The following is a 67,341-nucleotide window of genomic DNA, read 5'->3' as shown; positions in this document are numbered from 1 at the left end:
GGTCGTGCCTCGGCGGCGACGAGGAGGAGGAGGAGGGAAAGTTCAGTTTCTCCGTTCTCCCCGCCGGCCCCGGCTTTCCGCTCGTGGCGCGGAGGGGTGCGGGAACTGCGCGCCGGGGCGGCGGGCGAAGTTGGGAGCGGGCCGCGGGGGAGGGAGGCGGCCGGCGCTCTTTTGTCTGCCCCTCCGCCGCTCCGCAGCCGGCGGCGTGGGGTGCGCGCTGCCTCCGTGAGGCGTGCGTGCGTGCGGCGGGCTGAAATTAGCGCTTTCCTTCGCGGCGCGGGTTTTCCTTCGCGCTGCAGCTATCTGTGCCTCCTAAAGATGTAAACAGACGTCATCTGCTAAGTGCTTCATCCACCTAGATAAGCACATGGGGAGAAGTTGCGCGGTGATAAATGCTGATGGTTGCTGCAGCCTGGTGGAGTTCCCATTTGCATTTTTTTGGGGGAGGTGGGTGCACGGAGGGGAAGAGAAAAAATGTGGCATGGGACAGTCTTTTAGTCTTCGCTCTGGGGAAATAAAAGAAGGGAAAAAGTGCGTGGGTGAAGAGCCCTTGTGATGTCCTGGAGAGCTGTTGAATCAAACAGCTGGGATTCAGACTGCAGCCTGGTCTCATGTCTTTTGGTTGTCCATCACAGTTTTGGACTAAGAAAACATGCCTGTTGCGCTCTCTTCCAGCGCTTTACAAACAAGCGGTTAGCTTTGAGAAAAAGTTTTGCTTTGCTGGTTTGCCAAACAAATATTTCTGAAAATGCTGCTGGCAAGCGCTGCGACGTGTGTATATTGCATGCGGAGCTAATGTTGCCACAGTTCATGGTTATAAACAAGTAAGATTCTATCTATAGCAAGAAGTTTATAATGACAGCTTATTAGGAGCCTGCACATAACAGCAGGTTTGTCTGTTCTTAAGTGTTCCCCTCTTAGCCTGGAGAGCTGTACTTTCAAACCGATTCATGACATTATTTCTGTGGGGGCTGGACTCTGTAGTGAGAGACTGATTAGGCTTTGCTCTGTTCTCCAGACTGGAAAAAAAACCTCTTGTTGTTGAAGCAAAAGGCTTCCCTTAGCAGAACTAGGTTGCTGTTTAGACTTTCCTATGCTTTATCTCARTGTTGGAGCATTTAGTTGCATGGTGCGTGAGTACATTCTTTATGAGTTTCTTCTTTAAAACTTCTGTCTTTACAAGCTGCAGTGAATTAGAGGGGAGTGAGTTATAAGTAAAGGGGAGGTTTTTGAAGTCCCTTCTGCCCCTCCTCCCCCTTTACTCAGCACTATCACAGTGAAAGATAGCATTAATTATAAATGCCTCTAAAAAGAGGAAGGGGAGGATCTCATTTGAGGTGGCTTAAACTTAATTTAGATATGTATTTAAAGACATCTCCTAACAGTATATTGGAATGTTTAATAGAAGGACTTTGTAGTGGATTATTGTTTTGTAATTGTGTGGTTYAGACCTGGACTGCACTGGAGGTCACCAAAATCAACAAACGTGTTTGAAGGTCCAGTTTTCTTTATCGAAGAAGCTAGGCTTGTGGGCAATGTAATCTTGAAGAAGAACTTGTCAACTTCCCTGAGGTTCTGTTTGATCATTAAAAAGAGAACACAATTGAAAAAACGAGGTATTTTGGTCTCTTAAGTGATCTCTTCTTTTCCTCCACCCAGAAGCTGGGTTTATGAGCAGAATAAAATAAGCTTGAATTACACAGTGAATCTCCAAATGAAAGGCCCTCCAGGGTCCACCTCCATCTTCCTGTTCCACTTGATCTTTCAGAAGTGTTGAGCACTGGTTGATATAATTGAGTTTATTGGAGCTCACAAATCTCTGTTACTGAGTGTGACTTAAAAAACAAAACTCGTTTCCATCTCTCTAATCCCTTTGCCACAAAACTACTGGGAGAACAGGCTTTGTAGTAGGTCCGGGATAACAACGAATCTGAGCTTTGATTGAGACTGAAGAGAATTCCTAAGTTTTGTTTATATAAAGAACAGTGCACAAAGTTCTAATTATTATAAAAGTATTCTAGAGTTTTCAAATGTGTTCAACACTGCCTTAATGATTTGTGCATGTAAATGCCCTGTAATTGAAAGCGTCCATTTATGGGCCTGACTTGCTAAGTGAGCTGTAAATTCTGCTTTTCAGATTGGATTTAATGACTTTTATCATAAAGCCACAAACTGGTTGTGAACTGTGCCGAGAGGCAAACAATACCTAAGCTTACTTTGCCAAAATATTTGTAATTGTTGATTTGTTAAACTGAATTGCTGCAGGTCATGCGATGGGATTAGTTTTTTGTAATAGAATAGAGAGTACAGTCAGCCCTGTGTTCAATACTCTCTGGGCTAGAAAAAATTGGCTACTGTTGAAAAATCTTCCTAAAACRTTGCTCTCAACTTCCAGTAGAGAAACTATATTACAAAGAGTAAGGCTTCAATCCGGATGACATTTTGTCATGGTTGTGTGTGTTTGACAGTCATAGTGTGAAGACCAAGAAGAGACTGCGAGGGAGTAATTCCTGGGTCTCGTAACAGTTTAGTCTGGAGCTGGAGCTTGATTAAATTACGCTGGAGCAGTATGAGCTCACATAGTGCCTTCATAAGGCACTTTTCAGTACAGGGCGAAGAGAACTCTGCTTATCAAGAGGAGTGTTTGAAGAACATTTTTTAGGCCTGTTTTGAAAGTGAACTTGAATAAACTAATTAAATACGCTTGTTTATMATTTAACAAAGTGGAGAAACTGCTAAGCTACATGAATGAAAAACAAAACAGGTACTTGATAATCGGGYATGTGACTATTCCTGTCAAATTTATCCCAGGAGTACTTGCTTTCTAAAATAATCAAACTGACACTTGCCTGTTACACATGGAAAATCATAGTCAAAACAAAAGAAGTGAGAGGACTTGCAAAACTGCTGTGGTTTGGAATGTGTATTTAGTGYTTTTGTGGAAAGACTGCAGTCTTTCAGTTTTCAGGAGCAATTCTTGCATGTACTTAATATGAACAAACTCACAGAAGTTTGTTACTTTGTGAAGACAGGTGGATTGGCTGACTACATTCTTGGTAATATTCCTCTTTTGTAATTCTAGGAGAGTTGCTAAAATGCTTCAGTCCTATTAGTAGCTTAATCAAAGGTCATTAAAATTAAAATCTCCTCTTTCTCATGTCTCTAGTTACATGCAGTTTTGGTACACTATGAATGCTTGTGCTACTTTCAGTGTGCTAATGATCTAATACCAATAAARCTTTTCATTATTACATTTATCTGTAACTAGCAGTAGTCCTTAGTTTAGTAATTGAAAAAAAATCCAGCTTCTGAAGCTTTTATAACATCATGTTGGTGCTTATTTTAATTCTGGGTATGAGAAGCATAAGTTTTCTCACTTGATTCATAATCAAACTTCATGAAATGAGTGAGAGGAAAAAGTCTACTTTCAAAGTAGGTGGGTAATTCTCTTTTCAATGAGCTATATAAAGATAATACAGTTATGCAGAATTTTGAGATGCATTACAATACTAGAGCATAATAAATTTAAAGAATTAATGTGTCAGTTGAGTTTCTAAATTGGCATGTTACAAAATCCTCGTTCTAAAGCTGTCCCAGAGGAAGAATTTTCTTCACTCCTGTCCCCCAAAGTCACAAGCAGCCTGCCTTGAACTTCATCGACACGTGTCAGAGCTGAACAAGGACCTTGGCTTTCCTTCGTGGAGCTTTGGCCYGAGAGCTGGCCAGATGGAGCTGCGGGCCAGATGGAGCCCCTTGGGAGGGAGCTCTTCAGAGCCGCTCCCCACTGCTGGCCTAACTGGCCGAAAAGCTGAACCGGGGAGGAGGGGGTGGRTCTGAGGGCATTGCTCAGCAGGGCTGGATTCCCCTTCCCTCTCCTCTCCACCTCCACCACCAAAAGAGAAAAATCCCAAACACCCCAAACCCACTGAGGAAGTGCTTGAAGCCGACCTACTCCACTGAGAGTAGGGGGGGAGAAGGATGTGAATCATCTTTCGTGTGTGGTGGTTCCTCAAATGCACATAAGCAGCAGCAGTTTTGAGCTTCTCCAGTTTGATGAAAACAGGTGTCTTTAATATGCGTTTGTAGAAGAAGAAAGAATGAGCCCTTCTGGAAAGTCAAAAGGCAGGTTTTGGAGGGGAGGTGGGTGCCGGGGTAGAAGTAAAATGTCCTCTCTTGTCTGTTCCGCTAAATGTATTAGCTAGTCTATATTTTATCTGAAAGTGAAAAGAGTGGCTTTGATTTTTGGTTTGAACTTCATAGAGAATTTAGGTTTCCTGTGAGTTGAGATCAATAACATTGGGGAAAACTTTCTCAGGTTCCTTTGAAAATAAGTTGTCTTACTGCTGTTTAGACCAACAGTCTAAAGAATCTAGAAGCAGATCATAAGTTAATTTTGTTTTACTTCTGCTCAATGCAAGATGAGAGGCTTATTCTGTCTTTTCTCAAAGTTTCTCTAACTCTTAATGATTTTACATTAATATAGATGACATTTATGGTACTACATAAGCCGTGCCCTTTAAAACTTCAACTTTTAGTATTGTTGTATCTTGCTATTGCCTTAGATAGGCTATGCTTCAGTAAATGTTACCTTATTCTGAAGCGGCATGTGAAGGGAAAGGGTGTATATTCCCTCCTCTCTCCTAAGAGATCTGAAACAATGTGCACTTGGATGAGATTCTTTATCAGTTCCACCGAATTCCAGGATTAATGAAAAACCATTGCTTTTTAATAATACCACAAAAATGAGACAAAGATTGGGAGGAAATGAACTTTCAAGACTGTCTCAAATGCCACGAATGATTCTTCCTCGATCTTCTTTCCTCAAGAGCTTAACTTCTGTCCTCTTTATCCGAGAAGAGCACTTGCAAATAAAATTCCTCTAAGCCAGAATACTTCTAGTAAAACCAGGAGAGATCAGATTTCTTTATTTCAAGTTTAAGATGAATAAGCAGACTGATATGAAATATGTTGCATAAGGTTTTAGAATAAATTAGCCAGAAATCACTTGATATTTTTGGTAGCAGCAGTGTGTTTATAGTATGTTCCAGACACTCAGGAAAGGAAATTTTCCTTGAAGGTTTTAATTTGTTAGCATGCTGCCTTTAAGGTTTTCTTCATCTTTTATGCTCAGTTGTTGCTGGGATCATGGGCTTAACATTTAATAGTTGTTCCAGAGAACTACAGTAGAATGGAATAATAGCAGACATGACTCAAACTGTGACTTTAAAAGTTGCCAACTATGACACTGTGTTTGACCAACTATAGAAACATGTGTGCATCAGGAAACGTGAATACACTACAGGGGTAGGGATGAACCAGAAAGCACCAAAGTTAGGCAGTTTGTAAATTTTCCAGTTTTAATCTGTTTGGAGTAACTCTGTTTTTTAACTGCACTTGCTCCCGATGTGCCAGCAATCTAAAGCAACACTTGTACTTCTCTGGGCAAAACTGAGTATTCAAAGCTACAGTTTTAAGGCACAAAACAAGTGAATGTAGAAAGGGGCGAAACAGTAGCTGTCTGCTCTGTATTGCACTTCTGCCTTGATACTAATAGTTCAACTGTAGTTGAGCTTGGAAAGGGATCTTGAGACTCAAAGAGGAATTACTGGGAGGTATTCGATATGTTGAAATGTTGTGGAAATAGTACACAAGAAGGCAAAAGATCCCATTTTTGAGTATAGTATCAGGTCTTAGTAGAACAGAATGAGCAAAGGAGAGACGGTGCAAAGAACGAATGATGAGGAAACACAGTTGTCAAGGTCCTTAAAAGCAAAGGCCTTAAATGGGTACTCAGTATTTGGAGATGGTTGGCTGTGGACTACAAGCAATTCACGAAGATTGTATCACAAGGAAGAGATATTACAGATTTAGTATGTATTCATTTAGTCTGCAGTCATCTTTGTAATGTAGAAATGTTTCTTGCAGTGTTGGCAAAGTTCAGAATTGGGGTGGGGAAGGAAACATTTTATACCTTTTTAAGGATCGAGAAAGCATACAAGGAAGAAGCAATAGTAGAGGAATGGTTTTTAGCAAGCGATGGAGGCTAGTACCAACAGTGGTGAATGAGAGGATGATGCTTTAAGAACAAAAGATTACAACTGCTTATGTTACTGTATTTGCTTGCAGGCAAAAATTATAGGTGATGAATTGAAATGGGATTTGCTGGTCAAAAATGAGCTGCGGCAGAGTGATTCATAAATCCGTGTGTATAAACATAGTACCTCAGACTAGATGGGCATGGTTACAAGCTAATACAACTGGTAGAGATGCGTACAAGAAGCCACAGGGAGTGGAAGTCTAAGGGGCAGAATTCTATTTGAGCTTCTGCTAGATGTTCAGCAGCGTGGATGTGCTGTCCATTCTCTAGCTACAAGTTGCTAGTGAGGTGTAGATTTCCATTTTATACTTTTTAATAATAACATTGGTAGCTTTTGGATAATATGACCAAAAAGATAAGTGGCAAACATTGACCATAGTCTGATTTAATTCTTCTGTAGTCTTTAGATCAGTTCGTCTGCCATGTCTTCAGGTACTTGTAACTTAATTGAAGAAGTAAAGCTTTCAGGCTTGGCCTCTCTCCAGAGAAGCTTCCCAAGCTGTATGAGCTATGTTCTGATGCTGTGTTTGCGACAAAAGGCTGATAACCCTCCGTTTGCAGGGGTGATGTGATTCAGATCTACAAAACCATGAAGCTTGTGGACAAGATGAATATAAGCAGCTCTTCAGCAAAGCTTGCAGGAGTAGAACAAGGGGCACTTCCTGCAACTAGAAAGAGATCAAGTCAAAACAGCTAAAAGTCCTCCTTTATGCAGTGGGCAGTAAACGTCTGGTGCTGGTTGCCACAAGAGGTTGTGGAGGCAGGTAATATCATCAGGTCTAGAAATGATTAGATAAATTCATGGACAACAGTCCATAAATGGCTACTAAATGGAATAGGTGAGGCTGTAGCCTCTAATGTTGTTGCTATAGTGGTTGTGGATGCTGAAGGTTAGGTGGGGAATGGGCTGCATAAAGCAGCCAGGCCCTTGTGCTTTCCTTGAGTAGCATATCCTTTTGCTGCTGTTGGGGACAGAGCACTAGGCCAGATACACCACTCTTCTGACCCAGTAGGGTATTTCTTATTACTTACTTTATTGCTGCTTTGTCCTTGCATAATTTAGATTTATCTAAATTGCTTAGGATTCAAGCTAAACATGCTTTGTACTTTGTAGTACCTCCTTTAGGTTTGGAGAAGAATGTAACTTTTGCAGAAATAAAGCCAGCTGAATCTATCGCAATCGACTGAAGTCTTAAGCTGAATGAAGTCCTGTCCTACTTGTGTCACGTTCTCTCTGCTCGCCCTATTAAAGATATGGGGCCATTACTGGAATAACTTAGTGAAACTTAATGGCACATAGCGTACCAATGACTAGAAGGAAGAAGCTGGTTTAATCTTCCAAGAATCTTAGACTGCAGTTGTGGTGTATGTTTATTTTTTTTAATCAGCTGTTAAGATGGAATAATCATTGTAATAAAGGACTCTAAGTATATATATATATATTGTTTAAAAAAAAAAAGTTGTTTTCCTGTGAAAATAGCTAATGTAATAACTAATGGGGTAGCAGATATACCTGTTTTTTGACAGCTTCTACAGAAACTAGACTAGTAAACATGTATGTAAAGGAACTGGTTAAAACAGTAAGTAAACTATCTGGAAAATTGTGATTAGTTAGGTCTGAACCGACAGTCCTTTGAAAATGGGAAAAAGAAGACTTTCGCTTTTGAATATATCAAAATAGCATAAGAATTCAAATGTAAAGAACAACTGATATGTATGGGACATCTAAATTCTTCCCTGCTGCAAGAGTTGAATCACTCAGTGTGCATTTGAAGTAGAAAGGCAAATATTATTCTTTTTTTTAAGCTCCAGAGAATACTGAAAATAATGTCTCTATATACATATATAGAGATATATATAGATATATAGATCAGTGTTATGTCTTAAGGGAGGGAATACTGCAAAACTGGACATTTCATCTCAAGGGGTATTCAGGAGCAGAAAAATTAGATAAAAGCATTGAGAATGTTTTTAGAGGGCCTGGAAAAATAGGCAATTTATCTTGGTAGTAAATGAGACCTTAGCGAAATGTGTTTTATGAGGCTGACAATCAAATAACTATTCTGGGGCACTGAAAGGTGTCAAATCTGAAGCTAATGAACAGGAAGTATAAGGATTATGTGGAACTGAGTTCCATAAATTTGAGGAGAATTGAGGTGGGAATAAGCATCAGTATTGGTCCTCATAGTTGCCTACTTCTGTGAGCATTGAATTTGGTGCTCAGACTTTAAGCTATCAATTATTAGTGTTTAAATGTGGTCTCTGGCAAAATAGGCTATCCCCCTTCGGTTTGTTTTTGGAATTTCTAGCACGTGCCTCTGAAGCATCTAGTGCTGGCCCTGCTCAAAAGTTGGAAGTCTTTTAATAAAATTCAGAGCTACTGCTATTCCAGGTCACACCTGGAACATCAGGTCCAGTTTCCTGTTTCAGAAGCTTAGCATGAGTGTTTCTTAAAACAGCTGAGGCTACATAAGCCTCCCATTTTGTCTCTGGAGCCACTCAGTGTACTGGGTTAAGGGTCTAACTTGTTCCACTGCCTGGCCCGCAAGCAGTTCAGAACAGGTAGGAAATGGGAATAAGACTGCTTAATTTGGCTTTTCCACCAGAATTAATTATCTACTGATAATAAAGCGTATGCTCCGGTTGCAGTTCAAGAGATGCAGTGAACTGCGAGCACCACTGTTGAAGGCTGGGGCTGGAGGACAGTCTCAGTCTTCCATCTGTGCTTAAGTTGCCAGGTGTCAACACTTGCACTTACAGGACCATGTGTGAGCTGATGCCACTTGTTAATCTGGAAGAAAACTAACTCGGCAAAAAAACTTGATAATTTTCTGCTGGGTTAGCTGTCTGAGTCTTTGTGGAAAAGCCTAACACACATCAGGGCTGGTGTGGAGGAGGAGGAGGAGGAGAGAAAGGAAGAAGCAAGACCTGGACATCTCGTGGCAAAAAGCTGTTGCATTGGCTTAGCTCCCTGTGAGACTGTAGCTCGAGTGTCCTATTTGGGATTGAATTTTAAAGTGTTAGATATTGTGTTTATTTTTCTTATTCGCACTGCAACTAGGATTCCAGTATAATGGTTTTGCTGGCTGCAAAACCTGACCTGCGGTCAGGTTGGACACAGTTGGACATAATTGTGCAATAATTTAATGTTATTGGGAGAATAGAAGTTCTTTTCATATTGTAGTCTTGTATGAAAATGAATACTCTTGATTTAAGATTGATGGATTATTTTGAGTCCCTTCCCTAAAATTAGCAGTGTTAATCTTGAGTGCCTGTTAATCAGAACCTCTGTCTCCTGGAGCCCAGACGGCTGTAATTCTTGCTTCAGTAATGTTTTCAAGTGGTCTCAGAAGCTATTTTGTGGAGGTTATAACTTAATTGAAAATGAAATAGCCTTTCTATGGAATGTTCTGTTTTGTTGAAGTCAAAAAGTTACAATTTTAAGTTATTAATATAATGTATCTTTCATTGACTTGTTGGTTCTCGCTGAAAGTGCGAAGATACAACAAAGCGTAACTTAATCCTGAATACTATAGCCTTAAATATCCCAAATCAAGGGTGCTATTTTGCAGATGGGTGAAATTTTAATAAAATGAAATGGGTATATTTTGAATAGAAGCGAGGAGTGTGCCTGTGCAGGATGGTGAGGCATGTAAGGTACCTTGAAAGCTCTGTTCAAGTAGCTTGAAGGTAGCATTAGTTCCTAGCTAAAACAAGATCTTTCAGCTGACCAAACTAATTCACGCAGCTACGGGTTCTGAAGTTGGGAAACAAGGTACCTTTCTGAAGTTCAGATACCCAGTTGCTGCTTGGGAATAAGAGCAAGTTTGTTGGTGGTGGTTTTTTTTTTGGGGGGGGGGGGGGGGGGTTCTTGGCTTTAATGCCATACTTTTGTCCACAGGACCACAATGTCCTCAAGTAAGCTATAATAGCTGTCTGTTCAAAATAATACAGCTGATTTGGAGCTAATATCTTAATACCTACAGCTAGCCTAATAGAAGCTGCAAAACCAAGAAGTTTTTTACTGGCTATTATTTCTCTGTTAAATGATTTGAAGTGTAACCTAACCTAATCGACCAGTAAACTGGTGTGCTAATTTGCACAAACTGTTGAAAGAGGGATGGTGTGCAGAAAACTTGCACTTAAATCTCATTGGTGACATAACTAACCATGATCCAGACTAGTTTTGAACTGTTATCTGGCTTATTTGGGGAACCTGTGTCCTACGGTGTTTGGTAATGAAGTTCCTAGCAAGGTATTTGTCCTATGTAATACCTCAGTGCTAATGTGTCTGTTCTGGTTTGTGTTTTTAGGGAGCAGACGGGAATCTCTAATTTATTGCGTGCCGAGTGTTCTGTCTGGTGAAAATCATGTCATCCATATTGCCATTCACTCCACCAGTTGTGAAGAGACTTCTGGGGTGGAAAAAATCTGCTGGTGGCTCTGGAGGGGCTGGTGGTGGTGAGCAGAATGGTCAGGAGGAAAAATGGTGTGAAAAAGCAGTGAAAAGCTTGGTCAAGAAGCTAAAGAAAACAGGACAGCTGGATGAGCTTGAGAAGGCAATTACCACTCAAAATTGCAATACAAAATGTGTGACAATACCAAGGTAAGTGCTGTTGTGTTTGAAATTGTTATAACCAATTAAGAAATGACTAGATGGATGTTTAGGCTATCTTGTGAATAAACAAACAAAAATCAGTTGCATGCCTTTGAGTTTTTTGGAAAAAACTTTAAAACCTATTTTGGTTTTAAATAGTGCTTGCTTCAGCTCTTACAACTGAATCACATGCTTTGTAAAATCAAAATTTCTAATAATAATTTTACATTCGTTTTGCRGTACCAAGGTGCCTAGCATAGCTTTTAGTTTGTAGCACTGCCTTATGCTTTTATTTGATAACCCTGTCTATAGTTGGAGGGGCTTACTTGAACCTACACTTTCACTTAAAAAAATTGATTTGTTTTTCCTTGGTCAACACTTCAGTCACCTAATTATTATTTTCAGTTGTATATGGTAGCTTAATTAAAGTTGTACAAGCTGCATCCATTCTCCCTTTGCAAGGGAAATCTTATCTTTGGAGGCAGGTTGCCTGCAGATCAATTAACTTACTGTAATTATTATTTGTTATTGGTTAATGAAAGTGCATTTCATTTAATAACTTGGAGTGTTTCTAGAAATTCTCTTCTGCTCCTCTATATGTATATACATTTAGGTGAACGACTTGCATTCTACCCCTTTGACTTTCTCAACTTAATTCATAGCAACTGCTGTGCGAGAGGCAAGGGTTATGTTTGTAAGTATTAATGTGATGTACTCTAGATTCATGTTGTACAAAATTCCCACTAAGGTGCATGTGTAAGCTCGTTAAGTGTGCAAAATAAATATCAAATCACTTCACAGGTATTTTTTTTTCTTGTTATGAAAAAGTTACAAGATCTTGTGACCCAGGAATATTCTGGGCCCCTAGCTCCTTTGCACTTAAAATAGTTTCTAAGGGAGAGAAGCGACATGCATTTTATGAGCTTGGTTTCTATATTAGCACGTTGGTCCCCGCTATACTTTTCAACTTTGTACTAATCATAGCACAAACTAGATTTAACTGGTGTCGGTAATGGTTTCCACATATCAAATGTGTTATAGCCTTTATCTAATAATGGTTTTAGCATTCTCTTTTAGATTTGACATAGCTTCCTGAGAAAATCTTGCCTATGCTCTGAATCAATGGCTATTTAAATTCTGCTCTTTTTCTCTTCTCGATTCACCTTTTGTTTCTAACACTGCACTCTGCTTGTATTTTTCTTTTTTCCCCTAGAGCGGTCTCAAAATTCTCTGGGTTTCCCTTCTGCTTTCTTCCTTTCGACATTTGGAAAACAATCAGAAATGAAGTATTTGTTAGCGCTTTGTGGTCTTAGTGTGGATTGGTAGACTAAGATTCAAACTTACTGGGATATGTATTTCTTTGAGATGGTTCTGTTTATTTGGCCAAGGCTTTCCTGTGACAAAGACTGAATGCTCAACCAGAAGAAGTTTTCATGTGATAGAAACTAAATGTGCCATACAACTATTCACTTGATACAAATGTGTATCTAACCTTTTGGCCAAATGTTAGACTTCCCAGAGCTGTCCTGCAGCTGGGGCAGTAAATATTGCTGCTTCAGAAGAACAGTTGTCTAAGTATCTTGAAGGCAATGTTAGAAGATACAAACAGCATGCCAATTTGCAACTGTTTTCCTGGGGCACTTGTCTTTTGTATTCAAGTCATTCTTCCTGCCTGCGTGATCTCTTGTGCTGCAGTAATAATAGTAAATAACTCTTTAAAACAGAATGCAAAGATCTATTACACTCTGTATAATACAATCTCCATGTTGTGATCAGCAGTTTTTGCTGGGCTGTGGCATGCTGTTCTGATCTATCCTGGAGTCGGCCCTAAAAAGGACTGGACCTAGATTTTACTTCTTTCTTGACTGCCTTGGGAAGAAGCTGGTAGCTGGAGAGCTCTTCAAGTGGTGTTGGCTATTGCACAAGGTTTAATTTTAAACAAAGAAGAGGTTTTGGTGTTAAGAAGCTAGATGATTTCAGGGCTGCCAGCAGTGGTCCACAGAATTCTTTAGCTTCATAGTTGGCTTTTAGACTGTTTGTATTATTTCACTTTGACAGCAGTAGTCTGGGTGCCCAAGAATGAACAAATGTTAGCTCAGTACTATAATGATCTCTGGAGATTCTTCTTCTTGAATTTAGGAAGTTAATAAAATCTCTGCTTGAGACCCACTTCAATGGATGACCCAAAGATCTGTTGGTCATCAAGTAAAATATCAAAATACTGAATTTAAAACTTTTCTTTCTAACCAGCAAGAAGTTTGGGGTGCAAAGCTACTAAGATGCAATTCTGACATAACACTTGGGCTAATTTGCCAGATGCTCTTCTGTTTTTTTGTTTGTTTTTTTCACTAACTAAGTCTTAATCACTGGTACTGTTAAATTAAGAGTAGGTATTGACCAGTGCTGCCTGCCTCTTTTCCGAACTGTGGCATTATTCCCTCAACAGAAGTTTCACTTGTGGTTTTACAAATTTCTGATCCTGTTAAACATTATATCAAACTCTGGAAATTTCTAACTCCCGTATACCCTTTCATCATAAAAATCCAAAGCAACTAAAAACATGTAGGCTTTTTTCCAAATTGAAAGAAGCTTTGACAAAAGTCGAATAAAATTCCCTCTTCGGAAATTTGCATGTACTTACTGTATGTCACTTATAATCCTGCTGTGATTAGAATTGTTCCGTTTCTGCCCTGTCTGTTAAGGTGACCACATACTAAGTAAGGCTGATGCTATGTGTACTGTTCAAGCTGCTCGTGTAGTAATTAACCCAACTTCTTGTGCAGTCTAATAGGGGTTCTGAGAAAGCAGAAGCAAACAGATGGAGTGGGTGTTGGCACGGCACAGCAGGGGTGCTTAGCGCTCCGTAAGTGGGTCAGTAATCTAGAGCAGAGGCTAAATAAGTACAGCGGTCCTTCTGACACTAGCCCTCTAAGTAATTTGTGGTTATCTTGCTGAATCCTCCCAGCAAGCCAGTAGAATTCTAATCTCATAATCCCTATGTATCCTCAAACTAAATGTTGGCACTTGAGTTCACTTTTCTAAAATGTGTAATGAGTTCAGCTGAATATAAGAACGTGTCTTTATGCTCTCCCTTGTGGTTTTGATACAAATATAGCCCAAAAGCAGTCAGTGAAGAAATAGAGGACATGAGTGTCAATTTATATAAGACTTCTTCCAAAGGACCTGTTTGTAAATGAATATTTTTCACATAGCAATAACTGAGATACAAGCCTTTAACAAACTAAACTATGCCACGTAGTGAATAATCAAATGGCATATCCATAGTCTCTATTCATTATATAAAAAGTCCTTTCAATGGTGACAGTGCAGGGTATTTTAATCCAAAGCAGGGAAACGCAAATCACTAGTTTTAGCATCCCCATAGTGTGGTGTGGTCAGCAGTGTCTCTTCTGTCTTAAAAAGAATATAGATATACTTCATGCTGTCTTCTTGCTTTCTTAGTAAGACTTACAGAAATGAAGTTGCTTTTGAATAATACCAAATATGTAGAATTAACATCAGAGGAGGTTAACTGGAATGAGTTAGGGGATCGTGTTGAATGGAGTGTTGTAGTTATTCTTTAAAAAGAAGTCACGGGAAGAAGGGTAATTTTGCATGGAGTTCAGACTGCCTCGTGATGTCTTATGTTGCTCCGGAGCACACGTTTCTGAAAACTAATGCAGAATTGATCACATCATTCTTGAACTGTAACCAAATGAATCCATATCGCAGGTTGAATTCTGCTTCTGTGTCAACATTTGGGTAAAGTGGCAACTGTAATAGTGTCTTAGGTGAAAGGTGAGTGATAATGGAGATGACCTGCCTGCACTGAGTATTCCCTAGGTAGGACTCTAATCCTTGTTCGTTATACATCGTAATCCATTCGCTCTCCCCCAGAAGATGCCATCTCCTGCTGTGCTTTCACTTACCTATTGTTGAACCCCCAGAACACCCTTGTATCACATCTTGCTGCTGGCAGTTTCCCTGCTCTACGCTGACACAACCTGCACAAAGCAATACTGAAGAGAGGCGTGCTACATCTCTCAGTGTATACGCGCACCTTCTTTCAGTATATGTGGGATGATAAAGAACACGTAGGCGCCTCCCATCCATCTCAGAACCTCTAGCTTTTATTCATTTTAGCTTTGCACAGTAAACACAGCTTTTGGGTATGCCCTGGCGTGGCTATTGCCAACTGAGGGGAAGGAGAGGAGACGGCTAAATGATGCATCTGTAACAGTATACCTCTATTTCCTCTTTCCAGAGGTTTGTGTACTCATTTYGGTACTCTAGAAGGGTTTGATACAGCACCAGATAACTTCCTGATTGCTAACTTAAAAGAACAAACTCTCTTCTTGAACAGACAATTTTTTTTGTTGGTGCTAGTGATAGTGGCAATAGATATGTAAGCTTGCTTTTGATACTGTATGTAAAACAATATTTACAACTTGAACCCTAGGTTTCATGGGAGACCTTGATTTTTTTTCTCTGTAGAAGAGGTGAACTTTCACTGCTTCATAACAGAGAAAAGTAAGGCACAAAAGAAAAGTGATATATCTGGTAGGGTACTGTATTGGCTGAGGTAAGGGGTTAAAGATCTTGTTCCTTGAATCCACATTTAGGGATTTTTAGCTAGGGTGCCAGTGCCATGCAAGTGCATTAAGAAGGCTTCAGTGAAATGCAACAGTTGTTTAAAGCACAGAGTGAAGGCTAATGCTGTTGCCTAAGCCTTGGTTCCCAGCCTGCTATGCCATTACAACTTTAGAAGGTGCTATCTGAAAAATGGCTGTTCTTGCTCAACAGCTCGGTATCTGTGTAGAAAATGTAGTCTTACCTGTGCCCGCTGTCCTCCTTGCTTAATGTGAGCATAGCATCTCTGCTGTGTTTCCTGGTTTTCAGAAGCATGTTTTTGCTTTGTTTTTGAGCAGCCCCCTCTGAAATGGGAGAGAGAACAGGAGGGGCTTAAATCCTGCCTTTGTTTTTGGAGAGTCCAGCTGACCTGTGGAATTCACAGTCAGCAGTTCAACTTTTGAAGCACCTGACTTCTGACTTCAAATGTGAGATGCATTCTGCATTATTACTCTCCAGAGGCAAAGAAAAGCCTTACAATAGACTCCACAGTTTTGAGAATATAGAAGATTTGGAGGGAGTGTTGGATTAAACGCAAAGTAGGCAACTGCAAGTGAATTGGTTGATTAGGCTTAAAAATCAGGACCTGCCTACTGATCAAATTTCAGTAACGGTGCTGCTTCTTTGAGTTTATTAGGATGAAGAGATAGTATTTTAAAGCCATACCTGTTGCATAATTTTCACTTCAGCTAATAGTGAAGGTTGATAACTTTTTAAACTGCTGTCACAGAACTGATCACATCCTGATTCCTGATTCTTCAGAAGAATCTGCTGTAAAGTTCATCAGGCACCTAAAAGTGAGAAAGACTGTTTAGAATGGTCCAGTTTACCTAAAGAAATTATGAATTTCTCTAGTACACCAGTGTCGTTCTTTAACTTGCCTGCCCTACAGCCCTGTCTTCGTTCCCTGCAGTGGGTTAGCAGTGTGGATAAGGTAAGCAGCCTATGCAGTGGCTTATTGCACGTATTGAAATCGTTTTCTGAAAGCTGGTGCTTGTGTTAGTTATCATCCTCCCTAGATGGAAGTCAGTAATGCTGATCAAAGTATTTAGGAGTGAGCAACAGCAGAAGCAAACTGGGCAAAGAAAAGACATTTTTGAAGGTGGGACAGACGATTTGGAACTGCTGTTTGAGAGCAAACAAATCTTTTAAGATGAGAAAGTCTGGGTGCCTTTTTCTTCATGTAACAGAATAAAAAGTCATGCCTAATTTAGGTCTAAAGTGCACAGTTTTTTTCAACAGAACCTGTTCTATCAGTTAGTATGGTTATTTGCATTCCCTGGGAATGTTTGACAGGAAAGTGATTGCATAGCTGCATGCAGTAACCTCATTTTAAGGTGCTTTTGATCACCGCTACAGCTAACCTGGCTTCTACAATAGATTGTTTCCAAGCTTTTAAGATCCTTCCCCAAAATAAGTTACTTCAGTGGATAGCAGTACAGCAGTTTCTGTGTTCTGTTCTTCCACAGGTTAAGGCCATAAAAGATGGGTGATTCCAACAATTAAACTGTGGAAGAAAAAAAAAAGTTCCTCTGGAAACTGTTACAGGAGAGTTCAAACATCTGCATCTCTGCTAACAAGTTAGCTAAGAGGACAACTGCAGGCAGTTGAATTGGCACAGTAGATCCAAAAATAATAATGCTATCCAGACAGAGGTGAAGTCTGTTTTCCCAGCAACAGAACTTGACACCATCTGTTAGTTTGTAGCAGAGATGGGATAATTTGCTAGCTGAGTTGAGGATGGACATTAATTCTTAATCGTAGCTCCCAAGATGAGAACTGCTGGTTTAAAGAATGTCGTCAAATAATAAATCATATCTCATTCCATACACATTCACTGAGACATAAATTAAAATGATTCTATAAATGTTTGAAGATCTATAGTTGAACATCTTAAGCAACCTAAAATATACATATAGATGTTTAAGTACATTGTCATACACTGAAACACCATCTTTATTGCTCAGGTTGCAAGAAGCATTCTTGTAAATTGTTTGCTGATAAACTGACTCCTTTTTCTCATGATAGGATTATTGAGAGTGGACTCTGCTTCATCCTGCTTTTCTTGTGTTGGAATTTAAATAAAAAGGATGCCTGAGGACAGCAAAGAATGGCAAGTGATGGCTGAGAGTTTGAGAGTTTTAGGCAAGATCAGCTTCAAAATCCCTCCCTGTGATAGCTGATGCTGTGAAGACTTTGGATGTCTTCACTGGAAGGTGTAGCAGGAGGAGGATCAAATTGCACTTGCCCTTTTCAGTCCTGTAGTTATGGTGGGWCTTGAGTGTTGTCTCTAGATTCTCTGTAGAAGACTGGAGGAAGTTCTTGGTGTCTTCTAAACACTTTGGGCCAGGCTCTGGCCTCTGCAAAGCAGTAAGGGCAGAATGACTGTGTGCTTTGCAGCAGCTTCCTGTGGAGTGTATCTCTACATCTCATGATTTCTTGTGGCAGATCTTGTAGGCGCTCTGAATCGGCCCCGTGTGCATGTACCCCTTCAGCTGAGGAGTCCAGCAGCATGCTCTGGAGCTTCTCGACTTCCTCTTAGTAAAAGGAGTTGTACAGCCCCCCATGCCAGGCCTAGCAAGCAGCCAGGCAGCTGCTTGCCAGATGAATAGAGTCTACCTGCCATAGCCTGACCAGAAGGCACTACTGAAAGATGRTTATGCCAGATGACCATTCTGTGTTATTCCTGAAAGTAGCCATGGCAAAGCAGTTGGCTTTGCCGGGGGTATTTTTCTGGTGTTTTTGCAGTGTTTTCTGATCTGTGTTGAGAATTCTGTTTCAGTCATTTTATGGTGACTGCTTTCAACAAGGCCATCTACTGTAGCGCTGTACAGCACAGTTTGGATTGCTGTTCAGAGAAAATGCAGCATTTCTCTATGTGCTAACTTCCTTGGGGCTTTTCTCAGAGCCAGGGTGGCAGAAGTAAGCACCTGGTATTCCAAGACAGTCTCCCATTCGAGAATAAACGGACCCAGCCCTCCTTAGTTTCCAAAATTGGTCATGTTCTGGATGGTGTGGCTGTAGACAAGGGGATGCTGGCCCTAACTACATGCCTGAGGTTGCAGGACACCTTTAGATGCTGGCATGGACGATATGTAATAGGAACTGTGAATTCATGTCAGGTTTGACTTCTGGTCCCTGTGAAAGCTCAATTTCTAAACTTGAATTAAGCAATCATTGATAGTGTTGGTAACACTAGTCACACCTGTTATTTGAAAGTTACTCTTATGCGTACCCTTCGACTACAAAGCTATTTTAAAAATCAATTTAATTGGTGTATTATTGCAAAGCTAAACATAGAAATGAGATCATTAAAGATCTGCTGGTGGTCATTCAGGAGTTGCTCAATTTCTTTTAAGCTAATGAAAGAAAAAGAATTTAAGTGAGTTCAGACCAATTTAAAAAAAAAAACCATGGAGGAAATACCAGTTTGGCATTAATACTTCTGAATTATAATTTCTTTAAATGCTTACTCAGTACTATATCTTACTGCATAATTACACAACTTTTGTAGTGCTTGTTTTCAGAAACTGACTTTAAATAACTTTTTGAAGCTTTGTTGTGAAAACAGTAGTTTCAGCATTCTGTAGGGAAAAATGTTCTGTTGTAAACTGGTCGGCGCTGTTTTGCGGTCCTGTTTTGGAGAGGAGCTGTCATGGATGGAGGTGAGCGAGATGTGACGGATGAGTGAACGCCCAAAGCAGTCGGGTTTCGGAATGCCTGGTACAAAGCTCTTCAAGAACCTCTCTTTGAATTAGATTTTTAAAGGAATAAGCCCCAAAGTTGAATACTGTCATTCCCCTTTTCCCTAAATCTTTCTATGCAACTTCCACATTATATAGCCTGAAGTTAAATTTTGTTTGCTTTCTCCTGTTTGATTCATAGCATTAGTGCATTAGGTAGGTAGAGTATGATGCAAGATTAATATGAGCATAAGAGAATGTTTTTTTTTCTCATAGCATATTTTTCTTCTACCAACACTTCCTACTTGAATGGCCACTTTGCAGCAAGCCCTTATTCCTAATAGCTGGGTACAGAAGAATATATGTACGTGTGTGTGTGTAGAGGGCCCTTCAGAAGGTGTGTACGATGGTGATCAGGGCTTTGCTCTAGTATATGTAAGTCATGCTTTCAAAGTTGAATTTGAATCGAAAACTTCAATTTTCTAGCCTTCTCAGGCAGTGTTAATTGAAATAAAAAGTAATGACTGTATTCAAGTGTAACTGAGGTTTTATTAAATACACTAAAACATAGCTTTTTTTTCTTTTTTTATCTTCTCTGGCATTGTACACAGCTGTGGCTGCTGTTGAGAATGGAAGTCCTGTTAGCTCAGGTTAAGCTTTAGTGCAGCAGCAGTTCAGGTTACAGCAACTTATAACATCAGTGTCATCCTGAGAAAGGAAGTCTTAAAGCATTAAACAATGAAACTTAATGCTGCCAATTTTAAGCTCGTGCAATTCAGGAAGTCATATGACTTGCCCACATCATTCGTTACAGAATTGGTATGCCAAGCAGAAAGCATTGGCATGTCAGCTGAGGCAGAACAACATGTAAAAATTGAAATGCACAAGATATTTAGCCAACAGCATAGTTCGAAGGAGCTCGCCTCTTGAGGCAGGAGGAAGAAAATGTTGAGTTTTGAGGACTATGTTGTATACGAGTTAAACATTGGATCAAGGCTCTGGAGATGTGGATTTCAGTCTTGGCTGTGCTGCTTTTTTCTGGGTATCCTTAAAATCGCTTTATTTGCGGTGATTTCTCAGTCTGTAAATTGAGACAAATTTTTGCAAGGTATATGTGATAATGCCTCATCTTCACCTCAGTGACATAAACTGAATTATTGGTTATGGAGTGTGAGTTTAAGATGTTATTCTTGTTGGAGTATCAATGATGTAGAAAGCAGATTCAGGGGTGAAAAGTTGTTTAAATCTGTTAAAGTTCCTTAGCTTCAAGTTACTGTTGCTTATTATTATTATGATTATTATTGCTTTAATGGTAAGAAGCAGCACTCTAGTCAAGAGTCTGACTCAAAAAAAGAAGTATTAAAGCTTACTTGATTTATGCGCCTTGACTTATTTGTCCCAAGTTAACAACTGTTGTTGGGGCTGTTGATTTTTAGACACATGAAAAATAGCTATTTGTGATTACTTTAGCGACTTATCTGCTCGGTGGATCCCAGTACAATGCTTTAACTAGGAAGAATAATATCTGTATCTGACACTTTACGTTGCCATTAAGAAGATATGTTGGTCACTCAAGACAAATATGTTGACTGTGCTTTATTGTCAATACTGAGCCCCAAATGACCTCATAAATAGTAGTTATTTTTTCTCCAATTAAGGAATCTGGTTATAGTCAGCCTGTGTCAGTGCTGAACTATTCCCTGGCTTACTGTAGTAATTAGTGCCTTTATATCAGGCCAACTATGCAGTGTGAAGATTTCTCATTATGTTCTTCTCGTGTAGAAGTCAGCTAACTTACTTTTCTTGGTACTATAATAAAAAAAAAACCTGAGCACTGTTTTCACTAATGTGAATTTTTTATGACAACCAGAGCGTTTTTGTAGAGAAACTTTCCAATTGTGTAGCTCAGGCTGTTAGCCTAGGAAGTATTTATAGGGTAAAAAACATGCTGCAGTTCTTTTAATGTGCAGCTTTGAGCACAAATAGCTAGCTAACTGGTTTCCTACTGATTTAATCCTCTTTATAATCTATACCTGCTAATTTAATAAGAGTAATTTCCCATGTCTTGTTTACTACTTGTTGCTGTTGGCTTACTCTCACTTGGTTGCAGTTGTGGATTGGTGAAAAACTTTTAAAATTTACTGTATACAATGCTGTGGTCTGAACGTGAACAGGTTTCATCGGCTTCTGTTGTGCTGCATTGCTTGAAGCAGATCAGCAGGATAGAAGAGAGCATGGGGAGCTGGAGCGAGTTTGCATCTTGCTGCATATGCTTCAAAATCAGCAGAAGAGCAAGGAGATTGGGGGGATCCCCTTGCAAAAGTGCTACACGGTAATCTGACTTCAGAGTTCGTTCAGAACAACTCCCCAGATTGTGGCTTTTTATTCCAAAATGTACAAACACATTTCAGTAGGTCAAAAATTGAGTTTTCATTTGGAGTCTTTGCTTGTAATTGTTGGTAAACTGACCATTTCCTGGGGTGCTTGGATATCTTCTTTCTTATAATACTGGATAGCTAAAAGCCTGATACAAAAGAAAAACTTGGAGATTTGCTTAAATGTAGAATTTCAAAGTTAGTTGATTTGTTTAGTTGATTTGGTGAGTTATATCCCAGAACTGGTATTCACTTCCTCTGAGTTCTGTGGGAGGCTTCAAGTCAAGTTTCTCTGTGATACTTCAAATAACTTTAACTCATGCTGTCGTTTTGAAATTTTGAACGTGTAGGCCTAATAAACAACTGTTGTGGAGTTATTTGGCTCTTAAGTGTAGTGGAAAGTCTCATATGTTCGAAGCAATGTTCGACTATCAGGTGTTTGATTGAAAAAGTCTTTTCTCTTTAATAACTCAAATGTTATTTTCATAGACTCAACTGCATTTTCAAAGAGCACTTTTTGAACCTTGAAGTTTTTGTGTAAGCCAACAGCAGCATAGCATCTAATCAAAGTGTGTTGATAGTTCTTTACTGTCTTTCCATAATAAATGTTTCCCCTTCTGCATTAGTGRGGGAGACTTGAATGTAAACTTAATGGCCATTTCAAAGAAAGAATTTAAGTATATCCATCCTGATGAATTCCACAAAGCTGAGGATGAAAATCCCCTTTTGGTTCCTTCATATATAAATTTTATGAATGCCTAATATTATGCTTATGTCCAGTGTACCTGTCTTGCAAACTGATGCCTTGTCAAAGCACAATTGGGATCAAAAAATCAATGTTCCACYGTCCCCTATCTGTCTCAGGTGAATATAGCTGGAGAACATACAGCCCATTAATGTGGTTGTGTCTGTTGCGAATTGCATTGGTGGCAACCACTTAAAAATGCCTGTTCAATAATAAGAAGACATTATTACTGCAGCCTAGTGCTGAAGTGTTCGATCACCATGTGGGAACCCCTCAGTGCTTTATCCAATAACCTAGCAAGAAGGATTTAACCAGCTTTTGTTGCACTGAGGAGCCACAAAAATGTTAACTTGAATGCTAATATTCTTTAGCCCTTGAAATTCTAATCTTGTGCTGCAGTAGCACAGGGAGAGAGCAAGGCAGCTGCCACCAGAGCATAGAGCAGTTGTTTGTTACCACTTTTCATTTTGGGTGGAGGTAAATCAGGGTCTACTCCCATCAGTGGAGTGAGGAAAATAAACTGTTGGATGTCCTGGGAAAGTGCTTTAACTATTAAGCAATTGTATGTGAAGCAAGAGTGTTTGTGGGCATTATCTCCAGGTGAGCGTTCTGGGTGTGGAGCATGAGCGAGATGCCTAAGACTTCAGGACTTGTCCATAATATTAACACTTCCTTTTTGTCTAGCTCTAGGCAGTGAAGCTCAGTAAACAGGTTTTGATTCCTRTTCCAAGGGAACTGCCTCTCTGCCTGCTCAGATTCTCTGTGAATGGTATCTGGTAGCGTCCCATATCCCGCTCTGGTCTGAGGAGAATAGAGACCTGTAGTTAGGCATCTTGGTTGTCAAACTTTAACTTCATTTGAATCCATTTGCTTACTGTGTGCACTGTGGACAATAGTTATGTAGTACTTGATATTTCTTTGAATTTTTGTATGCCTTATCTCTAAAGATATTGTCTCTTGTTTGGAGGTGTATCAAGGTCAGTGTATTCTCTCAGTTCACCAATTTTCATGTTAGGTATGCATCAGTAGCTGGCTCAGACTGCAGCAGTTGTTCTGACATGGTATAGAGGCTTCCCTGTGTCAAGCACTTTATAGTTAATATATGTTCACTTGTCTTCCTTGGCCTCTGTCATTGAGTTTCTCAAGACACATGGAATTTGTAGAGAAAGCTATCCAGAAGCACCTTCAGTTTGAAATGTGGGAGTAAGATTCATGTAATTCTGTTGTTCTAAGAGTGTTTTTTGACAACTCAGCATATTTTTCAAGCAACACAGACAAGATGGGTGTCTTGCAGACCTAATCCTTCCTCCTCACCACCCCAAGCACCCATAAGTTTGAGACAGTTATCAAATTGTCACATCTCAACTTTGTCTACCGTCCTCCAGGTTACAAAACAGCCCACTCATGCAGTAGTATCAGCTGCTCACCTGCTTGGAGGATGACAGGCTACTTGAGAGAAATTATTTGACTTAGCCATGGGTTGCTGTACCTGTTAACTCTTGAGGAAAACTTTCACCAGTGTGGAGACTGACTTTGCACCTAGGATGACTAATAGTGATTGGAGAACTTAAGATAAAGGTCATCTTTAAATGTTTTATGGTGCAAATCTGGAAATGTGTATGTGAGCTCTGTCTTTACCTCTTTTGAAAGCATGATCTTCTGTGAGATTGTTATCTGTTATTTGTGGACAGATCAACCAGTATTGTGATGGATATGTCTTTCYGTAAAGATACTTTGTCCTCTGATACTCCTGATTCTGTTTAGGTCTGTCTTCATGTTGGAGATGATGAAGAGCATTCATTAACATGTGAAACACCATTGGGTGTCATCTTAATTTACTGCATGGCCTTACTTAACTGATACAAACTAGAGAAGAAAACAGTAAATGCAGGTTGTATGAAACAAGATTGAGGTGATTCGGTAGGTTATTCATTCCTTGTGTAACTTATAAATAAAAGAAAAAAGATATTTAGTGGCTTGGCATCGCTCCTGTTCTGGAAGATGGTGCTTTAGTTGGAGCCTTTCAGTGGGGATTTAAATATTAGGAAGGAATTGTTTAATTTACTGTTTTAAAAGAYGTGGTAAAATGAGAGTAGAGGATAGATGGTTATTTCCCAGCTAGACTGTGTCGCTGAACATGCTTGCTTCAAACCTGCAYGCTGCATGATGTGGTGCAACATCTTACTAGCTACTCCAAGCTCCAAAAAATTCTTCTCCTAATTGGGTATTTTTGGAGTGTGTGTTTCTGGATACCCTTCTTCTACTTTGATAATAGAATTTTGATCTTTAGTTTCTTTTATGACGTGGTGGTCTTGTTCTCTGGAAGGTTTTTATCAGAAAGTCCGAAGATGTTTTTAAGTATGATGTTCTCATTATATGAGATACAGATATTTTTTACGTTCAGCATTAGTTCACTCAGTCACATAATGAGCACAGTACTTTCAGCTTTGGGAACTTCAAACTTACAAGCTTTTATCCCAGTCAAAGTACTGTGTTTACATTTCTGTGAAGATGTTGTGAGAAACTGCAAAATAACATTGCAATCAGAAAACCTTTATTGCATATAATAGTGTAACAAATGAAAGCAGTGCAGCAATTTGAAGTTATTTCAGAARACCATCTTAACACACATCCAAAGCTCTAAAGCTTGGGGAGCCACATTGCTGGTCTCTCTCTCTTTCTGCCTGGCTATTCTCTGGGGAGTTGCCATTGCAAATGCAGTTGTACACTTGCCTTCCTCGCTGGATGCAGGATTTAGTGGTCACTGTTCTCAGTGACCGTTTTGAATATGTGATTTCACGGGGTGGGGTGGGGGAATGTCTGTGTCGTGGTTCATCTTATCGCCAGTAAGATTGCTTCAGAGTTCATCCGATACACATTGCAGCTGCTCAAACCGTGTTACATTGGGAGTAGGGAGCCGTGGGGCAAATTTTCCAACAAAGTCGTTGGGTCACGGTTTCCTAGGCTGCTTCTGCACGCTCCCTGTCTTCTTTGGTCTTCCTGCCGACTCTTAAGTGAGGCTCAGTTGTATTGCACCTCTTACACCACAGTCCTGAAAAAAATCCCYGTGTCCTGCCTGGCCTTGCTCTTTGGAAGCTGACAAGTTTGCAGGAYGCTCCCCCTGACTTTGAACACTGATTGCGGACTCCTTGATAGGATCTGCATCTGAACAGTCCATGTGGACAGCAAGAAAATATTTTATTTCTGCTTGATTTCCATGGCATCCTGGAAAGGTTAATCTTGAACTTTAAGGTGCTATCCTCCTAGTATTTCCTAATTTTGAGAGAAAATAAAGGTAGCAGTGGTTGTCATTGGCTGCTTTATTTTATCTGACAGCGCTGGGCTAGCATGTCAGGATTTGGGAGAAGGGAGGAGGAGAAAATGCTTTGAAGGGGCCTGCCTTATATCTGTATTTTTGCCTTTGTAAGCAGTTTTTTGATCATATGACCAGGAAGAAGTGTGCCTTTAGTAGAGGCAAGAGAAGCATTATACTGTTCGTCAGGACGGCTTGCTGGCCTGGCACTCTGCAAAACTGGAAGAAACTTGCCCTGAAATGTGCAATGAGCAGCTCTGATGTGAGACTGTAACAGAGCATCCTTTGTATCTCACGTTCCACTTGTGCGTCCCCTGTGGACATCCTCGAAGTTTAACATCAAGTAAATAGAGCTGTTTAATGACTTTTTTTTTCCTTTCCCACAGTGTTAGAGAGGTTAATTGCATCCTGTGTCTCCTGCTTTTCTGGCTATTTTGATGTGTTAATTTTTTAGCATATATCCATTTACTAAGGAAGATTACTTAAGTCATTTTCCACAGTTGAAATGCTGCATTTTGTATTTGATGTAATGATTTTGAATGTATTGCATAAAATTTTATGTAAACTTTATTCTTAAAAGAGTACTTGATCAAGAGGAGTTGTTTAGTGGTTCCTGATTTGTATTCCACTAAATATGCACATGTATAAACATTTCTTCCATGGATACAGTATGTTCTCAATATGTGTGAAAGGGGGAGAGGGAGCAGGGAGAAAAGGTACAGTTACTGTTCTGAACAAGTAGTCTTTCTGTGTATTGCTTCTGCTTGAAAAAAGTCTGCTTTTGGGCTCTGGGGGAAGAGCAGAACCAAAGCCTTTCTGTTATGTGTATATAAGACCAATTACTTAAAAAAAAAAAAAAAAAAAAAATCTAGTAGAAAAAAGGTACACCTGGAGAAGTGTCCATAATTCTAGGAGCTAAGTATCCAGCTGCCAGTGTTACCATCATTTCATTAAGTTCGTACTGAGATTACAAGTTGCACTTTCAGTTATGTAAGAGCTTTCTTTTCTGGAGCCCAAACTCTTTTAGACATTACTTAATGTCCTTTTCCTAGACTTACCAGGCTSTGCTACTCCTTTGAAAAATGGGAGAATCTGTTAGCAGACTAATTGCCCAACTGTATTTATGACATGTTCAAAAATCCATTTACTCTGGTGCTGATACTACTCTAACAGAATCTGTCCTCTTTTTTTCCTCCTTTCCCAGTAATCTCCTTTTCTGCTGCAGTGTCTGTCACCGACAGCAAAGGTCTGCAGAGAAGAATCTTGTCCAGCTCCTACTAAGGATAAGTGCAACTGCAGATCTAAGTCATTTTTTAAGAGGAATTCAGACTCGTGCTTTTTATTTAGCATTGACCGATATATTAGCTCATCCCTCTAGCAGATACTTAAAAATAAATAAATAAAACCCTGATTCATACTAAACAGCTCCTGAACCTTTACATTTTCCCTTTTAAGAAAGGGAGATCAGGACCTGCATTGCCTCTCGTGATTCGTAAGCAGGAATGTACTGCTGTAACGCTGGCTTGTGCCATTTGATGAACGTGCACATCTGGTTATGTACATTTAAGTGAAGAGGTGACATCCTGTCACTGTAATATGGGATGATGGAAATGCAAGTAAAAAGATTGTTCAGTTCTGCTGGGACACAAAATGTTGTAGGATTCGAAAAGGAGTAGGGGAGCTATTATCTTGTGAAGGTAGCTTAAAATTTGCATTGTTAATGCAGATCTCTTTTAATGTTTTCTAACTGAGCATAGTGCAGATAACCTTCTCCTCTGCCACCCCCAGTGTGGGGGAAAATAAACCCTGAGCAACATACAGTTCAGAAGCTGAGACATTTAGGCCAACCAAACTATATTTTGCAGTAAGCTTTTGTATAGCCAGTTGGCCAAACAGCTAGCTAAGATGCTATTTGCAAAGACAGGTAGTATAATTAGTGTTACTGCTGGCTGGTACATAGACATTTCAGACTGTAGTAAGGAGAAATGCTAATTGCCAGTGTAAAGAGAGGATTGTCAAGTCAGAGTATAAAAGTAGCTAAACACATAGCATATTTTCATTTGAAACCCAGAATTAAGAAACCATGATCAGGCAGATTTGGTAAGAACTGTCTTCTATGCTGAATGTAAGCCAATGAATCTTTTTAATTACTGACTTTGGTTCATTTATATAGTCCATCTGGACCTGTCATCTTCAGGACCTTCTGAGCTAGTCCCAAAGGTTTGGCATATCCTTTTTTGATCTTCCTTTCAGCTATACGGACTCTTGAATCCTCTTGTCATCTGGAAGAAGAGATTGGAACGATTGAGTTCTCATATCCATCTCCAGGGTCAAGTTAGCATTAGCGGTGTAACGGATGGTGGCTTCACACAAGTGCAGCTTCAGTCCAGCTGCACTAGTGATGAACTAGAGTCTGAAATAAATAGTTGTGTTCCTACCTTGGATTTCTGCCCAGTATGTTGCTATATAAAGTCTTCAATCTAAGATTTTACATAGCAAGATTTAAAAAAAAGATAAAAGTTGCCATACAAGATACAGATCTTGAATCAGATTTTATTCTGATTTCTCAGGCAGATCTCACAGAAGAAGCCATGAGCTATGATAAAGCAATGTCACTTGCACCTTCCTTATGAGAAAATGAGCTTTCATAAATCTAGTAACCATTTTTCACTGCTTTACCTCAAATTTGGACTGCTTGGTGTAGCTCTTCAAGCAAATTCTGTACCTCTCTTCTGCCCCCTTCCCCATACCCTCAACAAAATCTCAGTCAAGGTAGTAAGTGCTGTGACTGTTAGGCTGGTAGTTGTCTGACACTATGAACGTGTTTGAGTGTGTGCCTGTACTAAGTAACCTTTTCAGTTCAAGTCAAAACCCGATCTTCCTTTATTCTTGTTGTGTTTTTCTTGTTTAGGTTTTGAGTGAAAATGTCAGGCTCACATCTGTACAGAAGCCTTTGCATGAGAATTTTAGAAGTTGAAAACTAACTCTAATTTTAAAATGGATAAATGGAGTACTGTTACAGTTTACTAAAATTATTTTCAGTAGCAACTGCAGCACTGCAACTGTCTCAGAATAGGTGCGGACAGAGAAACTAGATTCAGTGGTAAAAGGGCTCATGAATGTAAGATCTGGGAGAAAAAATAGAGAAGACAGCCTTGAACATTCACTTACAAACATGTTACTGGCTGTAGATTTTGCAGGGTACAATAGAGTCAGGAAAGATGTTAGAGATTCAGTGTATTACTTCACAAATAAGCAAATTAAATGCCCGAGACCATTTTGTAGTGATGCCCAAGTAATACGGGCTTTGACTAGTGTGAAGCAATTTGCTTTTGTAGTTTTATTTGTTCTCTTCCTAGTACTTCTGCTTCTGGTAAAAAGGAGGTGGTCTACTGAACTCCTTGCTTTTTAGCTGCTTACAGCCATTCCACTCCTTTACAAGAATAAAATGGAATTCCAGTTATCTATGAAGTGTGACAATATTTAATGACTTCTGTGTAGAGTTTCTGCTGTTTTATATACCATTTTGAAGTATATCATCTTTGAAGTGGTTCTGCCTAACTTGCATCTGATGTAGTATTGTTGCAAGCACTGAATTTAGTACAAAAAAAGTAACTAGAGCATGCAGCCTGGCTAATGCCATGAACAGTTTTAGTGGTGGAATGGTTACTTTGTTCATTCTGTCACTGTAAAAAGTAGTAATAAATTTATATTAGCAAAGGGACGCCAGCCTAGGCATGAGAGTGACAGTGTTGTTCAATTCCTTTGGGTTCACGCAGAGCACCGTTTAAAATTGTTCTGGCTTCAGATTCTTTCAGCTATAACCTCAATCATTGTAAAGACTTACTAACTTAATCCCTACTTTTATTTGAGCAGTCCTTCTGCTTTGCAAATGCACTAGGGGAAAGTTACAGGGATGTCTTGGGCTATTTGCAATGCAGTGCCACACATAGACAGCAGCTTATTTGATGCTGTAGTCATTGCTCTTCAGACAGCACTTATGCATACTTGCTTGGATCTGCAAATCAGTACATCTAGCTTTTAGCTGTGCTGAGAAACTAAACCTAATTAAGAGACCTAGGTTGAGCACCAAGCTGAGGTGGCTTTTTTAGCAGGCATTTGGGTATCAATGAGGGCCATGGATTGTCCTGGGTAGATGCATCTTCAGTTACTGAAGCTTCTAATTTGGAATCAGTGCTGCCGCAAGCCAGAACCCAAATGGTTGTCTGTATTCATTATGATGAGGTCGTACTATCACGAATTATCATTAATATGCTGGTTGGCAATGGTCATCTTCCAAAAAACTGAGAATGGTAGCCTTATCCTGTTGCCTTTTTTACCTAGATGAGTCAGTGTCCTTTGCCACCTAATCATATTCCAAATGCAAGAATTTGTTTTTGACCAGTGTGTTCCATTTCAGATGTTGTCCATCTGTATATTTGGACTCTTGAATGTAACTCTAGTACGCTACTTTAGACTATTCCATCCTGGGTAGTTTATATCTAGCTAGTATGGAATTTCATACGGATGTTGATTCTTCAAATAGGGATGTAATACATCAAAGCAAGCAGTCGTATTGTATACTTAGCAGTATGGCTCACATCACATTTGTCCATGTTCATTCTTTATTGGCAGAGAAATAACTCTTCTGTATTTGAACTGGGACTTCATAGTTCAGTTTTGTAGTAGGCTTATGGCTGTTATTACTCCTCCAGTATGTTTTGCATTATTGATGCTGCTTGGTATCAACATCCATAATATGTAGACTTGAGTAATACAAATACTTTTTAGGTTATCTGTGATATTTAGGTTCTTCCTGTGTCCTCATTTTTCTTCTGCATATCACTATTTTCTATCTTACTAAAGGAACGCAGTTTTGGCATTTTGTCTCAAAATTGTGAAGCATTGCTACAGCTCTTTGCTGTTTAGGTAGTTTCTTGCCCAGAGTAGGGTTTTTTGGAACTCAGATTTTCCTGTTAAAGGAAATGATGAAATGGAAGAATTGAAGGCATACTCTGTTCTGTTGCATGCTGATAGCCACATTAAAGATTTTTCTTGCCAGAGCTGTATAATATCATCTGAGATGCTGCTCCTTATAAGCAGATAAAAAGTTAGGTTGCAATGCCAACTCTTGCAACCCTTTCCATTTAGGGAAAGGCTCCGACGGAAGTAGCTTCAGGTCCACCCAGTAATAACTCTCTGACCCTTTATTCACCACATCTGTCTTCTAGTCAGTCCAGAGATTTGGATTGCAGGACTAAGCTGTCCCAGGTTTAGTGTAACAGCTTAACCAGATGTTCACTAGAACTTTGCCTTTTCCCTGAAAATCCTTCAGTCTCTAAGGGTAGCTGTTTTTCCTTGCAGGTATTCTTTGAATGTTTCTTCTTCTTCCAGGAAATAGCTTTCTCTTGTTAGAACTTTTTAAGACATCTGGGAAATTGAGCCAATTTGATGCTTTAGATCCCTAAAGTCTCTTATAATAAATTTGCCAATTCTGTTGTGTCTGCAAAAGCAGCAATCTAGTATTCAAGCAAGCTTGCTCTGGGAGTGCTGGCAGCCACAGAACGTGGTGATTTGCTAATCTAAACCATTACTGAAAAGATAGAAATACTAGCTTTTGTCTAGTTGAGACCTTGTTTATGTCAACAGGTCAAATTGTTTTGAGAGCAGCGCTGAAAATGCTCCTTGGAAAGTGTCTGCTCTGGCTGGAGGAATTATATTCGTTTTAAACTTGTAGCTTGGAATATCTTTAAGCCCTGTCTACACAGGAAAGATTTAAGTCCATCTTGGACACAGGAGTCGAACTGTATTTTGGAAACAATGATGGCTTAGCAATGTTGCAGTATACAGTGGGTTCAAAAACAAAAATCCCTGTTCTACAAAACATGAAGCCTGAAGGGTGCTTCAAGACTTTGGTTTGAGGGCAGCCTGCTTGCTAAAGGTTAAATGGCGATATGTTTTGGCTACTTCTCTCCTAATAAATTAAACGTGCCTGGGAATGTTCCCAGGCACTGAGGCCAACTGGCTTACAACTGCCTGCGTCCACACTCTTAAACTCTTCGCTTCCAGGGCAGGGGGGGCTGCATCTGAACTGCCTGCTGCCAGTGGTCCCGATCCTTTGCCGACTCTCGAACCTGGGAATTGTGTGGGAGAACGCTCATTGGCATGAGCTGATGCTGGGGAATGTCCTAGCTACTTTTGAGTGTACATGATCATGTTCCAGCGCCTGGGAATGTTTCCAGACAATGTTTAGTTTATATGTACAGATGTTAGTCCTTGATTCTTCCAGATTCTTTATGGACTAAGGCAAAGACTGACTCTTCATCTTGCAAGGGATTTGGGACAATTTAGAAAGACAGGTTTAGGAGAGAATGCCTCCTATACATTTTTGATTCTCTACTGCATAAAAGGGAGATAGGAAGCATAAACTTTCAAATAGATGGTTTTGGTGGTGGTTTAAATATCTTTCAGAATCCACCTTTGGCCACCAGCGTGCCGGGATGAGCAGGAGTGTCTGCTCTTCATCAAGCTGTTGCTTGTATATGAATGAACATATTGTGTTGGAGTAGCAACTGTAGCCTTTCATGAAAGTGCTGTCTGTGAAGCATGCTTTTTATGGTTGTGAGGAATTTCATTCTGATTTGGGGTCTGTGTGAATGTTCAGAGTCCTAATTTGCTGGCTGGGTGACGAGGGAGTCTTGAACCCTTTGGGCAGTGGATCTTTTATGTGAGTAGGAGAGTGGGGAGACCACTTTATTTCCTCAGATGTTTCTTGTAGTGGACAGGAAAAGCTATGTGGAGCTCACTTTATTATTGATCATAGAGGGTGATTTCCAGCAGGCTCTTCAGTGTTTGATCATGAGTTATTGGAAAGGGAGTAAAGCCCTAGTGTAGATGAGCCAGTAAAAACATTGATACTAATCTTGGTTCTAAGCAGACATATGTCCTGAAAGACAGCATATCGCATAGGCTGCCGAATAATGGAGATTTTGCTCTCCTCTTTAATGGATCACTTTTACAGAAAAGGTTTTGGAATATACTGTCAACTTTGACAGTTCAAATATTGATGAGGGAAGAGGTTAACAATACAAAATAACTGTTCCTGTTCATCAGGTTTTGTCAAGGGGTATAAGGCTTTACTTCTGCATGTGTTGTCCTAAAAGCTTTGTGAAGCAGCTGCATGGCGGGGTCCCGCTTGCACCAGTGATGCAGCCGAGGTTGGAGGCTCTACTGATCCCGTAGTGGTCAGTTATCCCTCTTCTGACCACTCTGTTTCTTGAGAGCAGTGACATTGTCTGGGTATCGGGTTGAGGTGCTTGTTCAGAATAGTTGACTCTTGTGAAGAGCTGGATACGTGTCAGAGAACGGGCCTTAATATGTGCCTCTGTCTTGCCAATGCAAAAAGACAAGAAGTCACCTAGCATAAGATTTGCTTGTGTTCGTTATCAATGAAGTGTCAAAGGCCATAGGGGTTTTTGGGTTTTTTTTTGGGGGGGGGGGGCGCGTTGGACACGTTTGTGTAGCTCCACAGGAAATAAAAAGGAACTGATCTGGCTGAGAAGTAACTCGCAAAACGTTAATTTTCCACCACGTGTGCTCTGGGATCAGATGGGCAATTCTCTGATTTGGCTCGCTGCTCTATTGCGTGAGCATTCCCGCCTCCCTTGGGGCAGTGTTAGAAATAAGGATGTGGGGCAGGTTGGAAGGGGACCTGAACTATTCATTTGTTTTGTCCGTAGCCCACGCTTGCATATTATTGAAGCAACCATGGAATTAAGGCAGTTGTCAACCCTAAAAGTAGTCTTAAGTACAGTCCTGTGCTGTCTTCTCTAACACTAATGAAATCCATTAATGAATTTCCCTGCGAAAGGAGGAGAAATAAAAATGTCACTTCTTTATTAAAGCACTGAATCCAACCTCATAAGTATATCAACTAAGTTTAGCAGCTTAAATTTAAATATCAAAGCTTGTATTTATACCTAAGAGTTTGGCGAACTTGGCCTCTTTTCTTTATGGTAAACTTTTCAGAGACTCTTAACTTCAAAGGTAATGCACTAACCAGTCAAACTTCAGGCGTTGTGATTAGCTAGTGGAGTTGTAAGGGGCTTGTCAAACAAATTCTGTTCCCTTCTGAGATGCAAAGTCTAGCTGTGTGTTACTTAGGTAAAATAAATTAACATTTCCAGTGGTCACGGAACAAGTCTGTGACAGAGCTGAGCTTGATGTATGATTTGAAAACATGCTGCCCGCTTACAAACCTATACTATTTTCTTGCTTTGCTTAAATCTGCTGCTCTTAGTTTGTCTCTGTCACTGGAGGCTCCTTTCTCTTTACTGCTCTGATCTTGTCATTGAAGCAGTTCTGTAAAGGAACGGTTGTCTCTCCTTTCCTCCTGCTTTCCTGGTCTGCTTGATTTACTGGTTAAAGTTTTGTTATTCTATAATTAAATCTTAAAATACAATGCTATAAAACTTTGTTAAACAATGCATTTTGTGGAAAATAGTGTTTAGTTCTTTAATCGAGGGCAATACAGAAAACAGTGAGAATTATCAGCTATAACATGCTTTTCTTCAGAGTCCAAATTTTCCTGTGTTGGGAAAAGCAGCAAGTTAGTATCTGCATGGAGAATGAGATTGATGCTGAAGTGGTGGTACCTGAAAGTTAGGCTATGACAGTACGGTTTCAGCTACCCATGGTGTTCGTTTGAAATGTTAGATCAGTTTATGTTTAAAATAAACAAAAACAAAAAAACAAAACAACCCAGAAACTACCCTTTAAATTTGAATTCTGTTAAGAGCTAGGCTGAGGAAGTTTTGCCTGTTTTAAGGAACATTACAACTGTATTGACTACTTAAAACCAGAGAACTTGTTCACCTTTTAAAAACATTATCATTTACCTTGAATCACGTGTTCCATTTTAATAGTCTCCTTCATATAGAAAATATAGCATTAGATGCCACTTTAAATGCAAACCTAACAATGCTCTATCTTCTATGTGAAAGGACGTATTCTGTACATTTTTCCATGTTTGACATCATGGTGTTTTGAATAACCATGTTCCATATTCATATCAATTTTTTGTTTTTGTTTTCAATTTATGCACAGCACTTGCTCTGAAATTTGGGGACTGAGTACACCAAACACGATAGATCAGTGGGATACAACAGGCCTTTACAGCTTCTCTGAACAAACCAGGTGAATATTCTGCCCTCTCTCGCATCATAGAAGTCTTGTGGGAGGGATTGGCTTTGGAGGGTCTGTAGCGGGATGCTTTAGCTGTAAAATAGACTAAAATGCTTCCTAGGCCTCTCATGGTACAGCATTTTAAAATAATTGCTTGCCAGTATAGAAATCTAAGTGTTCTCAGCTGATGTTTTGACCAATGAAATTCTAACTCTGGAGTACTCCTTTTTCACGCCAGTGCCGTTGAAAGAATGGGAAGACTTGTTAAACGCAAGCTCTAATGTGGTTTGGTACTTACATTAACAAAGTTGAGATGCTTGATTCTGTTAGACCTAATCTTACAAAGTGTTTAAACTGCTTTGTATGCCACAAGCTTTCAATTAAATCTTGCTAATTGGATCAGATACGAGCTGCTGAAGAATTGTTTGTAAATTCTTCAGTAGTTAATGGTGGGCAAATTCTAAACAGGGTCTTTATTTTTTCATGTCACATTACTTAATTTGTGTATTGAGGTTTGTCTCCCATCCCATAACAATCATAAACATCTGCATTTGTGTAAGCATATGCAGTCTGTCTTAAAACTAGCAAAACATTTTCAGCTGGTAGCAAGGCAGATGAAGTCAAGAAGATAAACTATACAGCCCTTACAAGATGTGCCTTCATGCTTTTTGCATTACAGTTTTACTGCCATGTGGATCACTTGGGCAGCTGACTGCTTCTAGGCTTATTTGCAGTCCTGTGGGAATTTTTATGCTTAAAGCCATAAAGCATTCATGCCACAGCAAAGCTGTGGGGTTTAGAAACTCAAGGGAGTATTAAGTGTATGATTTTTTTTTTTTTTTTAAACAACTGTCATGCATTTGAGAAAATGTATATGAAGCAATCATCTTAAATACTTGGAGGTAAAGTGGCTTTTCAATGAACCCCAAACTCACTGGCAATAATCTGTGCAGCTCAAAAATAAGTTAAAGCGCTGTTTGATACCATCATTTTTCTTACATTTGAAGCCTTTTACCAAGCATATAAATGTCACTAACAGTGCCAATCCACTGAATTCTGAGAATAAACAAACTACCCATCCCATGTGTGTACRCTGTTGCTTAGGTGATTAAGAAACAGCATGCAGTCTATAAATACTTCTCAACATCTTTCCCATATAGATCTCTCGATGGCCGTCTACAGGTATCTCATCGTAAAGGATTACCGCATGTTATTTACTGTCGCTTGTGGCGCTGGCCAGATCTTCACAGTCACCATGAACTTAAAGCAATTGAAAACTGTGAATATGCTTTTAATCTTAAAAAGGATGAAGTATGTGTAAACCCTTACCACTACCAGAGAGTGGAAACACCAGGTAGGAAGACTGCTTCGGCCATTCTATAGCAGCATCTGTCCGTACCTATTCAGCATAATGTTTTAAATGAAAAATAGAAAAGGATGATGTGTCTCTTGCCAAAACTGCAAGATAATTGAAAATACAGATTTTGAGAATACTATCCACTGAAAGTTTTTAATAGTAAAGCTACTGAAAAAATCCTTATTTTATGAATGTGTTGAATGCCTTTGATAAACACTTTCAGTACTACTAGCAATTTCCAGTTGGCTAAGTATAATCCAACATGAAAATGAGAATGGAAATGACTTACCCTAGCTGATATGGGGTAATCTCACTCAACAGGGACCTGGGTAGCCAGCAGCTCTGTAGCAAACATAATACCCTGACATTTAGAAATCTTCAAGGAATCTAAAGACACTTTTAGACTTTTTAGATTTTTTTCCTTTTAGCTCGCAGGAGTAAAGCATGTGTTTTCTGAGCCTAACTAATGCTTTAAAATTTTCTTTCCCAGTCTTGCCTCCTGTACTAGTGCCGCGGCACACCGAGATCCTAACAGAACTTCCACCTCTCGATGACTATACCCATTCCATTCCTGAAAACACTAACTTTCCAGCTGGAATTGAACCACAGAGCAATTACATACCAGGTATTTTCTTAATTCTCATTGTAAACAGTATGCTCAACATTGTACTATAGGAACAGAGATGGTAATTTCATCCTTCTAAGTGATCAAATGGCGTGGAAGATGCACAAATAAATTAAATGTTTTCTTACCTTGTTGATTTTGTGGATGGATATATTCCTGTCGAAATATCTGATCATGGTTATCTGCAAAGCGCAATCCTGTGTGAAACCACATGTGCGGTTGTGTTAGTACAATAAGCTAGTTTATGATTCAAAATGCTGGTGAATACAAAGTAGACCTTTGCCTCATGCTTTAAGCCTGTTTTACAAACATATAGGGGTTACCAAATGTTGTATATTGGAGACTGAGTAGTAAACTGCTGCTCAATTTCTTAACACGTATATATGATTTGGAGAAAACCTTTTAAGTTACTGTTCTGGCAACTTAAAGATTTTTTTTTCTTTAACTGTAGGTTGCAACTGATCAAAGTCTGTTTTGCGTATTTGTTTCTGTTGTGTCCATGCACTTTTGTCCTTTGTTAATATGAAAGAACAATGTAACAAAATTGAACTGTGAAATAATTTCTCCTCCACCTGTTTGCTTCTTCCCCACCCCGAACAAATATCAAGACTAAGCTGCTACTGTGCACACATATGCATGCATCCATATTGTAAAGTAAAATGAGCAACTGTTGTTTCCTGCCCTAACTTCCTGTTTCCTATCTCTTCAGGAAGTTGCCTAGAGTGTAAAACCACGCAAAGCTGAAATTTTCTCACTAGTGTTTAATGCAACTACCTTGCAGCATCCAAAAACTGATGAATAAACTAAAAATTCAGTTCCTGACTCTAGAAAAATAAGATTACTACCTTGAAGCTCAAAATGTGTAGTATACAAAACATATCTACATGTCTTAAACAGAATGTTGTTTGCATTTTCATAAATATATCGCAGAATGAAATGGCACCTAAAATCTTGATGGATTTGACAACTGATCTGTTTAATTAGTGGCATGTTTGTTGCCAACGAAGGAGAGCAGATCTTTTGAGAGCAATTTAAAGTCTTGGAAGTTGGTGTCACTTTTTTAACTTATATATACTTTTTTTTCCACTGAAGTTTGAGGGCTTTTGTTAGTGTTTGCAGACAACTTACTGGAAAGCAACCATTTGAAAATTCAGTGTGTTATGTAAATGAGCTAAAGCAGCTATAGATAGTCATTTGCAAGGAGTCCGTTGAAGATGATTGCAAGTATTCACGTGATCTTCAAATGCTTATGCAGCTAACCACAGCTTGAATTTCTGTAGAGTTCTTTCCTCTCTTTGCCATTAACCCCCTTCTTTTCAATTCACATTGTGGAATCTTACTTTATTTGACCTGGCTAACTAATCTTGAATGCTTAACAGGTGCTGATAAGTCTTGTGTGTCTTCACAGCCTCCTACAGAGAACCTTTTTCATTAGCTGCAGTCCAGAGTAACAACCATGGTAACAGTATTGCACTGCAATACTGTCTTGATACTCAGTCTACAGAGAGATTGGTTTCACCTACGGCATACGTCATGTATGCTTGCCGGGCAGATGGTGACCATGGAAGCCCAGAATGGCCTTTTGGGGCTGTATGTTCCTTTTGAAGTTATGGATGTGCTGAATGGCGTTGTCCAAACTTTGGCAGCATTCACTCTGCTAGGGGTTTTTAATGCTTCAGCTGAGCATTTATTTCCAACTGTGTTGGTGCTCAACCTCTGACCCGAAAGCTGTATTAATAGTACTACGTGGGGGAAATCTCTGTTCAGAGAGACTAGATATGGAAATTATCTGTGCCAAAGAGCCTAGATTAGCAACTGGAAACAGGAGGTGTGGGTTAGATTGGAAATGGTTACTGACCTTTACCATGGCTGTGGGCTTAACTGTAACAAGTGACTCAGAGATGGGTGGAGACCACTTTGTCACAATGAATTGTATAAAAATGTTCAGAACAGTATGATTTTTATCGTCATACTTCTTGCTAGAAAAGGTTTTCCGTAATCTTCCTTTTAAATGCTCATTTGAGTTTTCTTTGTCACAGATTTCTAATATTTAGCATACTAGTCTTACAGAATGCACAAAAGAGGTAATTCTTCAGTTCATTTTTATTTAATCAATTGTGTTTCCTCCTGCTGACTTCATTCTGATCTTCTGTTGCTGTGAATCTCTGACATATTGATAAAATTTTATTCTAATTCTCAAGTAAAAGGCTTTAGCTTTAAATTTCTGCTTTTTGGTAATATTGTAATTAAATGTGTTTAATCTCTTAGATGTCTCAAAGACAATTCTATGGCAGTAGTAGAGATTAGGTAGCTTCAAGCACTTTCACAAAAGAAATTGAGATTTTGCCTTTAATTTATAGGAAAAGACGCTTGTCCGGTTCAAAGGCAATTATTTCCTGAAAGGCAGTTGGTTAACTCATTATCTGGATTGCAAAGTAAATTTTTGAATGGAGAAAAGGAACAACCGTGCTCTCTGATATTTTTAGATATTTCTCTGAAATTGGACACAGTTTCAAGTATCAAAATGCTTCAAACTTGTTACGGAGTTTACTTCAGTCTGTGGAACACCTTCTTTAAAGAAAGCTAGTTGAAAGAAGAGGTGATCATTTTTATAGAGCTTGGAAGTTAGAATAATAATAACAATAATAGAGCTTTTGCAGGAAAAACTGGTTAAATAATATAGCTGTAGTTAATGAGTGAAATCAACTGTCGGGTATTAAAGAAAAATGGATTTGGGGACTGAATTGAAAGCTAGCCTTCATTAAATCTAGCAGCTTCTAAACTGTGGGAGGGTATCTGATCCTACACTTATACTACATAAGGCAGCTCATATTTTTCTCTGGAAGTCACCAGATGGTTTTCTTGTTTGTAATTCTAGTAAATGTGAAAGCTGTTGATCACAATTGCAAAATTGTTACTCATTGTAGTGAAAGTATCTTGCATTGTGTGGAATAAACAAGGATTGTCCATTAATTATATAACTCTGCCCAGTAAGCAATTGACAGGCATACGAGAGAGAATATATCTTACATAGACAATAAGACCTTTAATGGGTCTGAAGCCTACTGGAAGGAAAAAGGGCCTGAAAAGTGAAATTCTAATTCAGTGTTCAAGTAACATATGAGGCTCAGGGCAACTTGAGGACAAAAACCCAAAATGCTAAATCTTATAAATTTCTCCAGTCATTGAACCAATAGATGGATACTTTTTTTGACAGAAACACCACCTCCAGGATACATCAGTGAAGATGGAGAGACAAGTGACCAGCAGTTGAACCAAAGCATGGATACAGGTAAAATTTCTTTTTACCACTTTCAAGAATAGGGATTACTAGCTGGGATCCATCTATACGGTGGCATGAATTCAGCTCAAATGATGATAGTAGTAGCCTTCTGTGTAACCTGGTCTTTTGTCTTTAAAGTAKCACTATCAATCTTTTGTGGACAAAACAACTTTGCTAGGGGAGTGTTTTTAAAACATGTTGTGCCATATTAAGTACATTTCATTTGGTTCATAACAAAAGCGTACAAATCTAAATAAGTCTTCACTGGAAAGCCTTAAAATAGATTTTGAAAGCTGACTGTTTGCAACCTATCCCTGACTTTCCCTGCTGAAGACAAGCAGGAAGGTGTTAGGTTCATTGGAGGCAAGATGTCTGTTGGCCTAAAAATGTTACAGAAAAGCTGCTTTTTGAGATACCTTATAATTTTTGCCATATTTCAAATGAGTACTTGTATAGAAGGGTCTACTAAAACAATAGTAGTGTCTTTGTGTGAAGGAGTTCCTAGATAATCTGTTTGACTCTAGACTTGGACAAAGAATAGTTAATGTGTTGGATAAGAACYTCCTGCTGCGCACTGGCAGACTTGAGAGAGTTTTTGGCTAGCTAATGTTAGCAACCTTTTTCAGTTAATTAGAATCAACTGCACTAACTTATGTAAGAACTGCAATATTTTCCCACTATGTGACAGTAGCTACCTTAATTAAAAGCCTGACTTCAGCAGTAACTGTAGGAACGTTTCTGTGCAACCTGTCTTTGCACCTGAATTTTGCCTACTAGTGCTCATATTGCATTGGAGAGTCCATGTTTTTCTGAGTTTTTTCTTCCTCTTTCCAGGAAAGAATAGTTTCCTCAAATGAGGAAGTCCAGCTTGTTCTTTTCTAGAGATAAACCCTCTCCTTTGAGAATAGAGAGGTAATRCCTTGATTATCTTGTCCACTTTTTGTTAGCTTTTCTTACTGAAACTAGGAAGAAGTCACCGATTTCTCACTGGATTCTAAATATTGTGCATAAGTAAAGATGTATTCACATAGTGTGCATGAAGTGAGATCTCTGCCAAATACGACACTAAGATGTTAGTAGAATCTTTACAAGGAGGGGTAGGTTCCCAGGTGTCTGGAAGGTTAAATGTAATCTTAATTCAGAATAAGAATGTGACATGCTGGAAAACTGGTTGTAGGATTTCTGAGGTTTCTTATTTCCAGAGAATTTTAATGTAAAACTAGTACCTAGATAATGGTCATAACTTCCCGTCTGAAACACCGAGAATCATTTGCTCTGAAACAATCTGTGTTGCTCCAACAGGATCTCCAGCAGAGCTGTCTCCTAGTACTCTCTCCCCAGTTAATCATAGCCTGGGTAAGCTGGAAATACTTTCAATCGTTTCTGTGTGTGTGATCACTCCTCTTTATATATGTAATTACATTAAATATAAAAATGTACTTTCAGAAAAGTAAGAACTGTAGTAGGAGGAGACTTCTGGGTTCACTCCCTGATGATAAGTGTGGTAGGATTGGGTTAATACCTAGTGCTAGTCTACCTCTATAACTGTTGAGCTTCTAGCAAAGAGAAGGGGTTATACAATTGTGTATGCAGGAACTGCATTTATAACATAAATCCTTTAAAGGACAACAGCCTGTAACTAGTCTTACGGGTAGATACCAAATTTCAGGGGCCATCAAGCCTCCCCAGCCCACTAGTGCTCCCCAGACTTGCTGTCTCCCTCTATACGTCTGTTCTGCTGCTCTTCTAGTGCACTGTTTCACCTGGGAGCACAAGACAAGAGTTGCTCCCATGTTGGCTACCCACCTGCTTTGATCAAGTGCCATTGCTGTGTGTGTATAAATGCCTAGGGAAGATCAGATTCCCTGGGATTTGTGTAAGGAATGGGGAGCTGATGGGGCAGGAACATGCCATTCTGAATGTTGGGCAAGTAAATAGGACAGGTAAAAAGGGGAAGTAAAACAGCGAAAGCTGAAGATGCACAGGGAAGTCACTGAGGTGTGGAAGGGAGAATAAAAGGAATTTAGAGGTGCCTTGAAGGAGAGAAAAGTGGAAATAGTGTAAAACAAATGAACATCATTTTTGTATTAATCATTTTTTCCTCTGTGTGGTTCAGTGTTTGATAATTTCACTTTAATATTGCCAAAATCCTTGCAAATTACAGAAAGGCAACAGAAGTGCCTCAATATCTGGCATTCGCTAATTTTCACTATGTTTAGCTCAACTGTTTTGCTGAGCAAAAATACATGTAATGAAGTACATGAGCTGTTGTCAGATTAGGTCACCCCTTCTCCCCCTCCTTGTGGGGAATATTGAATTCCATTCTGTTTACTGGGGTAGATGAAAATGGTGGCAAGCAAAATTTAATTTGAGTAGTTTGAGAAGACCACAGCTGTCCTTCCTGGAGGAGACAAGTAACAGGGCAGAGAGGTTTCTTTTCAGCCTAAGATTCTCCATTACTCTTATTTTATTGTTTTTTGTTTTTTTTAAATTTTTTTAGACTTGCAACCAGTTACTTATTCGGAGCCTGCATTCTGGTGTTCAATAGCGTATTATGAATTGAATCAAAGAGTGGGAGAAACCTTCCATGCATCACAACCTTCACTGACTGTAGATGGCTTTACAGATCCTTCAAATTCAGAACGGTTTTGTCTAGGTCTGCTTTCCAATGTAAACAGAAATGCTACAGTGGAAATGACAAGGCGACACATAGGTAAAAATCACTGATCTTTTAACTATTTAATTTCATTTTAGCCATTAAACTGAAGTGATCGAAGCAGGATGGGCAGAGCTGTGCTTTGGGCTCGTCTCACCCTTGTGCAGCCAGCCGTTGAGCTCCTCCCTTGAGGCTTGACAGAGAGAGCATGATTTGCTCCTGGGAAGGACAGAAGTGGAAAGATGCAGAAGTCACCGCTGCCCAATCCAGAGGGAAATGTAGCAGCTTCTGGTACAGCAGCCAGTTGCAATAGGGAGGAGTTGTAGTGATGGCTGAAGGTGAAAGGAGCTAGCTGCCTTTCCTCGTTCAGTAGTCTCTAAGTTGGTGGCAGCAGCAGTGTCACGGCTGTCAGACTGAGAGCAGGCACAGGAGGAAGTATTCAGCTGTACGGGTATTTTTGTTGCTCACGTAGCTGTTCTCTGTCTTCTGGAGAAAGATGATGTGCTGAACCGAAGCATCCTGTGGGCGGGTTGTGGCCTTCAGGTTCCTAGCTGGACCACACTGCCCTGGGTAGCATTTAAGTTCAGAGTTGTTTATAGTTGACATTGAAGCTGTAATTAGAAAATATCAAAAGGTTGCTCAGTTTATTCTAATTTTTAAAATGCAGATTGGACATATATAGTACTTCTCGACTTTTCTGGAATTTGAAAAGCTGCCATTGGGGTTACGTGCTGTTTTGACATGACCAAGATTTTCTTTGAAACGGTTAATAAAGAATATCATTTACCACAATGCAGTGTCTTGCTTTTAAGTTCTTTGTTAAACTATATTTTAATTTTTGCTGGATTCTTTTTTCATTTAGCAGTGTTCATTAGTGTTTTTGTTTGTTTTTTTACTGAAACCTCTTTAGTAGAAGCTTCTGACTCCTCCCACCCCAAATCCAAATGCTTATGTAATAAAATTTAGATGTGGAGAAATCCAGGATATGCCTGTGCTGACTGATCAAAATGGTCAATGATGAGGAAAAGCAAACATGTAAGGAGTACACTCTCTCTTTTTTTTTTTAAGAGAAGATCACATTTTGTTTGAAAAAATGTTTTTCAAAAGAAAAGAGGTAGAGGGATTCTTAGAAACTAGGGCCTTTAAAGGACCTGTTAATTATAAGTAGTTTTCTTTTGGAGATCCGTCCTATATTATTTTTTTTTTTGTGCCAGAATAACCCATCTAGATTTTTTTCCACTCAGAACAAGATCACAATTTAGAAGTAACCAGTAGGGTGGCTTTGGTTTTTTTTTTTTGGTAATAGGGCTGAATGAAGTCCTGTTGTTTTTGTCAAAGAAGTAGGGAAAAGAGGTATGCAGTGGGTTGCTTAGTAGTGTGGGTGCATCTAAGAGGAGTCTGCAGAGGGGGAATACTCGTGTTTTGCTTTTTTCCCATTGTCTTAGTGGCATGTGCCCCTTCAAATACAACACTTAGAGCTGGCATAAGTTTTAATAATGTTGAATCTAATCCACTTTTATTCCAATTCCAAGTATTTCTTCAAGTGAAAAAGTTCTTTGGGAATGAACGCTGCTTCTTAGCTTGGACTTTGTTGCAAGCCGTTACATGGCTAGAAAATTCTAGCTACCTCTTGACCAAATATTTGTCTGCTTTTCCTTCAAATGGTGTATGTTTCTGAGGAGAAAAAAATAAAAAAAAAAGGCAAGTTAATCGTGTTCTGCTCTCGCTACAGCTGTCAGCCCAACAGTGTGGTCATCTAGATAACTGATTTCTGTTGCTGTTGTAAAGAAAGACCTTGGCCTTCTCTGGAGGAAAAGGGGAAAAAAAAAAAGCTTTCTTGTTTGTAAATCTACTTGGGTCATATCATAACTGGAGTTCCTTTGGATTTTGTTATAGGAAGGGGAGTACGTCTCTACTACATTGGTGGAGAAGTTTTTGCTGAGTGCCTAAGTGATAGTGCAATTTTCGTTCAGAGCCCCAACTGTAATCAAAGATACGGCTGGCATCCTGCAACTGTGTGCAAAATTCCACCAGGTTAGTAGCCTACAAAGATCTTTTACCAAAAAAATCCAGTGAATGTATTCATTTGCTTTCCTTTGGATACCTAGGAGAGGTTTCTTCACTGTTTTGGGCTTCTGTGTAGCAAATGCGAGTATACATTATTGTCCCTTTTTAACTTTGTGGGKTTTTTTTTTCCTTTGTAGGATGCAACCTAAAAATCTTTAATAACCAGGAATTTGCTGCTCTTCTGGCTCAATCTGTGAATCAGGGTTTTGAAGCAGTCTATCAGCTTACTAGAATGTGTACCATAAGAATGAGTTTTGTTAAAGGATGGGGAGCTGAATACAGGTAAGAAAAAAATCCTTGCTTTTAAAGTTAGAGTTGATCATTTTCTTGTTTCGCCAATGCTCTGTTTCTGTCCGGCTCAAAAGCCGTATGTACAGGCTTCTTGCCACTACTATAGATACTCTGTCTGCAGGTTRAATGCATGAATTTTTCTTTCTCTCACCCTCAACTGTGGAGCTCCTAAGTCATAAAGACAAGTAACCTGATTTTAGTATTGCATGGAAGTTAGCTGTTGAGCAAGGAATGTCATCAAAGTTCACTTCCCTGCTCAGTCCTGCTTGCTTACTGTGGTGAAACCACTGACTACATCCAGAAGTTTCAATGTTTGTGCTATGGTTATTTGCTATTTGTTAAACCTACCGTCGTTTTAGTCTCTGTGCTGCTCTATATAGAGTGTAAGGAGTTGGTTAGGATATGATGTTGGATTCAGTAGATGGTACCCAAGGGAAAAAATTGGAGCGACTCTAAGGCCATTGTGCAGAATAAAACAGCTGGAGAACACACATTTAAGGGATGGCAAATACTTTGGAACTTGTAGCGGAAAAAACTTTGCAGGAGTAAGATGACTCTGTGTGTGTATGTGGTAAAACTGCTAAAAACGGGTTTTGAGAAGAAAAAAATAGTCCTTTTTCTGCTTTTGAATGGATTCCAATTGTATTCTCTATTAGCAAAACTAAAACCTAACTTAGGATGGTGCCTGTTTTTAATGTAATATGGGAATTTGGAAAGAAAAGCATCTGACTTCTACTAACTGAGCAATTTTAAATAAGATTTCATTATTTTGGAGAGTTTAGAGTTGTGGTTTAAAAAAGAATCCCTTAAACATCTCTAGAAAATGCTCACTGAAAGAACAGAAATCTGACATCATATCCTATTGCAATACATAATGATTTTTTAAGTCCAAATCATTCCTGATTTTGAAGTTGAGTGATGCCATGTTGGTTGTACTGTAGATCCTGGGTTTTTGATTCTTTTATCTGCCATGTAATGTATCCACGTAGATGTGAGCATCAGTATGTGGGGGAGGACTCTCGGCTGAGCGAAGCCAGTTTTGTAAAAGCCTAATTACATGAAATGAGAAATTTGAGTAATGGAATAAATTGGTGCCTCTTTGTTAGCAAGAGGTACAGAAGAAAAAAATCTGGCTCGAGTTTAAAGAACYGTTGGATTTGACTCAAAAGGAGTACGTATACACTTACGCGTAATTAAATACAACATTCAAATTGGAACAGAAGAAAGGCTTAATCAGTCAGATGATATGGAGACAACTTGAAGTGAATGGAGTGTTAGTGCTGTGTTAGAGCAGTGGGGAGGCTTTGGGTAAACGTTATTTCTAAGAAGGGAAAATGTTGGTTGTTAGTAATCTGTAAACCCTCCAGAGATCAGAGGGTTGAAAAAGCTCCAGTAGAAACACTGCCAGAAGAGAACAGAAATTGGCTACTGGCATAATGCTGTACTAGTTTCCTTGCATGTGTTTGACRTGGTGCTAATAAGTTATTGATGCAGTAAACTTCTAGGTTATGCTACAGTTGTGATTAAAGCAAGAAGAGGTTGCTACTACACGCACGACTGAATTTAAATGAATATAGTCTGAATYGTCAAAATAGATGGTGAAGTGGGGTAAAATCACTCATTCTTGTAAAAACTTTTGTGCTTCATTATTATGTCAAAAATGTTTCTCATAGACTTTGGCAAAGCCAAACCAGTACTTAGTTTTTTGTTTGATATGTATTGGCTTGAATTGAGGATTAGGTTAGAAGTTCAGACAGAATCATCTTCTGAAGAAAGTTAAGTAGAGGTAATTGTAGCAAAGAGACGTAGTGATATGTGGACTGGAAATTCATGGGTAAAAAAGCTGAGTTTTAGCTTTGAGCAGACTGTTAAGGGACTGCCACTATTTTCTCTTTTGCCAGTTTAGTGAAGAGCTAGGGCAGTTGAACAAAACCAGTTATAAAGTGTTGAGGAAGTATGTTATGGAACACATTGTAGGGGAGTTGACAGCGGTGGAATAATGCACTTCCTTCTTTGGGAGAGGATTCGAGACTAAATGGAATTATATTTCCTGTGGTTTAGATTGTTCTTTTATTGGATCACTTTGTTTTGGCATAGGCATTCAGTGCTAAGATAACAATGTTTTTCAGAACGCTGAGAGAGCACAGACCCCAGCCGCTTTCTCGTCCTAGAAAATGCAAAAACCACAGACAACTCTTGAAATCCATCCTCTCGCTGGCTTAATTTTTCTGCCTTTACAGTTCCTCTGTTTATATAAACAGATTTACTTAAAGCGGAGGGTTGCTAAAAATGAAGGGGTTGTGTTTGTGCCTGACCAATCTGCTGTCATTCAATCTTAATGACTCCTTCTTTGACTTTGGAATAGCTAGAATTGCTGGGAAAAACTGGCTTGGCAACAGTAGTCTTGCCATTCTAGTTCAGGAAAATTCCCATGCCTGGAGTGGGTAGTGTGAAATAACAGGATTTCTCAGGTAGAGAATGTCCAGTACTGATTTCTTTAATTTGGAAATGGGAAGGAAGAATTTTGAATAAAAGATCCCTAAAACAAGGACACATGGGAGAATTAATGAAGGCTGTCAACACTTCAGCATTACTGAGGCTTTCTATGTCATGTGATCTGGAAAAACACAGTGATGTTTATATAGAAGACGAGAAACACATAAAATTTTTACTTAAATTGTTTGCGTGAGGATGCTACAGTACAAAACAAACGCAGAAGTATAAATACAGGAAATCAGAGATGAAGTTGGTGTTCCTTTGAGATAACATCACTTAACATGGTGTAACCACATACTGTGTTATGATGCAGTGTTTTTGACAACATCTAGCACGGTTCCCTTATACGTTTCTCTTGACAATTTCTCTAAAAAGCTAGACCTTATGGTTGTGATAGTATTGTGCTATTCAGCCTTGCTGACTGTGCAGAGCAAAGTGTTTCTATTCCTTCTTTTTCAGTAGTTGTCTTCTAAATTCAAACTCCGTTATGCATGCAAACTCTTTGAAGATTAAGATACTAGCTGTGTCGGGCTGACTGTGATATGAACAGCAGAGCAGCTTCAGTTTTGAATCTCTTTTTGAAAGTAGGACTCCTGGCGTGGCACTTGAAGCAAATGCTGCAGTTCTAGTTTTAATCTGCAGAGTAAAACTGTATTCTGGACATTGAAGATATATAGCTGTAATTATTGACATGTCTTATAGATGTGGGGTGTTTTTGCAAAGACTATCTGAAAAACCTTAGTACAGTTATGTAATAGTTGCAGATTTTTATCTTTGTGTGGTACATATGTATGGAAACATTTGCTCAGGTGGTGAAGGACTTTACAGTAACCAAAGCTGCTTTCTGACTTTTCTATTCCTCTTCATTTTCCAGGCGGCAAACGGTAACAAGCACTCCTTGCTGGATTGAACTTCATCTGAACGGACCTCTACAATGGTTGGACAAAGTATTGACTCAGATGGGCTCCCCTTCAGTACGCTGCTCCAGCATGTCGTAAAACTCCTTCCTCCGTTACCAGTGGGCTAAATATCGAGTCCAGTCAACAGACTTAATATAACAGCTCGTCTGTCGTAGTATTTGTGTGTGGTCCCCATGAACTGTTTACTATCCAAAAAGGTTTTTTTTTAAAAAAAAAAAAAAAAGAAAGAAAACAGCACTTGAGGTCTCATCAATTAAAGCACCTTGTGGATTCTGTTTCCTATACTCTGATACTAGATGAAAATTTAGTGTATAGAAATGCCTTCTTCAGAAAGAAGAAGGGACAGTTCTAAAGACTCTTAATGGTGTTTTTATTGGGTATATAAYTGAGTGTCCTAATGGTTTATCAATAACATGAATAGTTAAGTATATGTACAGGTAATGTATCATGATCCCAAATATCACAGTATTGTGCTGTTCTACATTTTAGTTCCCATAAATAGATGTTTGGTTTTTTTTGATTGGGGCAAATCTCTCAAAATTCCAAGACTCTACTCCTCTATTCTTTTATATTTTTTTTATATAAGCAGGTTTTCGAGTTGTCCTAAACATAAAAAGCAGACTTTCCTCGTAGAAAAGCTTAACTTTTTGCTGCCTTCTTAAAGAAAAAGAAAATCCCTCCATTGGAAGGGAAAGAAATGTCTGAGATTCATCTCTGAAATCTTAAGTTATATGCTTAATGGGGCCTAAAATGAATTCATATTTTAATTCCAAGTATCCATCACACTAGGAGTCTACTTTTCCCTACCCATCTGAGTTGGTGCACCTGTTGCCAGCAATAGATGTGCTGACATTGCTGGCACTGATGCATTTGGGACTTTTTTTGTATCTTGAATCATTGAGATCAGTGTTTTTTCTCATGGAATGAGAATTTTTAGTAGCATTGGATACTGGATTAAATATACAAGGTTATTGGCTAACCCCTTATATCTGTATATTTTAATTAAGCAGATGTCACTAAGAATCTCATTTTTAATTTTTGAAGCCAAATACCTTGAAAGATCCTCTCCCAGGGTAAACTAGACTCTTTCGTATAGGTTTTAAATAGATGCAGCTTCTTAACGTGTTTCAGTAACAGAACTTAAATTTCGGATCTGAGTGGCTTTGTATAGGTTACTTACATACCAGATCATACGCATTCATTATGTCATAATGGGCCTTGTTATTAAAAGTAGTTGCTTCTGCAAAACCTCTAGGATAGTGGTTGCTGAGGTATGACCAGCGAAGGAGGACTTCTAGGTTCTTCATGACAGTGCATGTTATTGTGAACCCTTGGACACTACAGCTGCACCATATTAAAAATACTCTGAAATATATTCTACAAATAAGTCTGGGTTGGGGAAGGGTTGGGAAACTGTATAGAAGGGTTATTCTGACTTGAAAAATATACATCTTACTAACAATCTTGTGATCTAGCTGTCTGTCATTCTTTTGTTATTGTGGCAGTAGCAGGATTGCCTTTGTCTGTTTTTCCCRTTGTTTCATCCATTACACTAGTACTGTACTTTGTAAGTACAGCTAGTGATAACTTAGCTTTGAGAACAAAAATGTGGCCAGTGTTACAGCTTTTAATCAGTTGACTGAATTGATAATAGTGATGGATATTTTTATGCCATAATGACTAGGGCATAGAAGCAATACCAAAAATCAAGCCTTGAAAAAGTGGGCCAGACAACTCTTAAAAATTGGCAAAGCAGTTACCAGTTTGTGCTAGTTTTACCAGTAGACTAATGTATTGGTAGAACTTGTGAACCTAAGAAATAAGCTTCATGCGTGTTGCATTTGCCTAATATGTGAATACACTAATAAAAGTTTTAATTCTCATGATGGTTGTTTTTTATTATTATTAATTGCTATATATATATTTCCTGTTGAAGGACAGGAGTCATTCTAACCAACCTGAATAAATGGCAAGTCTCCTGCATGTTGTGGCTAGAAGGGTATAATTTAGTTAAAATCACTTCTCGTACAGCTATCTTGAAGGCTCTGGATCTGTGTTTATTTAGTGATACTGGTTTCTACCCCAAATCAAGTTTATAAAAGCAGTGACGTTTTTTCTACCAAACAAGTTACATCCTACTAGCTCAGATGTTTGCTTTCAGCTATGAAACAGTTAGATAAGAGTGACTGGCTGGGTGAAAGACTCCATCGCATTTATGAGCAGGTTGCAACTTGAATCAGTTGGGTGACCTCATTCTCTAGTCTCCTTGCTGCAGGTTTCTGTGTGTTCTTTTTCAGCTGTGACAATATTACTTGCTTTGCCTTGAACATTACAGTAACCTTGATAGTAGGCTTTTTTGGTGCGTACTCCCCAGTAGTTAGTGTACAAGGACACTACAGACGTTATCTGTGGACCTGTGACACTGCCTGCATGCAAGGTCATCTCGGTCTGTGTAGAAGTCGGGTTTTTTGGCTTTTGTTAGTATCATATAAAATACTCTTTTGTGCCATTAATGTTTCTGCAACAGCTTTGTGGAACAAGGGAACTAGTATACATTTGAAATGTTTACTTGCCTGTATTTCATTTAAATGCCTTTGGCAGTCCATGAGTAACTTTAACCTACTGTTTCTAAATCCAGTGCCTTTCTGACTTGTCCCACTGCTGCTCTGCTCTTCCTCAAAATGTGACCAGTGCCTCCTCAAGCATCTTAATGCAGATTTCTGCCTACGGGTACGTAATGAATGTGACTTCATCCCTCTTCTCTTCTGCCAGTCAAAGTACCTAAGTCCAAACTGCAAGTGAAAAGTGAATTACTTTTTTCAGTGAGACTATTTTGCTAATAAACTCTTTATCAAGGAAGGACTAATCAACTTAGATACCCTTAAGTATGGCTAGCCAGATGGTTTTCTGCTTCACAAAGCTTGGAAAAATTATCTGTATAATGACCATCACCATAACTTTGGACTGCGATTCCACATGCCTGGGTTCTGATCTCTCCCTTGTCACTAGCCCTGTCTGATCTTGATTTTCATAGTTCTACCAAAGCCAGGTAATTAAAAGTCAGGCAGCTCATGTAAGCATTGAAGCTAAAAGTGTTTTTAAGTTGCCTCTTAGCTGCTTGGATGCATTCGGATCAAGTATCAGAACCCTTCCCCACCCTCCAAAAATACCCTAAATTTCATTTAAATTTCTATTTCCAGTTACATGGCTGGACTTCAAGAACAATGTCAAATGCCTGGCCTCTTACATCTTTAAACTGTAAAGATTGATAGTGGAACATCACCTCTGTAATTCCCCCTTCCTTTTGTGCATGTTGCCTATTTAGGTGGTAAGCTCTCTGCAAGAGGAATTCTCTGCTGGTATTGTAGCGTCTTGCACAGAGTCCTCCAACCTCGTTTGACTTCTAGATGCTGTTATACAAATCTAGAATATAGTGAAATCTGTAGTGTCATCTTGTTCTTATTCAGGGCATTGTGCTTAATCAGTACTTAACCTCTTTGAGACTGATCGCAGGCAAATAGCGTAAATAGTTTAACTTTAGACTCCCTGTAATCAACAGGGAGAAGTGGGCTCTGAATGTAGTTGGTGCTCTGAATTGCTTTCCAGCAGAGAGCCTAGGCTGTTGGGTAATGTGCCTAATTTAAATGCTTAAAGTAAGTATGAATGTCTGCTTTATTTAAAAATTAAAAATAAAAAAAAATGCTTGAGTGCCATCAAAGTAGGCTGCTTAGATGTTCAGGAGTAGTAGCTTTAGAGTAATTTACACAGTAAAAAGTAGAAATCACACCTAACGTATATCACTAAGCTTTTTTTTCTCTCATGTGTCCAACTTGACTTTTCATGTTGAAGTGGGAGGGTGTGAAGTTTGGGGGTTTGATAATCATCTGCCTCCATAGCAGTTCTGAATTGTTGGCACAGTGAACTGAAAGTGTTTTGTTTAACCTTCAAACTTGTCATGCTTCATTGTGGTTACTGCTTTTTTTAGCATTGCAAACTGAAATTTTAATGCAGCTGGGTTTTGAGTTAAAATATTGTGAAATACAGGATTTCACTATACTCTGCCCACACAGTGTTTTACTTGAAGAATGAAGCCCTGTTCCTTTTACCAAAACAAGTTTGACTATAACCTGATTTTGGGGACTCTCAAGCTTCATCACTATTCTGAAGAGTTGAAGAAGTACTGTCTTTGCTGGAAGAAATACACATATCTCAAGTAACATGCCAGCTATATTAGAAAGTACTTCTAGGAGGAAGGAATTAAATTGTTGCTTGTCTGAAGGTTTATTGCTAGTAGGAAAATACTAATGAAATGTGTATTTTCCTGGTCTCTTAAGCTTGGGTATTAACTAACCATCACAAACTCTTCAGACTAAAGGCCATTTAAAAATAACCTGTAGCTATGTTGGTCCTCTTCTCCATATCTCTTTTCTGTAAGAATTCCTGTAGGAAAGGTTGATGGTGTTTCTTCTCTTGGGAAAGCACAGTTTGCAGAGTAAGTTTCTGGTAATACGTTGTCACAGCTACAAAAACTAGAATGGAGGCTTCAAAGCTGAGAACAGCCTTTGATGTTACATTAGCTGTTGTTTCATTAACTGTAGTCAGGATTAAATCAAGTCAGTTGGCAGAAGAAAAATGGATGACAAGTAATGGATATGCAAAGATGTGAGACCTTGATGCTCTTGATCTTCTTCCCCTATGTAGAAGATCTAGTCAGAAGGGATTGTAATAAGGTCCAGTTGCTTGTTCCGGTCCTTTTGAAATAGGTTCCAAAGTGGTAATGGACATATGCTCCTGCACAACTATTTTTTTTGCTTTTAATTTTAATTTACAACACTGAAAGGTGAGACACAATGTGCACACAAAGCTTCAGTGATTCTGTTGGTGTTTCTCTGTTAACAGTATCTAGCTATGGGCTTGTCTAAAGCTTTAGTAAGGTATCTTAGTTATGTACAGCTTATGAATTGAATTTACGAGCGATGTGCACCTGATGAAAAGATTATTATTAAATTTAGCTTTCAGCAGTTGCAGTTTATCTTTAGGGATGGATGCTTTCCATCAGTTCTTATTTATCTTTTGAGAAGAGTCGTCTAGGCAGTTGGTCACCTTCGATCAGAGAATAACTAGACAGGGAGGCTGGAGGGTCTAATGCATGCAGCATTTTACAAGAAAGCTGGAGTAGAGGTGGTTCTGTTTCTAGAGCCCTATTCTGGAGCAGAGAATTCCAGACTCCTCAGTTATTTGTCATATACTCCAAATTCTTCAGAGATACGAGGCAGTTTGACAAGGAATAGTATACAGATAAGCCTAGATTGTCGAGATTCATGAATTGCTTTGAAAAAAAAACTAATACATAGTTAATTCAGAAACACTTCAAAAGTCCTCTCTCTTCCATTTGTGTTGTGTGTCTTTGAAGAGTTCGTCTTTGGACTTCACAGAGTGAACTTGAAAAAAAGATGTACTTAAGCTATGGAGATTTGGGGAAGGGGAATTCAACACGTTCCACTGGGCTGGGTGTTGGTGTACTTCTTTCTGTGAAATCACAGAAGGAGCCTGGGGTAAAAAATGTTTTAGGCAGGAGAGGCAGGCTTCTTGGGAGAGAAACAAGACTATCCTACTGAAGCCCTAAGAAGAGCAAAACGTATTTTGCCACGGAACAGCAGGCAGTGGGGAGATTCCCAAGACAGTGGAAATCTGAGTAAGGCCACATGGACAGGGCTACAATCAGAGGATAAGTTAGCTTAGGTACAGCTCCTGATGAAAGAGGCGCTATTTCTTTTGGACCTGAGCCAAGTTGTGTGCAGCTGTGTAAGTTGTGCTGTTTGTCTGTACTGTGCTTCATCACATGCTTGGTTCCAGAGTTAGCAAGGGCAGATGAAGCTCAGGTTTGTCCCTTCTGCCAGAGTAGATGGATAAGAGCTCAACAGAGTCCATTGAATGACTGTCCAGTAGCTGGACTGTTGTCTTGACAGTGGAGAAATGACTTTAGAATTAGTTGCTATATATTTTTGCAAGTGGCCTGTTGAACAGCAAGTACCGTTGACATAGCTAGAGGAAAATCCAGAAATAATGGGATTTGTAGCGGGGAACAAATGGAATTGTTACTTTGGATGAGGACTGCTGTGCATCTGAGGAGCTAAGCAGTCTCAGGCTGGGGAGGACTGTAGCATGCTGAGGCAGGCTGGGGGAAGAGGAGTCTGGAAAAAATGAAAAGTATGTGTCTATGAGTTGGTAAGGAGGAGAAAAAATAGTTTGAAATGTGAGGACTCTGATGGAAAAGAGCTGTTGGGATGTGCAGCTGAACCATCTGAGGGGAAGAGGAGGAGTTTGAGATCATGATGTTGAGGGTCTTTGGGTTGGGAAAGGCTGTGGGTTGCTCTGGAGGTCATCCACCCTCCAGACTGAACATACCTGACAGGGTCTGGGCTACAGAAGAGACAAATGTGCAGCACTGAGCTGCACATTTATACACCAACGTAAATCCTCCCTCCTCTTTTTGTAGTTAGTCTTGGAAAGATAATGCTAACTTAGGAACAATAGTTCCTTTCTAGATAAGTATGCTATTTATTCTTTTGCAGCTTCAGGAGTCTGATAGTCCAATGGGAGGAAAAACCACAGCTATTAGCAAGGCTGATGTTAGCACTGATGTGAGGGAAAAATATCTTCATAATGTGCTCAGGCTTTGAGGTTTGTGCTGTTTAAGAAGTCAAAATGGGCAAAGAGCCAAGACTGAGAAACACTGAAGTTTCAATAAAACAGGGCAAGTGGTGGAGCTGAAAAAATGGGAGGGTGTGTGATGCTCAGCTTCAGCAGTGATACTCTGTCATTAAAAACAAACAAACAAAAAAACCCTTACCAGTATCTGAGCACTTTTAACATGCATTTGCTAATTAAAGATCACAAACCTAGCTTTCCTTTTGTTACAGTACTGAAAGAGGAGTTGGAGCACGGGAGCAGGGTTAATGGATTTGGGGCTGATGGGAGCACAAGTCTAGTTTTGCATCTCTCTTAATGTCAAAGCTAAGACTCAGTATAGTCCCTTTAGAAGCAACACGAGCTGAAGACTGAAGAACGGACACAACTTGTGCTGCAGCCTGGCATGGCACGGAAGGGGCTGTTATGTGTCCACAGGGAGCAGCAGTCCTAAAAGGACTCTGGGAAGAAGTTTGCTTATGTATCTATATGAATTTTGATTGTGGAGAAGAGAATTTTGCTTGTTATTTAATGAGAATGCTCAAACTGGTCTTAGGAGTGCTCCTCAGCAAATAGGACATCTCATCCTGTAAAGACAGTATTTTATTTTTTAGGGACTTGGCAGAAGGGTCTGACTTACTGAATCTCTGCAAGACTTCTTTTGCATCCAGATTTCATTCTAAAAATTGTTTAAATCCAAAATTATTGGATTATTTCATGACAAAGTCATGCTTGTTAAATATGTAGAAAACACTACACGGATCTAGAGGTCCCTGAGTAGAATATTAGATGAGATTTTTTTCCAAAGTGTTCCTGTGCCAATAATAGGAAGTCATATTAGGGGGGAGGGAAAAACAGCTTCAAAGTTGCCTACTTGTTAAAAAGGGGGTGGGGAGAAGGAGATAGTGTCTGTCTAACAGTCTAAATTGCTAAATTGCATTTTGACTGAGAGTACTGGGTTGAAACTTGCCTGGTTTAACTTGCTTAAACTTAGTTAAACTTGAAGAGGCTTAATTTTAAGTGTTAAGTGTAGAATGACTGATCAACAAATGTCTATTTATTTTTAATTTACTGTGTCGGCATACGTCATTGTTTCATGTAGATTCATGTAACAAACAGCATAACAAAAGCATCCTGTCTTCAGCACCACGCCGTAAAAAAGGGAAGCCATAAGTTTAACTACTAATTTTATGTGATGCGAGAAACGAGCTGGCTGCATCTGGGAAGGTAGCTCTGATCTTGGTGCCATCCCAAAGGCACAGGCTAAGGCTCAGCATGTGTGCATACACACGCACCCTGCGGAGGCCTTATTCCTTGCCATCCAGTTGAAATCGGAGACTAACAGGGTTTTTCAGCTGCTGTAATAATGCCTTAATTACGTGATAATGAGTGCGGTTGGTGAGTTCTCTCTGAGCCCTACCTGCTGTCAGCAGATCTGCGTCCCATTTACACATGAGCGGACGGTGTACGGAGTCAAAACCTTTCAGCATCATCCGTGATGTTGTGGAACAAGAAGGCAGCTGTAAGTCGTGTGAGCTAGTTGTTCGTGTCCATACCCAGGGCTTTACTCGGACACGCTCTGGGAGTTGAGGCGTTTAGACTCGCAGGAGGAATGATTTATTGTGACATTGGTAGAATGAGCAGGATTTTGGTAATGCGAATCTCTGACCTTGGGGGAGCAAAGATGCTTCCCCCCTCCATCCCCCTTGGTGTCTGGCACTGTCCGAAGACGGCGTGCGTGCAGCACTGCCAAGCTGTTAATGAGTGCTGCCGTAGGTAGCCCTGGCCGCGCTGATTGCTGACATTGCGACTGTTAGGTCCAACTGTGTGGCCAACAAAATAAAGACAGATGGCAATGGATTAACTGACTTCTTTGATTGTGGCTGGCTTCAACAGCTCCAGTCTGCCTCGTAGGCTAAACTTGCTAGGACCCTGTTGAAAGCCAGCTTAATGAGTTAGCTAGGTATTGAAATGCATTTGTATGTCTTAATATTAGGCTCAATCATTGAAAAGACATCTATTTGAGAAGACGTGGCTGAACGATAACGACTGGGGAGCAGGGAGGAATTCGTGGACTTCTTTCCGGGTCATGGCATGTTTATGTGGCTGTCCCACTTCAAACGGAAATTCGTCTATTGGGTGCTATGCAGCCGTGGATGTGTGGCTATGAGACTTTTTGCTAGCAGGGATCAAGCTAATGCCAAACCTAATGACGTCTAAGCTCTGCTTTTCTAGGTGAATGCGAGCTGTTCCTCCTCCTCTGCTACTCTTAAATGTCACATAGTCTAGCTGGCGTTGATGACAAACCTAGCCTTTCACTGAGCAGTTTGGGATCTTTTGTGTATTTTGTGTCCTCATTATCCCCGTGGTCAAGTCAGTATGAACTCCATCATAAGCCAAACCCCTTAGTGGCTGTTTCCTACAGAAAAGAACTAATTAAAAGTGAAGATTAAAAGGGATGAACTGCTTGCATCAGTATGATAGAGATAACATGACCATAATTTCAGAAGCTTTTTAAAAAAAAAAGATGTGGGAAGGCCCTCTTCTCAGCTTCACTCTGCTGCCTTAAAAGGTACTTTTGGGGGTTGTTTTATACAGCAGAGGCATCAGGTTCTCAACATGGTCACCGAACCTCCACCACTGTGGAGGAGTAGGGGGGAAAATAATCTGTTGAAAGTCTGTGTGGAGGAGGGCCAAGGCAGACAGAGTCAGGGTATGATGAACGGTAAGAGCRTAGAGATGGAAAGTGGATAAGTACAGTCAGTGAATAGTGTTTTACACCCTTATATTGCTGGAGTCCTCAGGCACGTCTTGTGTGTGTCCACACCACATACTCTTAATTAATTTAAGCTCATGGGTTATTTCTTGCTCCCTGCTACCTGATGATGCAGCAGCAGAGGCAGGATTAAAACCCACATCTTCCTGCCTTCCAGCCTCAGGCTTATTTCACTGAGCCGCAACGTTTTTTTTGACAGGGTACCACCACTGGCAGCCCATAGCTCTGAGTCATGGAAAGTTTGAAGTGACTTATATAGGACAGCGGATATATGTATTGCAGTCTGGCACCCTTCCTTTCGCCTGTGGAGTTGGTTTGGTTTCAATCCAATGGGACTCATAAGGGTGGCTCTCTTGTCCTTGGGTAAGGAGGCAGGGATGGTGGTACTGGGACCGGGCTGTAACTCCAGATGGGGTTGGCCTCCTGACCAGCTGAAATTAGGAAGAATCTTCTTGGAAGATCCTTTTTTTTTTTTTTCCCTTCTTCAAAGAAAAAAAAAACTTTGTTAATCACAACGTTTTAAGGGACTTAAAATATCAAAAAAGCCTTTGTTGAATAGCTTCAGAATAAGAAAAAAAGTAAGTTGTGCACTTCTGACAGAGTTGAGTTGTTGCRTGGAAATGTGTTGATTACATGGGACTGCTGAATAAAAACAAAGCAGACGAGTTGGTCCCTCGGTCATCTTTCCAGCCAGGCAACCTCCCTAGGCTTATGTCACTCTGAATCTCTGGCTCTTTCAAAATTTAATTTTTCTGATGAGTCTTCTGCAGAATATTTCTTGCTTGGAATTTTCCTTTCCCGCGTAGTATGAAAGTAGTTTGATTCCTTCCCCGTAGCGTGGGCATTCATTCTAAAATTCCCCTAGCTGCTGTTATATACAGCACAATAACTTCTGTTTGGATGCAAGCACTGCTCTTTCTTAAAGCTGTTGTATGATTTCAGGGCGCTCTGAAACCCTTTTCCCTACCTCCTGATAACGGACCTCTCTTCCAAAAAATTGTCTGTGCTATTTCATCTCTTAATTCTCTAGCCTCATTATTATACAGTTTGGGGAAGCAAACCTTGTGGTCTTGGGTAGGTGCCAAGCTCCCATTCTTTGGTTTGTCTAGAGCGAGGCAGGTTTTAGTTGAGGTCCTCTGTGTGATGCTGGTCTGGTGAACTTCCTTCATGAGGAGATTCTTGGGCATCTGTGACAAGGAAGAAGCCTCAGTTATAATTTTGCAAAGGACAGAGGCCACCAGTAAAACCCTTGTCCTGGAAGCCACTACAAACTCCAAGACCGGGTTGGCATGCCTCGTACCAGCTTGGCACTGACCAACATCAGCTATTTGGGTGCTGAACTGGGACTGCCTTGTTACCCCATTCTCCTTTCCCACAAGAATCTACTAAAAGCAGATATAAAGGCTTTCACCAAACACAATTCCTGTTCTCTTGCAATGGCTATTGATCCCAATGAAAGTGGAAATCAAGAGAGCTGAACGAGGCCAAGCTCRAGTGGCATTAATAAGGAACATTATTCTGGCCCTTCTGAAGGGGGACTGCTTCCTAATGGCTGATGCTCGGGATACCTATCTTCATTAACAGAGGACAGTCTTGCTGATACCTCAACCTCTTTCTCAGAGAGGATCATATCCCATTCAAGATCTTTCAGTTTTGATCTTCCTGCAGATTCTCAGATCCAGAGAGCTGCTGTTTATATTACTATATAGGGTTGCTTTTAATTTAAGCGATAAGGACCTTTCCGAGAAATGAGATTAGTCAGTCTCTGAACACAGCTTGACCTTTGTATGTTCATCTAGGCTCAATGTGCAAAGGCTGAATCATGTATTACTGTGAGCATGGGGTATGTTAAAGCATCTTGTGACTCCCTGGCAAGACAACCTTGACTTCCTATAGGCAGGGTATCCACTATGCTGAACTTGCTTCTGCAGTCGATGTCCCAGCCAACCACCATGGTCAAATGGTGTCTATCCCTCTTGGGCACATGGCCTTTGTTCTTCACATGAGGTTTCAAGTATAAGCTTTGCTTCAGGTGTTCCCAGATGGAGCTGCGCTCTCTCTACTCTGCTACCAGGCTTTTGCGCAGCAACCTGGTCACCCTTCATGCTGTGGCAAGACTCGTTYGGTGGTTGGGAGGGAATGCCTGTCTCTCCCCAGATTAGCCTTAGCAAGCACATCTGGCTGGAGTAGCTCATATAGGCAACTTCGCTAGTCTTGGTATAGCCTCGGTAGAAACAGAAATTTCACATTCATGCCCAAAAGCTCTGGATTATTTTAAAAGGCATTCATGCAAAGCGTTCTGGTTCGTCAACCACCGTTTGCCGTACCAAAAAGATTACCTTTTCCTCTGTCAGGCAGTCCCAATTACCCTGTGGGTCTGGTGCAAAGACAACAGGATTTGCTTGTCTCAGCAGCTCCCCTCCTGATTGCTGTTGAACGCTCTAGGAGATGAATTGAGTGGAGTTTTGCTTTTTCTCCCAGGTAGGAGATCTATTTTGAAATTATTTCAAGGCCATGTTAGCTCAGTGTAAATAAACTCAGCCTGCTTATTTCCCATGTGAGCAGGAACAGTTGATGCTTCTGCTTTTGAGTAGGTTAGTGCCCAGGCTTTTTCTCAGATGATTTCAGATTGCATGGCTGAGCACTCTTGGAAGTGCTCTCCTGAGCTTCACTATTTCTCTGTGGGTCTCTAAATAAGCTCTAATGATTCTGTTCACTGGAGCAGGGTGGAGGCAGCTTTCATACCAGGCTGGTAAAAATTGTTGAGGTCTCTGAAGATCCTCTGGGTTTCCCCCGACCTGCTGAGACAGAGATTGGCCCATTTGACTCATTGCAACTCTAAAATGCTGCTCTTCACAGCTGGGATGCTCTATAGAGCTCCTTGCCCCCAAACTCCTCTTCCCATGTTGTGAGAGAGGTCAGAAGTAGTGGAGAGAGGTCTCCTAGRAGTAGCTAACCGACTCTTTCCCTCTTTGTGTTACAGATTCTGACTATTTTGGGATACTCCATGAAGCCAGGGGTTTGGGTTTCTCCCTTGACTCTACTAAGATCTAAGATTTGTCCCTGTGCCTGCTTGTTGACTGGGCATCTGCTTGCAGACTGGGCATCTGTTTCCTTCATCTGCTTTCTTAGCCTGTGGTGGGAGGAGAGAGGAGATATGACCCCCTTATGGCTGATACAGCTCAGTTTTTGAAAATATTCCTTCAGACTCATCCACATATTCTCTAAGACGGTGTCTAATTCAGCCAAGAGATTAATCTGATTTTCTTTCCTAAGCCTCACACCTCAAAGGGTGTGAAAAAGAGAGCCTTCATGTTGGGAAAGTTCTCCCCTTCAAAGGACTTTCTACTAGGCCATTGGCAGCTGTTGCTAAAAGGTAAGAGTCAGCAATTTCGAGTGAAGATCAGCAGGTTGTATTGAAAGTTGCCGTGATGTTGTTGAGGTGCCTCCACTTGCTACCGTCAGGGTCCTCGCGTTGGAGTCAAAGGAGCAGCGGCGCTCTCTTCTCTCGCAGCCGTCCCACGACAGCCYGGGTCGTCTTCCATACCTGCTCCAAGCAAGGCACCGACTCCGATGCTTTGAGCGCGGGTGCAGCATTGGGTTGAGCACTCTCGTGGCTGCTGTCTACGTGAAGGACCAGCTCTCTGCTGTTCGGATTAATGGTGTGGGGAGATGGCTTGGATTAGGTGCAGGTGCCACTTGAAGATAAGATCCAGCATGGGTGAGAAACAAGTCTGTAGAGGAGCCACGCATGCTGGTTAGCTGTTTCCCCCTGCTTCACAACTCCAGAGGACTCCCCAGGAAGTATTTCTGAATTTAGAGGAAAGTGGAAGAGTGGCTTTTGCAGGGGTGACGCAGAGTTTGGGAGACAAATCCTGTGCGGTGCAGAAGGTGCTGTGTTGTTGGATATAGATCCATAAAATATTACAAAGCACAGCACTTCATCTGCTCATGTAACGACATGAAGCAATTCCACCGAGTGGTTACTGGGAGAAAAAACAGGAAATAGTTTGTAAAAATGCTTTCAAGATACAAAGTACTAAGGGCCACCACTATTTCTCCTCATACACAGGGAATTTACGGAAGCAACGCACACACAAGAACAGGCTATTAAAAAAGGGATCTGGGTCATGTTTGGTTATTTAGTATGACTTTGGCCAACTGTTGTTGATATTTAAATCACATTTAATGTGAAGAAAAATTTGTGGTAGCCCCAAGCCATGAAAATTCAGATTTTTATTTTATTTTATTTTTTTTAAGAAAGCACACTGCAGAACTTGAAATGAAAAAGCTAATGAAGTCCATATTCCGTGGCGTGTTTGCACTGCAACTTTATAAACATGAAGGGAAATATTCCTAAGTAAGCTAATACTCATCGCAAGAGAAGGATTTTCTATCATCCACTCTGGTACGGCTTGAACCACACTGTATTTCAGGCTTTTGGCAAGGTAATGAGATTTTTTTGTCAAATGGTATTTTTCATATGTATTACTTAAAGCAATTCGTTCCAGACATTGAAGGGCCAGCTTCTTAGTCACAGGCGCTGCCTCAGTTTTACACTGATTGCGAGGACCTGGCCTCCAAAACTTCTAGTTTTTTCTTCTCTTCCCCCCCCCTCACCCCACAGATAAATGTTAATCTAACATGCCGTGCTTTGGTTGCAAGTGGAAGGGTAAATATGTGAAGGTTTCCCAGGAAATTTACTGCGCTGCAAAAAGACGAAACCTTGAAATGCGCGGGCATTAGCGGCGTAATGTTATAGATGGGAGAAGCCATCAAACATGGCTAAATGCTAGTTAGGAGCAGTGATTTTTAAAATTCTTGTCAGCCGGGACAAAGTTATGTCTAAGCTCCCCTATGGCCTTGGCAGGCTGTAACAGCCCGCAGAGGAACGTACATGTGGCGCAGCACATAAAAACACGCCGGCTCCAATGGCATTGGAAGTAAATTAAAGGAACAGGTTTGATCATAAACCTCCCGGAAAATATGAGGATATCAAAGCAGGCTGGGTAATTAGCATAATTACATCATAGCGAATGCAAAGGAGATCGTATTAAGGGATATCGTATTGCGGGAGCTCGGCTTCAACTGGCAGTGCACGTTGAGCGGCGGCCTGATGGACCGCTCCGGGGAACGGAGCAGTAAAATCTTGTTAGGAATTTGTTTATCAAGAATGCAGAGATAGGAAGGAACAATGATGGCAGTTAACCGGCTGAATTATCGCTTTTTTAACCTTGCTTTCTGCTGATAGTCTTTTGCCAACGCCCGAGCATCCTATTTACGGTAGGGGCAGAGGAACAGTAGGAGCCCCAGGAGGACTTTCGGGCCACCAGCGCGTTGCGTACCCCAAAACTCAGAGCCGGCTTGCGTGATTGCCTCTCCCTCTCTCTCTGCTGTTCCTTCACCACGTGCTGCGTGGGGCTCTGCCATGCCTTTAGCTGCCCTCCTAAATCCTTTCACCGGTATTGATTTTAACAAGCCTGAGCTCCTCCCTCTTGAAAGCTGATTTTGGGTGCTGCCCTCCATCGTGTTGGATGTTACCTCCTCGGACTGAGCTGCTACCTGCTCAAGAACGGTTGTGGAGCACCAGGCCAAAGGGCTGGTTTTCTCTCATCATCATCCTCTCCAAAAGGGCCGGCAGTAGATGCTGAAGAATGGAGCGGCAATGCTTCCTTGGAATATCCTCATTGCAAATCATGCCTAACTACCTGCCTTTTTCTCCCTTCCCATGGTGTTTTGTTTGCAAAAGTTTGGCAGGACCTGCAGTTAGTCCAGAGCCCGTGCAGCCGTCACATCAGCACGCTGGCAAGGCAGGACCGAGGTGGTGCTCGAATGGGGAAACCCTAAGGTGACGGCAGAGCTGGTGCATCGAGATGCGGTGCCGTGTCTTGGGGCTGGCTCCCGTGCCGTGGCTGCTTCCCCTTCCCAGCACCACTTTCAGGCAAGACGGGAAGAAAAGTGCTTGACAGCTCAGAGATGGTAAAAATACAGCACTAGGGGTGGATGCTCAGCAGCGGTGAGAGAGCACTGTGTCTAGAGCTAGTTTTGGGAAGCCCTGTGAGGTTAGCGAGCAACTTGCTATCGTTGTCTGTAATTACTGCACAAAAGTAACACTTTGGTCCCTATTATAGGAAAAAGACACTTTGCAGCTTATTGCGTCAGCACCAAGCATCTTGGCAGCGTTCGGGGTACCAGAACGGTGAGGATCAGCTGGACTGACTCCTCCATCGAGTTCCCAAAGTTTTCCTGTGCAAGCATGGTGTGAGATAACACTTSGGGCTTTTAGTGCTGCTGCTGAATGGAAAAGAGTGATTTTCACCTCTTAAATTAGCTCCTGCTTTTCATGGTAAGTGCCAAACCTTGCTAAAACCCCTTTGCAAACACTGTAGTTTGCAGCAGTTCTCAGAAGTTGTCTGGGAAGGCACGTTGCTGAAAATTTGTGGTATTAGATAGGAATGGTCCTTGTCCGAGGCAGCTTTCAGGCTGGACATGGTCTTCATCATATGAATCGGAGGGCCAGCATCCCTCCCGTCCCCTACACCTGATGTATCTTAACCCTCTCTCCAGGCTCCCAAGCAAAACTTGCCTGCGTGACCCAGGGACTGAAGCCTGGGGAATCTGGTTCCCATGCATGAGATGGCTAAAACCTGCAGAAAAGGGGAAAACACCCTGGAATTTTGCAACTTTCACCAGAATAAAATCAAACATCCACCTGAGGGCAGCAGAGGACGAGGAATGGAGAGGAGGAGGMTGTGGCCACCCAGCTGCCCAGCCCGCCTGGCACGCTCGGGGATTTCTTAAATAAGGTAAGGAGCATCCTGATCCCGGAGCATTTGCTGCCTGTGTCCTTCCTGMTGGCGTATCCCAGGCCGGGAGGAGGTTTCTTCTAGGGTGAGGGTTTGGTGTTACTGTGTGCTCGCGGGAGCTGGGGCTCTGTGATGCCCCAACACCTGGCTGTCACACTCGTGCTGCTTGCTGAGACGACGGCTCCTGCAACGAAAGCCCCTGAGCTACTCACCTCTGTTGAAAAAAAACAAACCTGCAGCTTCAGTAAAGACCTCTATTAACAACAAGGTTTTATGCTCTGAGCTTGGAAAAGCAAAGCTGCGTTCAAGTTTTTGTGCAGAACACAAAATATGTCCATGTGGGGAAACTGAGGCCCAGAGCGGTGAGCACATTTGCTTTGCTCCAGCAGGGCAATGTCGAGTCAGGGGAGATCGTGGATCCTCAGCGGCTTGTTGCAGCCTGGACACGTTCCTATTCGCACCCGAGCTCCAAAGCGAGAGCTCAGGATCCTCGGCGCTGTGTAGGGTCACCGCAGAGCRAGGGCCGCAGCTGTGTGCTGCATCCCTCCGCTCTGCTCCTGCATCTTGTCCATGCACCGGCCAGCTCGCAGCTTCACTCTGCTCCAACCCTGTCTCTGCTTGACCATCAGCCTGTTGTGGGCGAGAGCAGTAAGAGAGTGCTTGACCCTCAGTTTAACTTCTAAACTTATTAATTTGCTCTTACACCCACAGCTATGTTGTTTTTGTTTTTGTTTTTGTTTTAATTGCCTGTGACTGGAGAAGTCTGCTGCACATCTGCAATGATTAACATTGCTGCTGGGACCTGATGGCATGTCGGGCACCAAGCCAATGGATATTGCGGCAAGAAGTGAGGAGATGAAGTTGTATGGAAAAGGAGGGCGGCAGGGAGCGCAGAATGACCTTTCAGGCTGGCTTTGCTTAGAGTAACTTTTCTCTCCCCTTGCGCTACGTAGATCCCGAGTGGCTCTTGACCAGGTGCTGGCTGGGCTCGGGGATGCTCGCTCTCTCTCATTGGCCAAAACAACAGATACCGGAAACCCTCTTGCTTCAAAGAACCAGTTTTTAGCAATAGTCCAGGCCTGGTGGTGCTGCTGGTAGGGAGACGTTGGCCCCGCTGCTCTGCGCCCGGCGGGTGAATGCTGCCACCAGCAGGCTGCCGCGCTCCTTGGGAAGGTCTGGGGAGAGTCCCTTCCAAAGAAGACCGTTTTTCTCCTGGAGAAAAATGCGAGATTTCCCAAACTTCCCTCCAGACAGGAAAATTAGCTCTGCTCTAATTATACAGAGGGAAATGGGACAAATCGCATTTGTTTCTGCTGTGTAAAAACAAGCATTAAAAGAAATCTCTAATAAAAAAAAGAGAGCGGTGCCTTGCCACCTGCTGAACTATGGGCAGCCCTTTGCTTCTAGATGAAGGAGTTGGGTTTAGATGAGAAGAATCTGGATTTGATTTCTAGACAGATTTCTATCTAGGTAGACAGATTTGGTTAGATTTCTCCAAGGATACATTGCCTGTCCTGGTTGCTAGCAAGTATTTGAGGAAACCTCTGATGAAGCCTGAGGCTGAAGGCAATCTCCCTCTGAAGCAACATTACATACGTGTTCACGCTGGCGTACACCCATGGCCTCTCTTACCGGTTGAGATGTGGCCTGGCCAATATGCAGGAGTGAGGAAATCGGGCTTTTCTTGTGTCCAAAAAGCATCCCTGGGCAGACAGGTCAGATGAGGTGAGTGTCAGGGTTTAGCAGGGACACAAGGGGCAGCCAGTTTGTTTCCAGGAACTGATTTGTACCAAAAAGGGTTGAAGTTAGTGGAAAGCTACTTGCTGAACTGAAAGGTCAAATTTGCCTTGGCTTAGCCATACCACAATCTGTTGCTGAAATATTAGCCTAGGTTTCTGTAATTTGGGCTATTCATCGAAGCTGAATTTCACCACTGGGAAGGGAAATGCTTGCTGAACAAAGAAGCCAGCTGGAGGATGAAGTTAGTGCCCAATTCACAGGCTAATTCTAGAATCCAAGCTTAAATTTGGATTGAATTAAAAATTCCCCAAACTGGATTTGTTTCTTGAAAAAAGCTGGCTGGAGACCACGACCTGGAGCCTGGTCTGGATTTCTGCAGTGCTGGAGAGGGAGATTTGTGCTTCATTAGGGCCTGAGACTCCCCATGGTCCAGGCTGAATTTGTGCTTAAGCAAGAGGGGAAAAAGTCCAGAATCTCCTGAAATGATTACACTCTGGCAAAATAACCCAGACGTTATATGAACTTGAAAACTTAAGTTCTGATGGCAGTCACTTCTGTTCTTGGCTTTAAGAGCAGGCTGGGCTTTGTGTGATTGCCAGGCTGTTCATCAGAACAACTGGAGAATATTATTTATATTCATGTGACCTTTCAGTGACCAAATAATCAGAGCAAGAGCATGCCGATGATTTGGTTTCAGGTGAAAAGCTGGTGGCACAAATAGGCCTATGTCGAGGGAATGCAGAAGCAACGGGCTGGAGGGCAGCGTTGTTTGAAGACCAAGGAAAGCAGAACAAGTCGATTTTGAAGATAACCTCATTCTGCATTCAAAGCAAACCTTTAGCTAATAATACTAAATGCCAACAAAAGAGACTGTGGTCAGTTACGGTTAATAAACTATTAATTAGAGCTTTGTCATAAACGACTCTCGACCTTTGAGCCAAAACAATAACCACTTGGGGATCCTTTGTTCCTGTTCTCTTGACTCCGGCAGTGTCAAATGTTGGATWCAGGT

At 40.5% G+C, this 67,341-nt stretch overlaps 1 protein-coding gene across 2 annotated transcripts; it reads left to right on the top strand.

Annotated features, from left to right (window-relative positions):
* Positions 1 to 7,269: 7,269 nt before the first annotated feature.
* Positions 7,270 to 50,200, top strand: SMAD2 (SMAD family member 2). 2 transcript variants are annotated; one of them, XM_026092221.1, is made up of 10 exons: positions 7,270 to 7,462; positions 10,411 to 10,703; positions 35,783 to 35,976; positions 36,470 to 36,604; positions 39,822 to 39,896; positions 41,190 to 41,243; positions 42,388 to 42,600; positions 44,440 to 44,577; positions 44,748 to 44,892; positions 48,272 to 50,200. In XM_026092221.1, the coding sequence occupies exons 2-10, from the start codon at positions 10,468 to 10,470 to the stop codon at positions 48,393 to 48,395; spliced, it is 1,314 nt and encodes a 437-aa protein (XP_025948006.1). In that variant the 5' UTR covers positions 7,270 to 7,462; positions 10,411 to 10,467; the 3' UTR covers positions 48,396 to 50,200. The 2 variants fall into 2 exon arrangements, with proteins under 2 accessions (XP_025948006.1, XP_025948005.1); XM_026092220.1 differs by lacking the exon at positions 7,270 to 7,462 and adding an exon at positions 34,545 to 34,634.
* The last annotated feature ends 17,141 nt before the right edge of the window (positions 50,201 to 67,341 follow it).

This window comes from Apteryx rowi, unplaced genomic scaffold (assembly GCF_003343035.1).
Source record: "Apteryx rowi isolate R43461 unplaced genomic scaffold, aptRow1 scaffold_95, whole genome shotgun sequence".
NCBI classification, from domain to species: domain Eukaryota; kingdom Metazoa; phylum Chordata; class Aves; order Apterygiformes; family Apterygidae; genus Apteryx; species Apteryx rowi.
Note: the sequence above shows the minus strand (reverse complement) of the source record. Positions and strands in the feature narration are given on the sequence as shown.

Coding starts and splice junctions, on each gene's coding strand:
- SMAD2 (XM_026092220.1), top strand. CDS start 10,468: ATGTCATCCATATTGCCATTCACTCCACCAGTTGTGAAGAGACTTCTG. Junction 34,635..35,782: donor AGCTTCTCTGAACAAACCAG/GTGAATATTCTG, acceptor TTTCCCATATAG/ATCTCTCGATGGCCGTCTAC. Junction 42,601..44,439: donor AATGACAAGGCGACACATAG/GTAAAAATCACT, acceptor ATTTTGTTATAG/GAAGGGGAGTACGTCTCTAC.